Below are 71,510 nucleotides of genomic sequence, written 5' to 3'. Positions count from 1 at the left end.
CCCTCTGGAGGAGGGAAGTCAAGGGAGAAAATGGTATATTATTGTATGGAAGTCTGGGGGGGAAAGCAGATAAGGCAAGACTATTTATATTGGCCAGTCTATGGCGCATTTGAGGATTGGATGTGTCAGGCTCTGAACATCTATGTTAATAGTAAGGAACCCTTCTGTGCAGAAGAGAGCGAATACGCTAGCATATGGATTAGGTCAGACACTAGAATCCTGTTTGGAAACTTGCTGTCTTGTCCCGCCCCTGTCACCGCGCGGGAACATGGCCATTACCCCGCCCCCTCTGCCGAGGGGGGGGACTTGCCGTTTCGTCCCGTCCTGTCACCGCGCGGGAACATGGCCATTACCCCGCCCCCTCTACTGAGGGGGGGGACTTGCTGTCTTGTCCCGCCCCTGCCGTCGCGCGGGAACATTGCCAGTACCCCGCCCCCTCTGCTGAGGCGGGGGATTTGCCGTTTTGTCCCGCCCCTGTCACCGCGCGGGAACTATCAGCCGTGCCTTCTGCCCCGTGGTTAGATGGCTTCCCCTCCCCTGCCGCGGTACCAGAACTCTCTTCTCCATCCACACTCCCGGTTACTGAGCAGATGAGGCTATACCCTTTAAGGGAAGTTGCCATGGGGGGACGCCAACAAGGGATAGGATTCGTGTCAGTCCCCTTAAATTCAGGGGATGTAAGAGAATTTAAAAAGGAAATGGGGAATTTATTAGAAGACCCCCTAGGTGTAGCTGAGAGGTTTGATCAATTTTTGGGTCCTAATATATACACATGGGATGAAATACAAGCAATATTAGGAATATTATTTACAGCTGAGGAGCGGGAAATGATCAGAAGGGCAGGGATGAGAAACTGGAACCAAAGGTATCAACAAGGACCAGCTGCAGACATAAAGTGGCCCCTTCAGAGGCCCAACTGGGATAACCAGGACCCAGCCCATAGGAATCATATGTCTGATTTACGAGCAATCATAGTACAGGGCATAAGGGAAGCAGTTCCTAGGGGTCAAAATATTAATAAGGCATTTAGAGAACAACAAAAAAAGGATGAGACCCCTACCGACTGGTTGGAAAGGTTAAGAAAGAGCTTACAGCTCTATTCCGGTCTAGACCCCGATACTCCAATAGGGCAAGCTTTACTCAAAACACAGTTTGTAGCAAAATCATGGGAAGATATTAGAAAGAAGTTGGAAAAAATTGAGGATTGGCAAGAGCGAGGGTTAGATGAATTATTGAGAGAGGCTCAGAAGGTATATGTACGAAGGGATGAGGAAAGTCAAAGGAAACAGGCAAAGATTTTTATGACAACAGTGAGGGAGGGACGAAGAGAGGATTACAAGCAGAGACGTGGGACCCCTCGTGAGTCTGACAAACGAGCAATCCCAAATAATCAAAACCAGACAGGTCAGACAGAAACAGAATGCTATTACTGCCACAAGAAAGGACATATAAAAAGACATTGCAGGAAGCGTATGCTGGATGAGCAAGTATTTCAAGAGGATTAGGGGTGTCAGGGACTCTATTTGCTGGGGACCAGGACAAATACAGAACCCTTGATAAAACTAAAATTAGGTCCCCAGCAACAAGAGATTGAGTTCTTAATAGACTCTGGAGCAGAGAGATTAACTGTTCAGAAGGTACCTTGGGGCTGTGTAGAATCCTCAGATTCAGTACAAGTTACAGGGGCAAAAGGAGAATCATTTAAAGTACCCCTTACTGAAAATGTAAAAATAGAGACTCCTAAGAAATATACTGTAGGATCATTCTTGTTAGTCCCTGAAGCAGAATATAATTTATTGGAAAGAAATTTAATGATTGAATTAGGAATAGGCTTGGAAACAAAAGAACATGGGTTACAAATTAAGTTATATACCCTTACAGTTAAAGATATGGAAAAGATAAACCCTGAAGTCTAGTATACTCCAGACTCTGTGGGAAAACTAAATATAAAACCATTTGAAGTTGATATTCAAAATCCTGAGAAACCAATAAGAGTAAAACAATATCCTATTTCCTATGAAGGAAAGAGGGATTAAAACCTATTATAGAAAGACTTATCACACAGGGACTATTGGAGCCTTGTATGTCACCACATAATACCCCTATTTTACCAGTAAGAAAACCTGATGGAACTTATCGATTAGTACAAAATTTGAGAGAAGTAAGCTTTTCCTGTAACACGATGTACGGCCAAAACAGTAATCAAGATCTTATTAGAAGAAATAATTCCGAGATATAGTATTGTAACTATCATAGATTCAGATAGGGGACCACATTTTACCTCAAGAATAATTAAAGAAACAATAGAGCTTTTTGGAACTAAGTGGGAATATCATACACCTTGGCATCCGCAAAGTTCTGGTAAAATTGAAAAGATGAATGGAGAACTAAAAAACACTTAACTAAATTGATGATGGAAACTAAAATGAGTTGGGTAAAATGTTTACCATTAACTCTATTGCATATTCGGACCCAACCGCGTACTGATACAGGAATCTCACCATTCGAAATGATATATGGGATGCCATATGATTTTAGTAGCCCTCTAAAACATCCAAAAATAGAGGATACTTTTCTAAGAGAATATATAATTCAATTAATGAAGAGAAGACAGGAGTTAAAAAAAAAAAAAAAAAAAAGGATTAGTAGCTCAGAGACCTCCTTTAGATATAGCAATACATAGAATTCAACCTGGAGATCAGGTATTAATAAAGACCTGGAAGGAATCCTCATTAACCCCTTATTGGGAAGGGCCCTTTATTGTTCTTCTTACCACAGATACAGCAATTCGTACTACTGAAAAAGGCTGGATTCATGCATCGAGAGTTAAAGGACCGGTAGAATTATCTTCCCCAAAGTGGATTATAACATCCAAACCAGGAGATCTTCAAATGAAAATCAGAAGAACAAGACTGGTAAATGAATCCTTACGAGGAGAAAGTAAAAACTGACTTCTACCATTGGTTCCAACTACCCCTGAGGACACTCTTTAAAGAGTAAATATGGCATCCTGGTGTAATAATGAACGGATACCCTATCAGACGAGAGAAGCTGAAATATATAAATTAACAACTGAAATACCTGAACCTTGGAGGAAACTTCAGGGTATACCTTACATAAAACATCCCACTTCGGGCATGTGGGGTGAGTGACTTGTAAATACATACAGTATGATAAGAAATGGTATTGTACTTCAACTTTACGTCATACTCATTGTATGGACTGTAGAAATCATCACTTAGTTGTAAGAAGAACTAGTGTGAAAATTTGTAAATTACTCTACAAATGAGAATTATTAATACCTGAAACCTAGGAAATATACAAGGAAAACTGACAAAACATTATAAAACAACATGCTACCAAAATTACTTGGGAGCGAACCCCAAAATAATTAATTGATAAAGTAAAACCTGAAATGAGATTCTAAATAAATAACATGATTCTAAAACCACAGTGAGAAGGCTAAGTGAACATAAAAGCAGAACTCCTGAAGAATACCACTGCTGCTGAGAAGAGCTAATACCTCGTTGCTCCCTGCAAAGGAGTAGACGAAGGAGGCAGAGAGGTACTGTCGTGGTTTTGCCCTGGGTCAATTTACTTTTATACCCCCACATACAATTACTATCAGTTGAGAGAAGGTTTATGCAGACAAAAAGAGACTGAATTAAAAAAAGTATGAGTATTTATTATTAACAAACTAAAACTAAAGAATTATATTTACAATAATTCTACTTAAGTAAAAGGTATTATGTATTTACAAAAGATACTTCTCCCCCCACCTCCCTTTATATCAGTCCAAGGAGGAGAAGCAGTCCTTTTCTCTGTTCTAGGAATTCCAGCTCTCTCTCTCTCTCTCTCTTCAGTAATTCTGCAGTACTTTCGTCGCAGTTGAAATTTCTTTATTTCTCTCTCTTATTCTGTGTTGGCCTCCAGGGCTGGGCCTACCCCCCTCCTGGGTTAAAACTGAAGGCTGAGGGTTACCCAGGTCCTGAAGGGTCTCCTTCCATAGACTTGCAAGGGGACACTTGCTTACTATGGATCTTCTTCCACAGGGTTACAGGGGATAATGGTTTAAGAGTTCACCCCTGTTTCCCTATGGAGGTCCCTCCCCATGGGAGAACAGTCCTTGATTGACTTCTCGGCATGGGTCTAGTCTGGATCCCTTACTCGGATCCCAATATCCCACCTGAGCCATTTTCTGCTCCAGCGTAGGTTCTCTAGCACCAGCAGCACGGATCCCACACATGGATCCCAACATCCCTACCTGAACCGTTTTGTGTTCCAGCGTAGGTTCTAATACCCGTCAGGGTCATAAATCTTCAACAGCAGCAGCATGGATCTCTCACTGAGATCCCAAGCTTATCTGAGCCGTCTCGCTCCAGCATAAGCATCGATCCCTTTGAGGGTCACGAAGTCTTTAACAGGACTCTGCCTCATCTGAGCAGCTTTTACTCCAGCATAAGGCTTTCTCTGTTAAAGTCACAAATCTCTGGTGTATCCACAAGCTCCTCTGTGAGCCGCATGGGGGTCTCTTCACCCCAACAAACTTCTACAGGTGGCAGGGTTTTATTTTTCAGTCTTTACCCTGCTGAAGGGAGGGAGAGCGAAAAGGGAGAAAAACAGCAGCTCTCCCCTTCGAACTTTTCTTCTCTCTCCTGCTGCACTGCCAGCTTTGACCTTGAAAATCCTGTTATCTCATGGCTGGAATTCTTCTGCAGCGGTTTCTCATCTAAGCAGTTCGTCTTTTAAACCTTTTTTTTTCTTCACTCTCTCACAAGAGAGAAGGGAGGCTTCAGTGCTGCACCTGCCCTCCCGGCCCAAGCCGGGAGGAGGGGGCCTTGGCCCTCTTCGGGCCCGCTACCTTCTACATGGCTGCTGCTCCTAATTTCAACTGCGCAACAACCTTCTCTTCCGTTTTCTTAAAGATGTAATTAGTAAAGGCGTCACTGAACTTTTTGATTGGTTTTTTTGTCCGGAAATCACCTGGACAAAACCATCCTCAGCCCCAGAGATGGGCTGGTGGGCAAAACCACGACAGGTACAATTGTGGAGACAACTAACTCTGCGAAAACAAACTTGCCAATAGCCTATACCACCGCAATAAGACTGAAAATGAGATTACTGTTTACAAAGCAAATAAAGTTCCAGGTATTAAAGTTCTATGTCAGCAGGACCCCCCCCTAGTTTTTCAGTTACAATGATAAGAATTATCTTATATGTAGTCTGAAAAGTTATAATAAAATTTGATAAGCAAATTACTGATAAATAAAAGAAGGGGGAATTGAAATAGTTAATAAAGGTAAAGATAAATAATTTGCTAATCAAATTATCTTTGCAATGTTAGTGTTAGTGGTTAGTTTGAATTACAAATGTCAAACCACAATGTTATGTTACTATGGAAAGCTATATCTTACTATGTTAAACAAGTTCTGAATGTAAGCTTTAAATGTGCCTATAAAGATATGGATAAAGGGGCATAGCCAAGCAGTACAACCCCCGGCACAGCCTGTCACAGCCGAGCCAGGAGCGGCAGAGCAGCCGTGGCAGCAAGCTGCCCGAGGGAGGAGCCGGCCCGAGGGAGGAGCCACTCGCCCCGTTCCAAGAGCAGCCGCTGCCATCTGAGGACCACCTCCATCTGGGGCCTGCCACCCGGCATCCAGGCGCCGCCTAAAGGGGAGGGAATAGTGGCACATATAAAAGATCATGGCACGTTTTTGGCGGGAAGACCGTTGGTGGAACAGGAGTTTCCCCGGGTCTTCCAGCGCGCTGCTTTGCTTATTTGCCTTCAATAAATTTCTACAATATATTTAAAAGAAAAAATGTATATCTGGTCATTTGACTATAACAGTTCCTTTCCCTCACAGGGACTCCCAGTCTGAGTCCAGTATGGCCCCAGGCACTGTCAGTCACTGCCTGAACGATGCCATTTGCCCCCTGCATGGTCCCGGTTGCTGCCAGTATGATCCCACTATGAGCCCAGTCACCTCCAGTATGATCCCACTAACTTCCAGACACTTCCAGTACAAATCCAGTGTGGTCCCACTCATCCTCAGTATGGTTGCAGTTCTTCTCACACACTGCCAGTGTTATTGCAGTCACTCCCAGGATGATCCTTGTCAGTCCCAGTGTGATCCCAGTATGAGCCCAGCAGGGATCCAGCTGCTCCCACTATGATCCCAGTTGCCCCCAGTGTGGTTCCAGTTGCTCCCATTAACCACTTCTCTGGTTCCAGTAACTCCCAGGATGATCCCAGTCACTTCCAGTATAATATCACTCTATCCTGGGAGGATCTAAGTTACCCCCTGCATGGGCCTAGTTGCTCCCAGTCACCCCACTCTAGTTCCAGTCTCTCCCAGTAAGATCCCTGTCACTGCCAGTCTCTCCCAGTATATCCCAGTCGACCTCAGCATGCTCCCAGTCACACCAGTTATGCTCCCTGTCAGTCCCAGTGTGGTCCTGGTTGCTCCCAGTATAATCCCAGGTGCCTCCAGTGTGGTGGCTCCAGGATAGATCAGGAATGGGGAGCCCCGTGTGTCCTCCCCACCCGTGTAACCCTGTTCAGGGGGGCTTTGGTGGAACACCTGCACCCCAACTCGGCACCCAGCGCTCCCCAAAAGGTGCCGGGACCCCCATAAACCGCCCCCGAGTCCCATAAGGACTCCCCAGGCTGCTCTGACCCCACCCAGACCCCCCAAATCCCTCATGTGGGGAGACCTTTCTGGGCACTGGTGGTGCCAGAGCCCCCGGCTGCGGGGCAGCTCCTCCGTGTGCGGGCAGAGCCGCAGCCCCAGCGCTCCCCACCTCGAGCCCACCGGGCCCCCCTCGCACCCAGCGCCCCGGGACGGCAATTTGGGCAGGGGAGGGAAGGGGGGCTCAAAGGGCGCTGGGGCTGGGCCGAGGGGAAGGGCTGCAGGGGCGGATCCCGAGGCGGAAACACGAAAAAGCGCCGGGACAGCCAAGGCAGGAGCCGGACTGAAGGACAAAGAAGAGGAGGAAGCAGCACGTGGGGTCGCTCGGTAATGGCGGGGCGGGGGCGAGACTGGTTTTGGGGTCCCCGTAGGAGCCGGGGGAACCCCGGTAGCCGCGGAGTGGGGAGGGCGGAGAGGGTCGATCCCGGAGCTGGGGACCCCGCAAACCGGGAGTGTGGGGAGCACAGAGGGAACGCTGGGCCCCTTAAACGGGGGTCGCGGAGGGGAACCCTTGAGTCTGGAGAGGAGGGGAGCAGCAGTGGGGGGGAGGGAGGAGCCGGTACCCTGAATAGCCTGGAGAGAGCGGGGACCCCTGGGACCGACCAGCACTCCGAAGGAGAAAGTCAGGGGAGAAGGAAGCACAGAGATCCCCAAAATCCCCGGCATCCCTAAAGATGACTCTATAGAGGAAACCCCAGGACCCACTGGACCCCTGTCAGCCTGGAGAAGGGGAGCCCAGAGCACCGCAAGGGGAGCCCATAGAGGGACCCTGGATTCCTGGGACTCCCTTCTACCGGGAGAGGACGAGCACCAAGGAAGGGGGAACCCCCAATAAATGCAGGACCCTCAGCAGCCCAGAGAGGAGAAAACAGAGAGGGGGAACTCCTGGGAGTTTTGGGCTGAATCTTGGTGGTTTGGAGGTTTTTATGGGCTCGGGAGAGCCAGGGGTGGGGGGTAGGAACAGCGGAGTGGGAGACCAGAGGGATACTGGAGCTGGGGACCCCCGGCAGGCTGGAGGGGAGCACGGAGAAGGGGGAGGTCCAGGATCCCCGAGGACCCTGAAACGAGGGGGCCCAGAGAAGGGGGAGCCTGGACAGGGGACACGCTTGGGATCCCTGTGAACACAAAGTGGAGAACCTGGAGCGGGGGAATGTCTGGGAACCCGGCACCCTGAAGCAGAGAACCAGGGGAGAAGGGACCCCTAGGACCTCCAAAACCCCCAACATCCCTAGGTAGGACCCCAGCAGCCCAGAGAGGGGAGATCCCCAGACTCCTAGAGTGAAGAGAGCAGAGAAGGGGAACTTCTGAGAAGATTTTTCTGAGCTGAATCTTCATAGTTTGAAGTATTTTCTGGCTGAATCATGATTTTTGTAGATTTAGGGGGAGTTTTTGAGGTTTTTTTTTCCTCAAATCTCAGTGTTTTATGTTTTTCCGGGCTAAATCTTGGTGTTTTGGAGGTTTTTAGGTCCCAGGATGGCCGGTGAGTCCTAGGGATGGACTTGGGCAGGAGGAAACCCCAAGCCAACGCACTCAGCCCGTTTCCCCCCAGCAGGATTTGTCCTTCCCAAAGCTTGGGCGGATGGAGGAGGAGGCTGCAAGGAAGATGCCTCGGGCCCCCCAGGAAGGTGAGGAGGAAGTCAGTGCCCCTTTGGCCCTGTCTTGTGGTGCATCTGTTGAGCAGCCTCCCAGCAGGGAGAAGCCCTTCAGGTGCTTGGAATGTGGGAAGAGCTTCAGGGAGAGCTCCAAGCTCATCACTCACCAGCACATCCACACTGGGGCACGGCCCTACATGTGTAGGGAATGTGGGAAGAGCTTCAGGAGCAGCTCCAACCTCCACGCCCACCAGCTCATCCACACTGGGGAACGGCCATACATGTGTAGGGAATGTAGGAAGAGCTTCAGGCAGAGCTCCCACCTGATCCAACACCAGCACATCCACACTGGTGAACGACCCTACACGTGTAGGGAATGTGGGAAGAGCTTCATGCAGAGCTCCCACCTGATCCGACACCAGCTCATCCACACTGGGGAACGGCCCTACAAGTGTGAGAAATGTGGGAAGAGCTTCAGTGACAGCTCCAACCTCCGCACCCATCAGCGCATCCACACTGGGGAACGGCCCTACAAGGGCTTGGAATGTGGGAAGAGGTTTAGGACCAGCTCACATCTCCTCCTGCATGAGCAGACACACACAGGGGAGAGGCCCTTCCGCTGCACCGACTGCGGGAAGGGCTTCAACCAGAACTCCACCCCTGTCACCCACCAGTGCATCCACACCGAGGGAGAGGCCCTAAAAGTGTGGGAGTGTGGGATGAGCTTCACTCACAGCTCTGCCTTGACCAAACACCAACGGACCCACCCTATGAGTGCCCTGAATGCGGGAAGAGCTTTGGCCGCTGCTCCCACCCTGAATGACCCCCCTGATGGTGAGGCCAGTGACTGTCAGTCCATCGCTTTCTACCAGAAAGAGCCAGTCCCCTTTCCCAGGGGCAGGTTCTGCTAACAGAACCCTTCTTGGGGGGTGTGTGGAGATTCCTGCTATGGCTGGGGACCCCCCAAATTCACTACTGGAGGTTGAGAGCAGAGATCTCCCCAGGAGCATTGATCTGGGCGAGTTCCATCCATGTCTAATTCATAATTCTTGCTTTGGTGCCAGCTTGAGTAGAATTGCTTCAACAATTGCTTTAGGGTAGAGCGCTGTCCTATCTTACCCTGTACTAATGGTAGTTTTAGTATTTCTATTATGTGGTAAAAAATTCTGATGAAGGTGTTTTGTCTGATTGTTTGTAACCCTAAATAATTCATTTCTATCAATAGATCTGATTTGCCATCATTAAAACTTGGGGGACAAAAGTGGTTCAGTCCTACATCTGTAATTTCTTTGAACTGAAAGTGTTGGCATAACCCAAGGCTGAGATTGGATCCAGCAACCCCCACACCACACAGTAAGTTGGGAACTCAAGGGGGCCACCCCTTTTCCCAACTCTTCTGTGCCCAAAGACCCCCATGGGACCATCAGACCCACCAGACCACCCCCCTTTTCCACCCTTCCCTCTGTTTCTCCCAATTTTCCGTGGTCTCCTGTTACAATCTGCTTAAATATTGCAGAAAGAACTTCAGACTCGAATATTCCCTTGAGCAAAAGTAAGACACAGACAAGTTATGTGTTGATACCAAAATCCTGATTTTATTAATTGCTAAGAGATGCAGAGACAAAGGAAAAAATAAAAGAACTTATAAAATAGTTATGATTACTTCTACCATGCTACCTTTCCCCTGAGCTGGTGTGTGTGTGGGCGAGTACCAGTTTTCTGCCCTTTTTTTTCTCTGTCTGACAGAGAATGTTTGATAGGAAGATTTTGATGGGGAGAAACAATAGAGAAACATAATCTTTGGCATTTGTAAATTATCTGTTTGCTACAGATGGTTTCCGTGGTAACCGATGTAACAATGGGAATGCATCATGGTTACCATGGTAACCCACCCTGGAGATGAACATGTATAATGCTTGCCATGGTAACTAACCGTAACAATGAGATTTCAGAATGGTTGCCATGGTAACCAAGGTAACAATAAGACAGCACAATGGTTGCCATGGTAACTGACTGTAACAATGAGAATGCAGAATGGTTGCCATGGTGTAAGGTGGTACTTTTGATTTAGATGATCAGTGGAGCATACAGGGTTTAGAACGTGATTATATTTGCATGTGAAACCAGCCAGAATATTGTACAAGGTGACTTTATTGCACAAGTTCACTGCAAGGCCCATTGTGCCTTTAGCAAAGTTAACTGGATGTCCCCCATTATCAGAGCTGAGCTCCTCCTTGCCTTGGCTCCACTCTGCAAGAGAGATACAAATCCCCTTGAAACACAATGGTACAGGTCGTCCAGAGGGCTGAGGAAGGTGATGGAGAGGAAGATGATGTGGGCAGGGGTCGTTGGCCCCTTGCCCTACAGTGGGGCACGCCCAGACTGTTGCCATGAGGTGATGAACGGGCGCTGTTTGGCTGCCACTCAAGCACCACCTTCTGCTGCGTCCTGGCCCTACGTAGTGTAATGTAGAGCTGATGGAATGGGGTGTCAGCACTGCTGGGTGGAGCGATGCTCATCCTTCCATCCACACTGTGCTGTTCCGCGGGGACACCCGCTAGCTACGGCACCGACCAGCCCTGCAGAGCCTGGTAGGCCTGGCCTGTCTGTGCAGGTGAGCACAGTTTATTGATAGGAAGCAACCAAGGAAGCAAACATTTTATATCCTTTTTTTTTGTATCCCTTTAATTCCCTTTTTACTAGCTAATGCTGTAACAGAAGCTGTTCATAGTATTGTATGCATGCCAACTGATAAAGTAGTGTTTTTGTATTCTTTTTCAGTTTTTGATTCTCTTTGCTAGTAGTTTTTTCTTTTTACTCTTATGGCAAAAAAAGATTTTTTGTAGTGTTTGAATGACTGTTGTACTTCTCTTTATTCCAGACATGTATCCTAGCAAACCTGGTACATGGGGTCATACTAGGAGTGACTGGAAGCATTCTGAGGGCAGTTGGGACCATGTTGGCACAACTGGGATATACTGTAGGTGACTGGGATCATACTGGGAGCGACTGGGATGACACTGGGGGTGACTGGGAGTGGTTGTGAGCAACTGGGATCATGCTGGAAGCTACTGGGGGTGACTGGGAGTGGTTGTGAGCAACTGGGATCATGCTGGAAGCTACTGGGAGCAACTGGGAGTGAGTGGGACCACACTGGGGGCAACTGGGATATACTGGGAGAGACCAGAAGTGACTGGGATCATACGGGGACTGACTGGGAGAAGGCTGAGGTCGACTGGGAGAGACTGGATGTGACAGGGATCCTACTGGGCGGGACTGGAACTGTAGTGGGTGAGTGGGAGCAAGTGGGACCCTGCTGGGGGCAAATGGCTTTATACTGGGAGTGACAGGGAATGTCTGGGTTCATCCTGGCTGTGACTGCCACCATAGAGGTGTCACTGGGATCATACTGGAGTCATACTGGGAGGGACTGTAACTACAGTGGGTTGACTGGGAACAACTAGGATCATGAAGGGGGTAAGTTGGATCCTACTAAGAGAGACTGGGATCATACTGGGACCGACTGGGAGTATGCTGGACGCAACTGGGCTATACTAGGAGTGGCTGGGGGTGACTGGGATCATTCTGGGAGTGACTGGAACCACAGTAGGGCTGAAGGGGAGCAACTGGAAGCCTGCTGGGGGCAACTGGGATCGTAGTGGGAGTAGCTGGGCCCCTCCTGGGGTCCTGCTGGGGTCTTACAGGGAGTGACTGCAATAATACTGGGAGTGTGTGGGAGGGACTGCAATCATACTGGGGATGAGTGGGATCACACTGGATTTTTACTGGAAGTGTCTGGAAGTTAGTGGGATGATACTGGAGGTGACTGGACTCATACTGGGATCATACTGGGATCAACTGGAACCACACAGGGGGCAAATGGCATCATCCAGGCAGCGCCTGAAAGTGCCTGGGACCATCCTGGACTCAGACTGGGAGTCCCTGAGAGGGAAAGGAACCATCCTGGGTGGGGCTGGGAGCAACTGGGACCACCTTGGGGGCAACTGGGATCCAATTGGGATTGACTGTGAGTGACTGGGATCATAGTGGGAGTGACCAGTGCTATACTTGGATCATAGTGGGAGTGTCTGTAAGGGACCAGGATCAAACTGGGAGTGACTAGAACTATGCAGGGGGGAACTGGGAACCAATTGGACCATGCTGGAAGCCAACTGGGAACATACCTGGAGCAACTGGGATTGTGCTGGAAGCAATTGGGAGTAACTGGGAGTGACAGGGTGCATGCTGGAGGCAACTGGCATGAACTGGGAGTGACTGGGATCACACTGATGGGAACTGGGACCATCCTGGGGCAAGTGGAAGTCACTGGGTGTCAGGGGTTTCTGTGGCTGGGTTTTGGTAGCGGGGGGGGCTCCAGAGGTGGCTTCTGCTGGGAGCTGCCAGAAGCTTCCCCTGCCCCGTGGAGCCAATGCCAGCTGCTCCAGGATGGACTTGCTGCCGCTGGCCAAGGCCGAGCCCATCAGGAGCAACAGGAACAGCTCTGGGATAACAGATTTAGGGACAGAAGGAATTGCAGCCAGGGAAGAGCGGAGTGGGAATGTGGGAACAGCAATGCAGACCCCAAGGGTGGTGGAGAAGGAGGGGCAGGAGGTACTCCAGGCACCAGAGCTGAGGCCCTGCAGCCCCTGGGGAGCATCGGGTCAGAGATCCCCTGCAGCCCCTGGAGGCTCCACGCTGGAGCAGGGATGCAGGAAGGAGGCTGTGACCCCAGGGCAGGCCCAGGATGGAGCAGGTCCTGGCAGGGACCTGCACCCCGTGCAGAGGGAAGCCCAGGCTGGAGCAGGTTTTTCCCAGGCAGGACTCATGACCCCTCTGCTCATCCCTGAAGGACTGACCCCATGGAGGAGGGACCCACGGGACAGCAGGGTGGGAAGAGCTGCTGCCCGAGGGATGGACTCACTGCAGAGGTCCATCCAGGACTGTCTCCCATGGGAGGGCCCCTATGGGAGCAGGGAAGGATCCAGCTCCTCTCCCTGAGAAGTGACAGAAACAACAACTGACTGTAACCCCCATTGCAGTCCCCCTGCACCGCTGGGGTGAGGAGGGAGAAGGTGGAAGGAGGGGTGGGGGAAGGTGTTTCTCAGACTGTTCTATTTCTCACTCTTGGTTTTTATCCTGTTAGTAATAAATTTAAGTACTATCCTTACTTTGAGTCTGTTTTACCCATTAGGAAGTGACTTTCTCCCCACCCTTATCTCTACTCAGGAATCCTTAACTGGTTTTTTTCTCTCCTCTGTGGAGTTGCAGAGGGAGGGGGAGGTAGCAGATTTTAGTGGGTGCTTGAAATCCAGTCAGGGTCAACCCACTAAACCAACCCCTGTGCTTGAGGCCCTTTTGTGATGTCACAGCCTACCCTCTCCATTCCGGAATAGCCCTTGGCAACCAAAGAACCAACACCCCACCAGGTCAGAATGCAGCCCCACCCATGTGCCCCTTTAGGATGTCCCGACCCATCCTCTCCATTCTGGAATAGCCCCTGGAAACCAAAGAACCAACGCCCCACACCCCCACAGTGCAACCCCACCCATCTGCCATGGGACTCTTTGGGAAGTCATGGCCTTTCCCCCAGGAAAGAAAGCCTGTAACCTTTGGGTTTCAGGTGCAGTTGGTGGGACACCCTGGGCACTCCACGGGCAGAAAGAGCTTTGTGTCCTGCCACCTTTTGTCTGGTAGGAATCTTTGTCCAGATTCCAATTTGGCAGTCGGACTGACAATTCCAGCACGGGGCTCCTGCAAGCGAACGACAGCCCTGCCGTCCAGGAAAGAAACCCCTTACCCTCGGCCTCTTTTCCTATTCCTTCAAATACAACCTGCAGGGCAGCTTTCTGCCATCTCTTCTCTTGGGAATTGTGAAGATAGACCCGCTCCCATGTTAAACACCTCAGGCAAAACCACCCTGTTAACACCTTTCCCAACCTTCCCCAGCCTTTCCCAGAGCTGAGATGTGGAAAGAAGAAGTGCCCTTGTCCCTAGCTGTGCTGCTGTGCTGGGGGTCTCTTCCCTCCAGCTCTGCACACAGGCACTGCCCCTGCAGCTCCAGAGAAGGGCTGAAGAAGTATCTTCAACACAGAAGTCAGGGCAGGTTATTGTTGATATTTTTTGGTCTGTGTTTGGCCCAGCCACCTGCAAAAGTTTTGTTCTTTGCCTGCCAAGTTCACTGATAAACTGGAGCTTTGTCCTTGGAGAGAGAGTTTCTTGTATGAACTGTTTGAATTGGTGTTCTGTGATTGGCTGGTTGTCTGTCGGGGACATTTGAAGGAGAAACTGAAGAGGAGAGGATGAAGTAAAGCCCCCAGACCCAAATAGATCAGAGCCCTTGAGTGAAGCAGCGCAAGTGCGAGGGGAATCCCCACGTTCTCCCGCATGGCTGAAGGGGGGCACTCACAGAACGGGGGAGGGACCGAGGGCCTCTGGCTGGGCGGTGCTGCCACACCGGCCCAGGGAGACCTCCCCGGCTCATTGGATAAAAATGCAGGTGGCTCGTGCTTGGGGCACTTAAGCTTCACAGGAAGGACAACGTTGCCTTTTGTGGAGATGCCGCTATCTTTGTGAGCCTGCTGACCCTCCGAGGATGCAGCCTCTGCTGGGGGGAATTCTGGTTCTCCTGGGGTCGGTAAAGACAATCTCGTAAAACACACCTGAGTGAGTGGGGGTTTCCCTGAGGGCTCAGTTCAGTCCTCTCATTTCCTGTCTCTCGGGTTCCCATTTACTTGTCCACCTTCTGTAATAAATATTGGGTTTATAGTTGAGCTCTCAGCAGTGTCTTGGTTTTCAATCTCGGCATCCTTTCAAATTCACCCCGTTACAAGGTGTTAGTGAATGAAACCTGGAAAGTGCACAACAACAGGGAGAAAAGATAGAAAACTTACAAAGGTTGTGGTTGCTGGTTTAATTTAGAATTCAATATTAGGGGTGGTGGCAGAGGGCAGGTAATGTGAGGGAGAGGGGGCTCACCTTTTCAACAAGCAAGAGTGGGAAAAAATCCATGTGCCCATTGCATGCAGGAGGGACACTGGAAACGGGATTGCCCTACATTGGCAAATGGGAACCCAGGAGGAACTCTCATCGCTCATCAGACCAGGGAATGAGGGGGACCGGTGAGTCATTCCCTTGCAGACCTGGTTAAAATGCAACAAGGGGAAGGTGAAAAAGAATGAGACTTTCTGATAGACACTGGAGCCATGTTTTCCGTTCTAAACCAAGAACTAGTGCCTAAAAGTGATAAATTTGTTCAAGTCGTGGGAGTAACAGGTCAATCAGAAAAAGCTTTCTTTCTGAAACCCTCCAATACAAAGTTGGGAAAAATGGGAATTTATCAATTTTTATATCTGCATAATTCCCTAAAGCCTCTGTTGGGTAGAGATTGGTTGGAAAACCTGGGAGCTGGGATTAAGTTTGTAAAAGGTGAACGTGAATTTCACGTAAACAACTAATAGCAGCCCTCAGTTTGGTCCTGAGCTGCATAAAGCCAGAGCAAAACAATCCAAATATCAGTCAAATTTTAGGTGGAGTCTATTCCTTGGTATGGGCTACAGATGAACTCAGTAAATCAAAAAAGGTAACTCCTATTCAGATAGAATTATTACCAGGAGCAAAGCCAGTAGTCAGGAAACAATATCCATTGAGGTTAGGAGGCGGAAAAGGAATTGAACGAGTAAGTGAAAACTTTTTGAAGTTGGGACTTCTAATAGAGTGTGAATCAGACTTTAACACCCCAATTCTCCCAGTTAAGAAACCAAGTGGAACTTACAGACTAGTTCAAGATTTAAGGGAAATAAAGGAGATAACTAAAACTTTATATGCCATGGTAGCAAATCCCTATACACTTCTAACAAAATTGAGAGGTAACTTGATTTGAATCACAGTGTTAGATTTAAAAGATACCTTTTTCTGTCTACCCCTAACTCAGGAAAGTCAAAAGATTTTTGCTTTGGAGTGGGAATCTGTCCACAGTGGGAGAAAGATGCAATGAAGTTGGACAGTCTTCCCACAGAAATTTAAAAATAGTCCCACTTTGTTCAGTGACCAGCCAGTCCAAGAGCTGGAACAATGGCAGCAGCCACCGGCGGATGGCATTCTTCTACAATATGGAGATGACTTGTTAATAGCGAGCGGAACAGAAGAAGTGAGTGTGCAGTGGACAATCTCTCTGTTAAACTCCTTGGGTTTAAACAGTTCCCGAGTTTCCCAACAGAAAGCACGGCTGGTGCAAGAGAAAGTGGTGTACCTGGGGTATGAAGTCTCCGGTGGGCAATGTTCCCTGGGAACAGCAAGAAAGGAAGCATCTGCCAGACACCAAGCCCAGAAACAGGGAGAGATCTCCAAGCCTTTCTAGGAATGACAGGTTGGTGTAGTTTATGGCTCTATCAGTATAGAGTTGTAAAGCCTTTCTAGGACCTGCTGAAAAGAACCCAAAAGAACATCATGTGGAGCCCTGAGACAGACGAGGCCTTCAAAGGCCTGAAGCGGGAGCTCAGGAGGGCTCCGGCGTTGGCTTTGCCTGACGGGACAAAGCCCCTTTGGTTGTTGTGCCATGAACGTCAAGGAATGGCTTTGGGGGTCTTGGGCCATCCAGGAGGGCCATGCTCGACTGCAAACAGTGGGATGGAGTCAGCAAGGGATGGCCCAGCTGTCTGACAGTAGTGGCTGCAGCAGTCATGGACCACTGTCCCAGTGATGTCACTGGTGTGCCCAATGATGTCACCACTGTGCCTGTGATGTCACTGCTGTCCCTGTGATGTCAGCAATGTCCCTGTGATGTCACCAGAAACCTGTGATGTCACTGGTCTACAGTCTCTGTGTCCCCAGTGATTTTATGGCTGTCCCATGTGATGTTACCACTCTCCCCAGCGATGTCACTGTTCCCCAGTGATGTCACTGAAGTCCCTGTGATGTCACCACTGACACCAGCAGTGGCACCATGTCTCTGTGATGTCACCAGACCCCTATGATCTCACTGTTGTCCCTGTGATGTCACCACTATCCCCAGGGTGGAACCCCTGTCCCTGTGATGCCACCAGACCCCTGTGATGTCACTGGTCTCCAATGATGTCACCAAAGTCCCTGTGACATAACTGTTGTCCCTGTGATGTCACGTGTGTTTATTGATGTCACTGCTGTCCCCACGGGTGTTACCACTGTCCCCTGTGATGTCACTGCTGTCCCCAGGGTACCATCCATGTCCTGTGGGAGGCATCTTTGCCCTGAGATGTCCCCAATGATGTCACCACTGTCCCTGAGATGTCACCGATATCCCTGTGATGTCACTGGTCTCCAATGATGTCACTGCTGTCCTCATAGGTGTCACCACTGTCCCCTGTGATGTCAGTGGTGTCCCAGGGGTGGTTCCTGTGTCCCCAATGATGTCACTGCTTTCCCCGTGATGTCACCGCTGTCCATTGTGATGTCACTGGTGTCTCTGTGATGTCATCCCTGTCCTGGTGATGTCACCACTGTCCCCTCTGATGTCACCAATGTCCCTGTAACATCACGGCTTTCCCTTTATTGTCACCAGTGCCCTGTAATGTCATTGGTCCTCAATGATTTCACCGATGCCCTGTGGTGTCATTCTCGTCCTTGTAAAGTCACTAATGTCCCCAATGATGTCACCAATGTCCACTTTATATCACGGCTGTCCCTTTGTTGTCACAATTCCCCTGTGATATCACTGGTCCCCAGTGATGTCACTACTATCGCTGTGATGTCACAACTGTCCCCAGCGGTGGCACCATGTCCCCATGATGTCACCAATGTCTCTGTGATGTCACCAGACCCCTGTGATGTCACTGGTCCTCAATGATGTCACCATTGTCCCTATGAATACACCACTGTCCCCTGTGATGTCACTGGTGTCTCTTTGATGTCACCTCTGTCCTTGTGAAGTCACCGATGTCCCCAGTGATGTCACTGATGTCCTTGGGAGATCACGGCTGCCCCTTTGTTTTCACCAGTCTTCTTTGATATCACTGGTCCACAATGATGTCACCCATGTCCCTGTGATGTCACCACTGTCCCCTGTGATGTCACCAATGTCACCTGTGATATCACTGGTGTCTCTGTGTTGTTATCCAGGTCCCCTGTGATGTCATTGATGTCCCTGTGACATCACGGCTTTCCCTTTGTTGTCACCAATCCCCAGTGATATTTCTGGTCCCCAATGATATCATTGCTGTCTCTGTGATGTCACCACTGTCCTCAATGGTAGCACCATGTCCTCGTGATGTCACCTATGTCCCTATGATGTCCCTGATGTCCCTGTGACATCACATCTTTCCATTTGTTGACAACACTCGCCTATTACTTCACAGGTTATTCTGTGATGTCACCACTGTCCCCTGTGATGTCCCCAATGTCCCCAATGATATCACTGGTGTCTCCATGTTGTCACCTCCACCCCCTGTGATGTCATGAATGTCCCTGTGACATCACAGCTTTCCCATTGCTGTAAACAGTCCCCTGTGATGTCACTGGTCAACAATGATGTCACTACTATCCCAGGGATATCACCACTGTCCCCAGCAGTGCCACCATGTCCCTGTGATGTGACCAATGTCCCTGTGATGGCACCGATGTCCCTGTGACATCACTGCTGTCCCTCTGTTGTCACTCTGATGTCCCAGTGATGTCCCACTCTGATGTCCCACTCTGATGTCACACTAGTCCCCAGTGATGTCATTTCTGTATCTGTGATGTCAGTCCACTGTGATGTCACCAATGTACCCAATGATGTCACTGCTCTCTAAGTAAAGTCACCCTTTTCCTTGTGAAGTCACAAATGTCCCCAGTGATGTCACTGATGTCCCTGTGATGTCACTGGCGATGTCCCAGATGATGTCACTGGTGTCACTTTGATGTCATCCCTGTCCTTGTGAAGTCACTGAAGTTCCCTGTGATGTCACTGATGTCCCCGTGACATCATGGCTGTTCCTTTGTTGTCAACAGTCCCATGTGATGTCACTGGCCCCCAGTGATGTCACCCATGTACCCGGTGATGTCACTGGTGTCTCTGTGATGTCACCCCTGTCTTTGTGAAGTTACCAATGACCCCACTGATGTCACCAATGTCTCTGAGATGTCACCACTATCCCCTGTGATGTCACCACTGACACCGATAATGTCACTGGTGTCTCTGTGGTGACATCACTGTCCCTGTGATGTCAACATTGTCCCCATCACTGCTGTCTCTGTGATGTCACCACTGTGCCAAGATGTGACACCATGTCCCTGTCATGTCCCTGTGATGTCACTGATGTCCTTGTGACATCACAGCTGTCCCTTTGTTGTCAACAGTTCCCTCTGATGTCACTGGTCCCCAGTGATCTCACCCATTTCCCTGTGATCCCACTCTTGTCCTTGTGAAGTCACTGAAATCCCCTGTGATGTCACCAATGTCCCTGTGACATCACAGCTGTCCCTTTGTTTTCACCAGTCCCCTGTGATGTCACTGGTCTCCAGTGATGTCACTGCTGTCCCCACGGTTCTCACCACTGTCCCCTGTGATGTCACTGCTTTCCCCAGGTGTGCTCCCTGTGTCCACAATGTGATGTCACCGCTCTCCTCAACCATGTCACTGGTCCCCAATGATGTCACTGCTGTCCCTGTGATGTCACAACTCTCCCCAGATGGTACCATACGCTTGTGATGTCAGCGATGTCTCTGTGATGTCACCAGATCCCTGTGATGTCACTGGTCTCTAATGATGTCCTCAATGTCCCTGTGACATAACTGTGATCCATGTGATGTCACTGCTGTCCCCACGGGTGTTACCACTGTGCCCTGTGATGTCACCACTGTCCCCAGGGTGTCACCCATGTCCTGTGGGAGGCACCTATGTCCCCAAGATGACACTGGTCCTCAATGATGTCACCTCTGTCTCTGTAATGTCAACAATGACCCTGTGATGTCAACGATGTCCCTGTGATGTCACTCCTGTCCTCATGTGTGTCTCCACTGTGATGTCAGTGGTGTCCCAGGGGTGGTCCCTGTGTCCACAATGATGTTACCACTGTCCACTGTGATGTCACCCCTGTCTTTGTGATGTCGCTGCTGTGCCCTCTGATGTCACTGATGTCCATGTGACATCACGGCTGCCCCATTGTTGTCACCAGTCCTCTGTGATGTCACTGGCCCCCAATGATGTCACTGCAGTCCCTGTGATGTCACCACTGTCCCCAGCAGTGCCACCATGTTCCTGTGATGTCACTGGTGTCTCTGTGTTTTCACCAGACCTCTGTCATGTCAGCGATATCCCTGTGACATAACAGCTGTCACATTGTTGTCACCAGTCCCCTGTAATGCCATTGGTCCTCAATGATGTCACCGATGTCACTGTGATGTCACCCTTGTCCTTGTGAAGTCACCGATGTCCCCAGTGATGTCACTGATGTCCACGTTATATCATGGCTGTCCCTTTGTTGTCACAACACCCCTGTGACGTCACTGGTCTCCAGTGATGTCACTGCTTTCCCTGTGATGTCACTAATGTCCCTAGTGATGTCACTAGTTTCTAGGTGATGTCACAACTGTCCCCAGTGGTGGCACCATGTCTCCGTGATGTCACCCATGTCCCTGTGATGTCACCAGACCCTTGTGGTGTTATTGGTTGAAAATGATGTCACCGCTGTCCCTGTGATGACAGCACTGTCCCCTGTGATGTCATCAATGTCCCTGATGATGTCACTGATGTCACTGTGATATCATGGCTATCCCTTTGTTGTCACCATTCCCCTGTGATGTCACTAGTCCCAAATGATGTCATGGATGTCCTTGTGAAGTCACCGATGTCTCTAGGGATGTCACCGATGTCCACGTTTTATCATGGTTGTCCCTTTGTTTTCACCAGTCCCCTGTGATGTCACTGGTCCCCAGTGATGTCACCGATGTCCTTGTGATGTCACTTCTACCATCTGTGTGGTCACTCCTGTCCCCTGTGATGGCATCGATAGCCCTGTGACATCACGGCTGTCCCTTTGTGGTCCTCAGTTCCCTGTGCTGTCACTGGTTCCCAGTGATGACATTGCTGTCCCTTTGATGTCTCTGCAATGTCACCCCTGTCCTTGTGAAGTCACCGATTTCCCCAGTGATGTCACTGATGTCCTTGGGAGATCACAGTTGCCCCTTTGTTTTCACCAATCTTCTGTGATGTCACTGGTCTACAATGATGTCACTACTGTCCCTGTAATGTCACCACTGTCCCCTGTGATGTCACCAATGTCCCCCATGATATCACTGGTGTCTCTGTGTTGTTATCCAGGTCCCCTGTGATGTCACTGATGTCCCTGTGACATCACGGCTTTCCCTTTGTTGTCACCAGTCCCCAGTGTTATTTCTGGTCCCCAATGACGCCATTGCTGTCTTTGTGATGTCACCACTGTCCCAGTGGTAGCCCCATGTCCCTGTGATGTCACCGATGTCCCTGTGATGTCCCTGATGTCCCTGTGACATCACGGCTTTCCCTTTGTTGGCAACAATCGCCTATGATTTCACAGGTTCCTCTGTGATGTCACCACTGTCCCCTGTGATGTCACCAATGTCCCCAGTGATATCACTGGTGTCTCTGTGTTGTCACCTTCACCCTCTGTGATGTCACCAATGTCCCAGTGACATCACGGCTTTCCCATTGCTGTAGGCAGTCCCCTGTGATGTCACCGGTCTCCAATGATGTCACTGCTGTTCTGGTGATATCACCACTGTCTCTAGCAGTGCCACCATGTCCTTGTGATGTGACCAATGTCCCTGTGACATCACTGCTGTCCTTCTATTGTCACTCTGCTGTCACTGGTCCCCAGTGATGTCCCTGCTTTCTCTGTGATGTCATCACTCTACCCTGTGATTTCAGCAACATCCCCAATGATGTCACTGGTGTCTCTGTGATGTCACCCCTGGCCTTGTGAAGACACCGATGTCCCTGTGACATCAAGGTTGTCCCTATGTTGTCAACAGTCCCATATGATGTCACCAATGTCCCTGTGAGTTCACCACTGTCCCCTGTGATGTCACCAATGGCCCTGCTGATGTCACTGGTGTTTCTGTGATGTCACTGCTGTATTTGTGAGGCCACCGATGTACCCTGTGATGTCAGCAGTTTCTCTGTGACATCACAGCTGTCATTTGTTGTTACCTGTCCCCTGTGATATCACTGGTCCCCAGTGATGTTATCCACATCCCCGATGATGTCACTGTTTCTCTGTGATGTCTCCTCTGCCTTTGTGAAGTCACCGATGACCCCAGTGATGTCACCCATGTCCCTGTGATGTCACCAGTGACACTGATAATATCACTGGTGTCTGTGATGTCACCCCTGGCCATGTGAAGTCATCTATGTCCCCTGTGATGTCACCAATAGTCCCACTGATGTCCTGCTGTCTCTCTGATGTAACCACTGTGCCAAACCGTGGCACCATGTCCCTGTCATGACAGAAATGTCAGTGATATCCCTGTGACATCAGGGCTGTCCCTTTGTGGTCAACAGTCCCCTGTGATGTCACTGGTCCCCAATGATGTCACCAATGTCCCTGTGATGTCATCGCTATCCCGTGATGTTACCAGTGTCACCGATAATGTCACTGGTGTCTCTGGGATGTCACACCTGGCCTTGTGATGTCACCTATGTCCCCTGCCATGTCACAGATGTCGCTGTGACATCGCAGCTGTCCCTTTCTTGTCAGCAGTCCCCTGGGAGGTCACTGGTCCCGAATGTTGTCACTGCTATCTCTGTGATGTCACCACTATCCCCAGTGGTGGCACCATGTCCTCGTGAAGTCACTGGTGTCTCTGTGTTTTCACCAGACCTCTGTCATGTCAGCGATATCCCTGTGACATCACGGCTGTCCCTTTGTTGTCACCAGTCCCCTGTAATACCATTGGTCCTCAATGATGTCACCGATGTCACTGTGATGTCACCCTTGTCCTTGTGAAGTCACCGATGTCCCCAGTGATGTCACTGATGTCCACGTTATATCATGGCTGTCCCTTTGTTGTCACAACGCCCCTGTGACGTCACTGGTCCCCTGTGATGTCACTGGTCCCCAGTGATGTCACCGATGTCCTTGTGATGTCACTTCTACCATCTGTGTGATCACTCCTGTCCCCTGTGATGGCATCGATAGCCCTGTGACATCACGGCTGTCCCTTTGTGGTCCTCAGTTCCCTGTGCTGTCACTGGTCCCCAGTGATGACATTACTGTCCCTTTGATGTCACCAGTGTCACCAATGATGTCACTGGTGTCTCTGCAATGTCACCCCTGTCCTTGTGAAGTCACTGATTTCCCCAGTGATGTCACTGATGTCCTTGGGAGATCACAGTTGCCCCTTTGTTTTCACCAGTCTTCTGTGATGTCACTGGTCTACAATGATGTCACTACTGTCCCTGTAATGTCACCACTGTCCCCTGTGGTGTCACCAATGTCCCCCATGATATCACTGGTGTCTCTGTGTTGTTATCCAGGTCCCCTGTGATGTCACTGATGTCCCTGTGACATCACGGCTTTCCCTTTGTTGTCACCAGTCCCCAGTGTTATTTCTGGTCCCCAATGACGCCATTGCTGTCTTTGTGATGTCACCACTGTCCCAGTGGTAGCCCCATGTCCCTGTGATGTCACCGATGTCCCTGTGATGTCCCTGATGTCCCCGTGACATCACGGCTTTCCCTTTGTTGGCAACAATCGCCTATGATTTCACAGGATCCTCTGTGATGTCGCCACTGTCCCCTGTGATGTCACCAATGTCCCCAATGATATCACTTGTGTCTCTGTGTTGTCACCTTCACCCTCTGTGATGTCACCAATGTCCCAGTGACATCACGGCTTTCCCATTGCTGTAGGCAGTCCTCTGTGATGTCACCGGTCTCCAATGATGTCACTGCTGTTCTGGTGATATCACCACTGTCCCTAGCAGTGCCACCATGTCCTTGTGATGTGACCAATGTCCCTGTGATGGCACTGATGTCCCTGTGACATCACTGCTGTCCTTCTATTGTCACTCTGCTGTCACTGGTCCCCAGTGATGTCCCTGCTTTCTCTGTGATGTCATCACTCTACCCTGTGATTTCAGCAACGTCCCCAATGATGTCACTGGTGTCTCTGTGATGTCACCCCTGGCCTTGTGAAGACACCGATGTCCCTGTGACATCAAGGTTGTCCCTATGTTGTCAACAGTCCCATATGATGTCACCAATGTCCCTGTGAGTTCACCACTGTCCCCTGTGATGTCACCAATGGCCCTGCTGATGTCACTGGTATTTCTGTGATGTCACTGCTGTACTTGTGAGGCCACCGATGTACCCTGTGATGTCAGTGGTTTCTCTGTGACATCACAGCTGTCATTTGTTTTTACCAGTCCCCTGTGATATCACTGGTCCCCGGTGATGTTACCCACATCCCCGATGATGTCACTGGTTTCTCTGTGATGTCACCTCTGCCTTTGTGAAGTCACCAATGACCCCAGTGATGTCACCCATGTCCCTGTGATGTCACCAGTGACACTGATAATATCACTGGTGTCTGTGATGTCACCCCTGGCCATGTGAAGTCATCTATGTCCCCTGTGATGTCACCAATAGTCCCACTGATGTCCTGCTGTCTCTCTGATGTCACCCCTGTGCCGAGCTGTGGCACCATGTCCCTGTCATGACAGAAATGTCAGTGATATCCCTGTGACATCAGGGCTGTCCCTTTGTGGTCAACAGTCCCCTGTGATGTCACTGGTCCCCAATGATGTCACCAATGTCCCTGTGATGTCACCGCTATCCCCTGTGATGTCACCAGTGTCACCGATAATGTCACTGGTGTCTCTGTGATGTCACACCTGGCCTTGTGATGTCACCTATGTCCCCTGCCATGTCACAGATGTCCCTGTGACATCGCAGCTGTCCCTTTCTTGTCACCAGTCCCCTGGGACGTCACTGGTCCCCAGTGATATCACCCATGTCTGTGTGATGTCACCACTGTCCCCTGTGATGTCATCAATGTCCCCAGTGATATCACCAGTGTATCTTTGTGTTCACCTCCACCCCCTGTGATGTCACCACTGTTCCCTGTGATGTCACTGATGGCTTTGTGCCATCACGGCTGTCCCTTTGTTCTCAACACTTCCCTGTGATGTCACTGATCCCCAGTGATGTCACTGACTTTCCTTTGATTTCACCCCGTCCCCTCTGATATCACTGACACCCCTGATGTTGTCACTGCTGTCACTGTGATGTCACCCCTGTCCTTGTGAAGTCACTGAAGTCAGTGAAGTCACTGAAGTCCCCTGAGATGTCAGCAATGTCCCTGTAGCATCACAGCCGTCCTTTTGTTGTCAACAGTCCCTGTGAGGTCACTGGTCCTCAATGATGTCACCCATGTCCCTTTGATGTCACCACTATCCCCTGTGATGTCACCAGTGTCAGTGATAATGTCACTGATGTCCCTGTGATGTCAACCCTTGCCTTGTGACAGATGTCCCCGTTGACGGCACTGGTGTCTCTGTGGTGTCATCACTGTCCCCTGTGATGTCAACAATATCCCCAATGATGTCACTGCTATCTCTGTGATGTCACCACTCTCCCCAGAAGTAGCACCATGTCCTCGTGATGTCACTGATATCCTTGTGATATCACCAGAACCCTGTGATGTCACTGATTTCCCTGTGATACCAGTCCTATCCCTTTGTTTTCAACAGTCCCCTGTGATGTCACTGTTTCCCAATGATGTCACCCATGTCCCTGTGATGTCACCACTGTCCCCTGTGATGTCACCATTGTCCCTGATGATGTCACTGATGTCTCTGATGTCAGCCATGTACTTGTGATGTCACTGATGTCCCATGTGATGTCACCGATGTCTCTGTGATATCACAGCTGTCTCTTTGTTTTCACCAATCCCCTGTGATGACACTCATCCACAGTGATGTCACCAATGTCCCTTTCATTAGGGTTAGGATTAGGGTTTAGGGTTATGGTTAGGTTTAGGTTTAGGTTTAGGTTTTAGGGTTAGGGTAAGGGGTTAGGGGTTAGGGTTAGGGTTTAAGGTTTAGGGTTTAGGGTTTGAGTTAAGGTCAGGGTTGGGGGTTAGGGTTAGGTGTTTGGGTTGGGGTTAAGGGTTAGGGTTAGGGGGTTAAGGTTTAGGGTTAGGCTTAGTCTTTTAGGCTTAGGTTTTAGGGTTAGGGGTCAGGGGTTAGGGTTAAGGTTAGGGGTAAGGCTTAGCTTAGGGTTAGGTTTTAGGCAACGTTTTGGGTAGAGTAAGAGGTAGGGTTATGGTTAGGGTTTAGGGTTTAGCATTAGGTTCAGGTTTAGATTTTTTTTAGTTTAAGTTTAGGTCTAGGTTTCAGTGCTAAGATACCTCCCAGTCCAAAGACGCATGCACAGAAATCTCTTGCTCTTTGTGTAGTGACAAGAGTGGTGCACAAATTGCACTCGATAGGTGGTGAGTCACAGTTCAAGTTAATGTGAGGTATATATAATGTGAGGTGGGAGCCCCTGGTGGTCTAGTGGTTAAGGGCGCGGCGCTGTCTCCGCCGAGGCCTGGGTTTGATTCCCTGTCAGGGACACTCCCCGGGCAGGTGGAGCTCGTTAGCCCTGAAAGGCAATCCATCTACGTCCTGAGGACCTCGCTGCCACCGTCCAAGTTCACTTGGCCCCGGCAGATGAACCTTAGGATTAAAGGGTGGGCTCAGTTCCGCGCACACTATGTCTCACCTAAAAAATCCAATGCGCAGGCTGGAAGGTGTAGAAACCTTCCCCAGATCTTCACTCGCAAAGACTGGCCATTATTATATATTATAATGTGAGGTACTGGGATTTAGGGTTAAGGTTACAGATGGAGTTAAGGTTAGGGTTAGGATTAGGTTAAGTTAGGGTTTAGATAACGTTTGGGTTAGAGTAAGGGATAGTTTTACGGTTAGGGGTTAGGATTTAGTGTTAGGTTTAGGTTTAGAGGTATTTTTAAGTTTAGGTCTAGGGTTCAGTACAGATGAAGACACCTCCCAGACAAAGGTGCCTGCACACAAAGCTCTTGCTCTTTGTGCAGTGCCGAGAGTGGCACAGCAACTGCACTTGAGAGACGCAGACTCAGGGCTTTCTTTCCTGGGTGGAAGGGCAGTCATTCTCTTGTAGGAGTGCTGGGCTGAAATGGCCGTCCCACAGTGTGACACATTTGCTTGTTCTAACGAAAAAAGGAACTGAGCATTGAATGTTTTTCTTCCCCCCTTCCCCATTTTGTGGGAGGGATGTTGAATGGGCAGGTTGGCCTTGCCTTGGGTGATTGAGCAACACAAAAGAACTGGTCAGAGACTCAGACTCCAGACTGATGACCCTAGAAGTCTGTGGGGAGGGATGAGGAGGGTTTCTTTCGTCCTTTTTCTTTTCCCTCACCTGGGAAATAGGACACTCTATGTTGCCTGAACTGAAACAAGGTGTGGGTTGGAAAATCTCCAAGGTTTATTCATCATAGGGGGTGGAGGTGACAACACAGAGACACCAGTGATATCACTGGGGACATTGGTGACATCACAGGGGACAGTGATGAAATCACAGAGAAAGCAGTGAAATCATAGGCAATTTTTATCAACATAGGGAAAGCCGTGATGTCACAGGGACATCAGGGACATCACAGGGACATTGGAGACATCACGGGGACATGGTGCTACCTTTGGGGACAGTGGTGACGTCACAGACACAGTGGCATCATTGGGGACCAGAAATATCACTGGGGACTGGTGACAACAAAGGAAAAGCCGTGATGTCACAGGGACATAGGTGATCTCACTGGGGACATTGGTGACTTCACAAGGACAAGGGTGACATTGCAGAGACAGCAGTGACATCATCGAGGTCATTAGTGACATCACAGGGGACAGTGGTGTCATCACAGGGACAGCAGTGACATCATGCGGACATGGTACCACCATTGGGGACAGTTGTGACACCACAGGGAGACCAGTGACATCACAGGGGACATTGGTGACTTCACAAGGACATTGGTGCAATTACAGAGAGACCAATGACATCACCACGGTCATTGGTGCAATCAAAGGGGTCTGGTGACATCACAGAGACACCAATGACATAATTGGTGTCACTGGTGAAATCACAGTGACATCGGTGACATCATTGGGGACCAATGACATTGCAGGGGACTGGTGACAACAAAGGGACAGCCGTGATGTCACAGGGACATCAGTGACATGACAGAGGTCTGGTGAAAACACAGAGAATCCAGTGACATCACAGGAACATGGTGGCACTGCTGGGGAGAGTGGTGACATCACAGGGACAGTAGTGACAGCATTGAGGGTCAGTGACATCACAGGGACATGGGTGCCTTCCACAGGACATGGGTGGCACCCTGGGGACAGCAGTGACATCACAGGGGACAGTGGTAACATCCGTGGGGACAGCAGCAACATCAATAAACACACGTAACATCACAGGGACAGGAGTTATGTCACGGGGACTTTGGTGACATCATTGGAAACCAGTGACGTCACAGGGGATGGTGGCATCACAGGGACATTGTGCCACCGCTGAGGACAATTGTGACATCACAGGGGACAGTGATGACAACCTTGGGGACAGCAGTGACATCCCTGGACACCAGTGACATCACAGGTGTTTGGTGACATCACTGGGTTAGATGTGACATCATTTGGAACATCAATGAAATCACAGGGAGAGTGGTGAAATAATTGGGGACATTGGTGACATCATTGGAGATGTTGGTGACATCACAGGGGACAGGTGACATCACAGGGGACAGGTGACATCACAGGGGACAGGTGACATTACAAGGACACTGGTGACATCACAGGCACTGATGACATCATCAGCAGCCCAGTGGCATCACTGGAACAGCAGTGCCATCGAAGGGACAGAAGTGACATCACTGGGGACACTGATGACACCCCTAGGGATGGCAGTGACATCAAAGGGACACCAGTGACATCACAGGGACATCGGTGACATAAAAGGACACTGGTGCTACCTCTGGGGACATCGGTGACATCACAGAGGACCAGTGACAACATTGGGGACAGCGGTGACATCACAGGGACATCATTGACATCAAATAGCGGTGATGTTGCAGGGACAGAAGTGACATCCTTGGGTACAATGGTGACATCACAGAGACAGCAGTGACATCACTTGAGACTGTTGACAACAAAGGGACAGTTGTGATGTCACAGAGACATTGGTGACATCAGACAGGACAGTGATGACTTCAACAAAGACAGGAGTGACATCACAGTGACACCAGTGACATCATCGGGGTCATTGTTGACATCACAGGGGACAGTGGTGACATCACTGGGAGATGGGTGACATCACTGAGGACCAGTGACATCACAGGGGACTGTTGACAAGAAAGGGACAGTTGTGATGTCACAGGCACATCACTGGTATCAATGACATGACAGGAACATGGTGCCACCTCTCGGTACAGTGAGGACATCACAGAGACAGCAGGACATCATTGGGGACATTGTTGACATCACAGGGGACAGTGATGACACCACAGAGACACCAGTGACATTAACAGGGACATCTTTGACATCACAGGAGACATCAATGACTTTACAAGGCCAAGGGTGACATCACAGAGACACCAATGACATTATTGGTGTCACTGGTGACATCACAGGGCACTGGTGACATCATGGGGACATTAGTGACATCATTGGGGACCAGTGACATCACAGTGAACTGATGACATCATTGGGGACACAGGGACCACCCTTGGGGACAGCAGTGACATCACAGAGATATTAGTGACATCAAAGGACACCAGTGCCACCTGTGGGGACATCAGTGACATCACAGAGGACCAGTGACATCATTGGGGATGGCGGTGGCATCACAGGGGAAGCAGTGACATCAAAGGGACAGTGATGAGGTCACAGGGACAGTAGCGATATCATTGGGGACATTGGTGACATCTCATGGGACAGCAGTGACATCACTGGAGACCAGTGACATCATTGGGGACAGCAGTGACATCACAGGGACAGCAGTGATATCACTGGGGATGTTGGTGAGATAAGAAGGAAAGTGGTGACATCATTGGGGACACTGGGAACAGCCCTGGGGACACCAGTGACATCACAGGGACATCAGTGACATCATTAGGGACAGTGGTGGCATCACAGGGGCACCTGTGACATCACTGGGGACCAGTGATATCGCTGGGGAGAGCGGTGACATCACAGGGACAGTGGTGACATCTGTGGGGACAACAGTGACATCACTGGAGACCAATGACATCATAACTGTCTGGTGACATCACAGGGATTGCGATGACATCAGCTGAGCAGTGGTGACATCACTGGGGATGTCGGGGATGTTTGGGGGCCTTTGGGAGGGCACCTGCTCTTCAACACAGCACCCAGCACACCCCAAAAAGTGCTGGGACCCCCCTAAACCGATGGGAAAGGGGTAGGAGAGGTCAGAAGAGTGGGGAGGACAGCAGGGTTTTGGCTTCCTGTCCCCTCCTCCGTGTGACAGCGTCGTGTCCCCACCCTCGGGTCCGTGTCCCCAGCCCTGTGCCCCCCAGCTCCAGGTCGGCTCCACGGGCTGAGACTGATGGGCTGAGCGGGGGTTGCGGGGAGTCCCCCGTGCCCCCGGGGTGCAGGGACTGGGGGGTTGTGTCCGCTGGGCCCCCCCAGCTTGGTGGGGGAGAGGAACTCGAGGGGGTGGTGTTGGGCCAGGGTGATGCCACCCCTCGGGTCCCCAGGAGCTGCTCAGGGTGGGGAAACTGAGGCACGGATTGAGGGAGGAGGGGTTGGGGGGGCTTTTCTGGAGGCTGTGGTTGGCTGCGGTGCCACCCCCATGCTGGGACCACCAAAAGAGGGAGCAGAGGGATTTTTGGGGGCACCCAGTTCCTCCTGCTCCTGTGCAGGGGGTTCTGCAGCAGTTTGGGCCGGTCTCACCAGGGGACTTTGCCCCAGGACACCCTGCCTGCCTCGGGCTCTGGGGGTGAGGGATCTGCTGTTGGCCTCATGGGGTCGGTACCATAATAAACAGCTGTCACCGTGTATATAGAGATCAAACTCAGAAGGCAGGGACTTGTTTTGGGAACAAGGCAGTCTTACATGAAGTAAAATGGATGAGACTTCCTGAAGACCTGAGAAGTTTTTGGGAAAGATCATCTTGGTTTCCAGGCCCCTCTCACTGGGTCAAACAAATTACAGGGACTGTGGTGACAGTGATTATTGTCTTTCCTGCATTTCTGTGAACTGCTGTACTAATGTTTGTAACCCAAAGTACTATAAAGCTTAACAGGGAGACTTCCTGGAAATTTAAAAAAGTCTCAGAAGAGGGAAATGTTGGGAAAATCTTTAATTTCAACAGTTAGTGTTGAAGTCTTGTGAATTCCTTCAGTGGGACAAGACAGGGCTTAGTCCTGTATCCACCCACGGCTGCGTAGGTGGATACGGGTAGGTGACCCTAAACCTAACCCTAAATCATAGCCCATAGCACTAACCTAAACTCTTACTCATCATCTCTCTAGTGCAGTAGGTGCACCACTATCGGCATTGCAGGCAACTTCAGACTGGCAGGTATCTTCTGAAGTTCTGAATCCTAGATGTAAACTTAAAAAACCCTCTAAACTTTACCATAACCCTAACCCGAACCCTAAAACCTAACCCCAACCCTAAAATCCTAATCCTAATCCCTAAGCCTAACCAAAACCCTAAAACCTAACCCTAACACAAACCATAACCCTAAAACCCTAACCCTAACAATTACCCTAACCATAACCCCTAACCCTAACCCTAATCCTAATCCTAACCCTTACCCTAAACCCTAACCCTAACTTTAACCCTAACCCTAAGCCTAAATCCTAACCCTACCTCCAAACCCTAAACGTAACCCCAACCCTAAACCCTAACCCTAAACTTAACCCTATTGCTTACCCTAACCCTAAACCTTAACACTAACACTACCCCTAACCCGAAACCCTAAGTCTAAACCCTTACTCAAATCCTAACCCCTACCCCTAACCCTAAAGCTAACCCTAACCCTAACCCTAAACCCTAACACTAACCCTTACCCTAACCCTAACCTGAAACCCTAATCCTAACCCTAACCCCTACCCCTACCCCTTATCCCCTTACCCATAACCCTAACCTGTACCCCTAACTGTGGAGTGCTAATTAATAAAAACCACCATGAACAAACCATACTAATAGGTCTCAGCCTGTCTTAGCAACAGGCCTGCTTGCTGGCTGTGGGAAAAGTACTGGGCACTGATGACAGGCTGCAAGAATGTAAACTATTGAGATAAGGAGGAGTTTTTTTGAGAAAGACAATGATTTCATGCCTCGTGCACAGATGCACGTACCCAGTGGAAAGGGTGTTAGTGATACATTTTTGGCTTGTGATTTACAGCATTTAACCAACGGTTTGAAGGTGTTCACGCACTGCAGGGTTCTGAGGGTATATAAGAGACTGGGTTATGTAAATAAAGTGGAACATCTGCTTAAATCATATTGGTTTGTGTGCATTTGTTCACTGTGAGCTCCTCCGCCTATAGCCATCCAGCACCTTGGGGGGTGACCTGGGGGGCTGGGACTGAAAACCCCTCGGGGCTGTGCAAGGCCTTGAGACAACACCTTCCCAGGGCACCCAGAGCCGGCAGGAGCCCAGGCTGAGTTGGACAAACAAAGCCAGTCCTGGTTCTTTGAAGGCTGAAATCACCTAAAGCCGGGGAAGGGCAAACGGGGCTTGACTTTGCTGGGAGGAAACTGCCCCAAATGGGGCATTTGGCACTCCCCAGTTCCCAGCCTGAGCAGGAACTCGCTTGGTTTGCACAGACTCAGCTGCTGCGATGGAGCTGCTGCAGCAGAGAGCGGAGGGAGGCACCAGGAAAACCAGCTCCTCTTTTGGGGAGGTTGTTTCAAAGCTGTGCTGGAGTTTAGTGTGTGGGGGCACTAAATCAGTTCCAGGAGTGTTAGGGCCCACCCTGCCAGGCCAGAGTAACTTTTATTTGATTATTATATCCCTTGGGGTGAATTAAAGTAAAACAATCCTGGCTGATCAGTGTTTGCAGAGAGAGAGAGAGCATTTCTTTGGGAACAGTTGGGCTGCAAAGAAAAACAGGTGTAGAGCCCTTTGGGTTGTAATACAGCCACCCAGGGAAATGTGGGAGGGAAAAGAGAGAGAGAGAGAAGAGAATCAAAGTCACAGTCACCCCTCAGAGGGCTCTGACCAAGCTGGTTGTTGTCCCCGGGGTCCTGGTGCGTCGGGGAGTGCTGGGGGAGAGAAGCCCCTGCAGCACAACATGGGGTGGGTTTCTGTCCCCTCCGAAACCCTCCTGGGGCGTCCCCTGTGTGTGTCTGGGGCCCCTTTTACAGGGGTCGGAGGTGCTGGTTTGTGCCAAGTCTTGCCGGCCTGGGCAGGGGGTGCTTGGAGGGCAGCCCTGCTAAGAGGCCTTGCGGGGGCAGTGCTGGGTGTGTGCACCCCCCAGGGCCCTCTGCCACGGCCTGGCCCAGGGCAGAGAAATATCCAGGCCCCCCAGCCCAGAGAGGCGCCCCAGGGCCTCCCCAGGGCCACAGTCGGGGGGCTCCGGCCTCCTCCCCTCAGCCTGACCCTCCCTGGCCTGGCAGCAGCTCCTTTGCACAGCCCCACCCAGCAAACGTGCTGCAAGTGCCCTCCAACAGGCCAGGCCCTCCCAGGGAGGAGCAGGCAGGGGAGGGCAAAGGGCTTGGCAAGCTGTGGGGCTGGGGGTGGTGCCCAGCCCGTGCTGGAAGGGGGCACGGGGGGATGCAGCCCCAAAAATCCTTGGATGCCCAGGACAGCACTGGGATACCCCCCAAACTGAGCCTGGAGCCCCCCACGGGCTTGGGGCTGTGCTGGGAGGTGGGGAAGGACCCGGGGCATACAAGAGCTGGGGGTGGGTGTGGGTGCTCTTTGTGCCCCTTCCATGGGGTTTGTCCCCAGATTTCAGCCTCAGGTGCATCAAGGACAAAAAGGTGCCCATGGGGGTCACCGGGCTGCTCACGGGGCTGCTCCTCCCCATCCCTGCCCTGGGGGTGAGTGGCTGAGGATGGAGGAGCCACCCCAGAGCCTCCTCCTGCACAGCCCCTGCAATGAGTCACCTGCACACAGATGTTAATGTACCCCACACTGCCTTTAAAAACAAAATACATCTTGATACTGGACTATGATGCAGGGACTGTGCCAAATAGAGGGCTGATGAGCAGAGCCACCAGGCCTAGTGCTGGGAAGGGACTGATTCAGACTTTATTCAGTAAAGGTGGAGTGGATTATATAAATAAGATATACAGGTTTTTTTTTTTTTTTTTTTTTTTACAGCTGACTCAATGCTGTGCATGATCATGAGGTGAAAATCTCATCCTTTAAAAGTGTGAGTTGTAATTTCATGGAGCTGGGTTGTTGCTTAAAAGTAAATTATATAGAAATTTTGAAATTTATTTTTTTATTTAAAAAAAAAAAGGAAAAAAGGTTTTATTTGATGATCTCCGAGGTCTCTTCCAACCCAGTTAACTCTGTGTTTCTGGCAGCTTTTATGGGGTGTTTCTGGCAGCTTTTTGGGTCTCGGCGCTGCTCCCACCCCACCTCAGAGGGGTGAGAAGGGCAGAGCTGGTGACACTGGAAACACAAACCTGGTTGTGTTTGGCTACAAAACTCACCCTGGGCTGGTTTGGCCTTTCTAGAGGCGACTTTGCAGCAGATCCCTGTGGATTTGTGCTCCTGGGAATGCTCCAACACCGCATGAAACATCTGCGATGGCACCGAGGCTTCTCTGGCCAAAAGGAGGATTCTAAGGAAGAAATCTCTTTGTCAGGATTCCAGCATGATCCCAGTTGCTCACAGTCACTCCCAGTCACTCCCAGTGTGGTCTCAGTTGCTCCCAGTTTATCCCAGTTGCACCAGCATGGTCCCAACTGCCCTCAGAATGCTCCCAGCCACTCCCAGTATGACCCCAGTCACCCTCACTGTGGGCCCAGTTGTCCCCAGCATGGGCCAAGCTGCTCCCAGTTGCCTCCAGCATAGATCCAGTCAATCCAAGTATGGTCCCAGTCTTCCCCCAGCAGGGTCCCAGTCAATCCCAGTTGCCCATTGTAGATCCAGTCACTCCCAGTTGCTCCCAGTTGCCCCTTGCATGGTCCAAGTCACTCCCAATGTGGTCCCAGTCACCCCCAGGATGGTTGCAGACTCTCCCAGTATATCCCAGTTGCCCTCAGCATGCTTGTAGTCATACCCAGTTACTTCCACTGCCCCAGGATGCTTCCAGTTCCCATCACTGTGATCCCAGTCACTCCCAGTCTATGCCAGCATGCACCCTGTCCCTCCCTGTCACTCCCAGTTACACCACACTTCCAGAAAGGCTCCATTGGCTCCCAGTTCCCCCTGCATAGTTCCAGTTACTCCCAGTATGATCCTGGGCACTGACAGTCACTCCTAGGATGGTTCCAGTATGGTCCTGATCATTCCCACTAGGATCCCAGTCACTCCCAATAGGACCCCAGTTGCCCCCAAGATGGTCCCAGTAGCTCCCAGCCCCCCCAGGATGGTTCCTTTCCCTCTCAGGGATTCCCAGTCTGAGTCCAGTATGGCCCCAGGCTCTGTCAGTCCCTGCCTGGACGATGCCATTTGCCCCCTGCATGGTCCCAGTTACTCCCAGTAGGATCCCAGTATGTGTCCAATTACCCTCAGTATCATCCCAGCAACTTCCAGACACTTCCAGTATGAAGCCAGTTTGATCCCAGTCATCCCCACTATGGTTGCAGTCCCTCCCACACACTCCCAGTAGAATTGCAGTCACTCCCAGGATGATCCCAGTATGAGCCCAGCAGGGGCCCAGCTGCTCCCACTATGATCCCAGTTGCCCCCAGCAGGGTTCCAGTTTCTCCCCTTCACCCCTACTATGGTTCCAGTCACTCCCACAATTATCCCCATCACTCCCAGCCACTCCCAGTATAGCCCAGTTGCCTCCAGTATGCTCCCAGTCAGTCCCAGTATGATCCCAGTCTTTCTTAGTAGGATCCAAGTTACCCCCTGCATGGTCCCAGTTGCTCCCAGTCACCCCACTGTAGTTCCAGTCCCTCCCAGTATGACTCCAGTATGATCCCAGTGACACCCTCTATGGTGGCAGTCACAGCCAGGATGAACCCAGGATGAACCCAGACATTCCCTGTCACTCCCAGTATAAAGCCATTTGACCTCAGCAGGGTCCAATTGCTCCCACTCACACCACTACAGTTCCAGTCCCTCCCAGTAGGATCCCTGTCACATCCAGTCTCTCTCAGTCGACCTCAGCCTGCTCCCAGTCAGTCCCAGTATGCTCCCAGTCAGTCTCAGTAGGATCCCAGTCACTCCTGGTCTCTCCCAGTATATCCCAGTTGCCCCCAGTGTGGCCCCACTCACTCCCAGTTCCTCCCAGTAGCTTCCAGCATGATTCCAGTTGCTCACAGCTACTCCCAGTCACCCCCAGTTGTGTCCTAATCGCTCCCAGTATGATCCCAGTCACCTCCAGCATGATCCCACTTGCTCCCCATATATCCCAGTTGAGCAACCATGGTCCAAACTGCCCTCAGAATGTTCCCAGTCACTCCCAGTATGACCCCAGCCACCTTCACTGTGGGCCCAGTTGCTCCCAGTATGATCCCAGTTGTGCTCAGCATGGTTCCAGTTGCTCCCAGTGGTATCCTACTAGCTCCCAGTTGCCCCTAGCATAGAACCAGCTGCTCCCAATATGATCCTAGTGTGATCACAGTTTGATTCCAGTAGGATCACAGTCACCTCCAGTATGATCCCAGTAACTTCCAGAAACTTCCAGTATGAAGCCAGTTTGATCCCACTCATCCCCAGTATGGCTGCAGTCCCTCCCACACACTCCCAGTATTATTGCAGTCACTCCCAGTAAGACCCCAGCAGGAACCCAGTAGGAGCCCAGGTGCTCCCACTATGATCCCAGTTGCCCCCAGCATGGTTCCAGTTTCTCCCTTCACCCCCATTATGCTTCCAGTCTCTCCCACAATGATCCCAGTCACTCCCAGCCACTCCGAGTATAGCCCAGTTGCCTCTCACATGCCCCCAGGTGCTCCCAATATGATCCCAGTTGTCCCAGTTCTGGTCCCGCTGGGTCCAGTCCAGCTCTGGGTGTATCCCGGTGTCCCCCCTGTCCCCTCACCCCGCTGTCACCCCCTTTTCTCTCCCCACAGAGCTCCTGAGCCGGTGGCAGTCACAGCCCCTCCCCGGGGCCTCGGGCCCAGCCTGGATCCCCCCCCCGTGTCCGTGAGGATTTTGGGGGGTCGTGTGTCCCCCCTCCCCTGCTGTCATTCTGCCTGCACCCAGCTGCTCCCAGTGATCCCAGCAAAGCTTCCCAGTTCTCCCCAGTCCCGGTTATTGGGGGGCACTGGGGGGGAACTGGAGGATCCCAAGGTGTGGAGCCGAGTTTGGGGGGTCAGAACCGGCCCTGAGATGGATCAGAACTGGGGACCCCCCTGTGTTCCCCCCGTGTCACCCCGCTCTGGGGGGGCTTTGGGAGGGCACCGGCCCCTCAATAGGCACCCAGCTCACCCCAAAAGGTGCTGGGATCTCCCAAATCCTCCCCACAGCCCCTCAAGGACCACAAACACATTCAAAGCCCACCCAGGACCCCACCCAACCCCTTTTCTGGGGGGGCTTCTCTGGGCACTGGTGGTGCTGGGAGCCCCCCCGGCTGCGGGCGAGGAGCTCTCGGGTGAGCGGGGGGTGGGAAGGGGGAGGTCGGTGGGAAAAGGGGGTCAGAAGGGATAAAAGGGGTGGTGGGTCCCCAAAATGAGTGGGAGAGGAGTGGGAACCCCCAAAAGCGGAGGAGGGGACACTGAGGCTTATGGGAAATGGGTGGGAGATGTAAAAAGAGTGGGGAAAGGGCAGGGTGGGACCCCCAAACTGAGCATGAGGGGGCTGGGGAGTGGGGGGATGATGTGGAAGGGGTGGGAGAGGAGGGAAAAATGTGGGGGTTGGGACACCCAGAGTGATCCTGGAGGGACTGTGGATTGAGGGGATCATATAAAAGTGGGAAGAACAGGGAGAAGGGTGGAAAAGGGGATTGGTCTGGCAGATCCAACAGTCCCATGGGGGTCTTTGGGCACACAGGGCTGGGAAAGGGGGGTGGCTCCCCTGAGCTCCCAAATTGCTGTTGGGTGTTGGGGGCTGCTGGATCCAATCTCAGCCTTGGGTTATGACAACAGTTTCAGTTTAGAGGAATTACAGAAGTGGGACTGAACCACTTTTGTCCCCCAGGTTTTAAGGATGGCAAATCCAGTCTATTGATAGAAATGAATTCTTTAGGGTTACAAATGATCAGACAAGACTTTCATCAGAATTATTTACTGCACAACAGAAACACTAAAACTACCATAAGTACAGGATAAGATAGGACAGTGCTCTACCCTAAAGCAATTGTTGAAGCAATTCTACTCAAGCTGGCACCAAAGCAAGAATTATTCATTAGAGATGGATGGAACTCCCCCAGACCAACGCTCGTGGGGAGATCTCTGCTCTCAACCTCCAGCAGTGACCTTGGGGGGTCCCCAGCCAAGGCAGGAATCTCCACACACCCCTCAAGAAGGGTTCTGTTGGCAGAACCTGCCCCTGGAAAATGGGGACTGACCCTTTCTGGTAGAAAGGGATGGACTGAGAGTCACTGGACTCCAGGGGTTGCCTCACCATCAGGGGGTCATTTGGGGTGGGAGCAGCAGCCGAAGCTCTTCCCGCAGTTGGGGCACTCGAGGGGCTTCTCTTACTGGTGGGTCCGTTGGTGTTTGGTCAAGGTAGAGCTGTGGCTGAAGCTCTTCCCACACTCCCCACACTTGTAGGGCCTCTCCCGGTGTGGATGCGCCGGTGGGTGACGAGGGTGGAGTTCTGGTTGAAGCCCTTCCCGCAGTCGGTGCAGCGGAAGGGCCTCTCATCTGTGTGTATCCGCTCATGCAGGAGGAGAGTTGAGCTGGTCTGAAACCTCTTCCCACATTGCAAGCACTTGTAGGGTCGTTCACTGGTGTGGATGAGCTGGTGGGTGCAGAGGTTGGAGCTGCTCTTGAAGCTCTTCCCACATTCCCCACATGTGTAGGGCCGTTCCCCAGTGTGGAGGCGCTGGTGTTGGAGCAGGTTGGAGCTGTCCCTGAAGCTCTTCCCACATTCCAAGCACTTGTAGGGCCTTTCTCCAGTGTGGATTCGACGCTGGTGTTTGATCACGCTGGAGCTGTGCCTAAAGCTCTTCCCACATTCCCCACACTCGTATGGCCGTTCCCCAGTGTGGATGTGCTGGTGGGTGAGGAGGGTGGAGCTCTGCCTGAAGCTCTTCCCACATTCCTGACAGGTGTAGGGCCGTTCCCCAGTGTGGATGAGCTGGTGGGTGAGGAGCTTGGAGCTCTGCCTGAAGCTCTTCCCACATTCCAAGCACCTGAAGGGCTTCTCCCTGCTGGAAGGCTGCTCAGGGACCACCAGCTCAGAGCTCTGGCTCAAGCTCCGGTCGCCTTCCCGGCACAGGATGGGTTTTTCCTCCTCAGAGCTCCCTGGGCTGGCTTTGCAGCCCCTCCTCCGGGGGCATCTCCAGGCCTTTTCCTCCCCGCTGCCTTCCTGTGCCAGGGAGCCCTTCAAAACGGCCTCTCCCACCAGGCTCTGCCGGGGGATTTGTCCTCCGTGCTCTCCGTCCTCAGCTCGGGGCCTGGGGCAGGAAGGAAGAAGGACAGGCGGGGAATTTGCCTCTGGCCCAGAGGGAAGCCCAAGGACATCCCCCCCAAATCTGGTCCCCACAGGCATTACAAGACAGGGCCAAAGGGGCACTGATTTCCTCCTCACCTGCCTGGGGGGCCCACGGCAGCTTCCTCGCAGCCTCCTCCTCCATCTGCCCAAGCTTTGGGAAGGACAAATCCTGCTGGGGGGAAACAAGGGCTGAGTGCATTGCCTTGGGGGTTCCTCCTGCCCAAGTCCATCTCTAGAACTCACTGGGCATCCTGGGACCATAAAAACCTCCAAAACACCAAAAGCCCCCCCCAAAAAACCCCTCCCCCAGAACACCAAGGTTCAGACCAAAAAAAACCCTTCCAGGAGTCCCCCCTCTCAAGTCTCTCCACTTTGGGGTTCTGGGGGTTCCTCCTACTTGGACTGCTGGGGGGGTCCCACGTGAATTGGGGGACTCCCCTCTCCAGAGTTCCTGCCCTCTCTGAGTTCCTGGGGGTCCTGGATTTTCCCCCCCTCCAGGGTCCCCCTGCTCAGGGATGTTGGGGGTTTTGGAGGCCCCAGGGGTCCCTTCTCCCCTGACTCTTTGCTTTGGGGTGCTGAGGGGTCTCAGGGGTCCCACCTCTCCGGGGTCTCCCCCTCTCCAGGCTGCTGTGGGTCCCGGGAATCCCCTTCTCCATGCTCTGGGGGTCTCAGCAGCCCCCACTGGCTGTTCCTCCTCCTCCTCTTCCTCCCCCTGACCTGGATCCCCTCTTGCCTGGTCAGTCCAGTTTTCCAGACCCCAGACCCCTCTTTCTTTGACTCCAGGACCCCCTGCCCCCACTTTCCTCACCATCCCACCTCTCCCAGTCCCTGCATCCCCCTGTTTCCTGGCTGGCCATCCCCTGGCACCTGAGCCCCAGCCCCCCTTTTCCTTGACTCCAGGACTCCCTGAAGCTCCTTCCCCATCCAACAGCTCTCCCAGTTTCTCCCTTCCCTTGACCCTGGGACCACCCTGACCCCCAAATCTCTGGGTCTCCCCAGTTCCCCACTCCTGGCTTATCCTGCCGGGTGGTCCTGGGGAGTCCTAGGGACCCCTGAACTCCCCATTCCTGTACACCAGATCCCCCCTGCACCCCCTTATGTGGGACCAGGACCCCCCTGCACCCCCTTTCCCGGTCATACCACCTCTCCCAGACTCCACACTCCGTTTTCCTTTACCTTGGGACTCCCTGGACCCCCAGTCCTGGGCATCAGGACCCCCCTGCACCTCATTCCAGCACTGGGACTCTCTTTCACCCCTTCCTCAGCTCCAGGACCCCCTGCAACAACCCCTTTCCCAGCCATCCTGCCTCTCCCAGACCCCAGGCACCCCCTCGATCCCCATTCCTGTCTTTCCCAGACTCCTGAATCCCCCTTTCTTTTTTGCTTATGTTGATGTTGTTTTTCAACACCGGGGGACCCCCTGAACCCCGTTTTCTGGACCCCACGAGCCTCCCATTCCCCGACACCGGCGACCCCCGTGCAGAGGCTCTCCCTGGACCCCCCATCCCACCTCTCCCGATCCCTGCCCTCCCCTTTCCTTGGCCCTGAGATTCCCCCCAACTCACCTTTCCCAGCACTGTGCCCCCCGGCAGCACCAAGATTTACCCCAAAACACCAAGATTCACCCCAAAAAAGCACTTCCAGGGTTCCCCTCTCTCCGATATCCCCACTCTGGGGAGCCGCGGCGGGGGTAGGGGGGAATTGGGGAACTCTGGGAGTGTTGGGGACAATCAAAGAGTTCCTGACACGTGGCCGGGGCCTTTGTTCGGCCCGCCGGGAATCGACAACAAACCTCAGTCCCGGGGGTCCCCCCGGCCGGGGATCAAGCGATGGGGATACGAAGGGACCCCAACAGAAACCCCTTTCCCGCTCTCCCACCTCCCCTCATTTCCTTCTCCCACCCTTTTCCCGTCGCCCACCCCTCCTCCCCCCCATCAACCCCGGCTTCCTCCCCTCCCGCCCTCGGTCGGTCTCTTTGGGGGTCCCACCCCCTCTCTCGCTCTCTTTGGGGGTCCCACCCCCCCCTTTCTCCTTCCCCTCTCCCTTTTTCCCATCCATTCCCCCCCAAACCCAAACTTACCGGGCGAGCTCCTCGCTCGTGGAAAGGAAAGGGGGAGGAGGAGCGGGAGGAGGGGCGGGAAGAAGGAAGAGGAGGAGGAAGAGAGGAGGAGGAGGAGGGAGGAGGAGGGAGAGGAGGAGCATCTTCCCCCAATCCCTCACGTTGCCGCGGGGAGGGGAGAGCTCCTCTCAGATATTTTGGGGAGGGGCCTCCGGGGTGGTTTCGGGGGTGGGGTGATGTTTGGAGCTCCGAAGCTGAGCCGCAAATGTCCCTCGGGAGGACCTTAGGGGACTCCTGGAGGTTTGGTTTTTTTACGGGGAGGGGGATCCCGGTGTGGGTTCCCGGCAGAGCCCCGGGGATTGGGCGTGGGGATGCGGGGACTCCCCGCGGTGGGGGTTGGTGTTCCGTGGTCAGCCCGGTCCCGGCAGGGGAGGGGAACGCGATGACAGCCTTTTTTAGGGACCCCGGAGTGGGGAAGCAGAGAGGGGTCACAGCAGAGCTGAGGGACCCCCCCGGCTGTCGGAGAGCGTGGAGAGGGTGAACAGAGAGGGGTGTGGGGGGACCGGGGATCCCCGGACCCTGAAACAGGGGGCTCTGAGAGGGTGATGGTGAAAAGGCACCAAAAAAAGGTCCAAAAGTTAACAAGGGTTCAGCTGGTAGAGCTTGTCCTGTTTGCTCTCCCTGCTCTGCTGGAAGAATAAATCAGGGAAATGAGACGTTGCAATGGGATACAGAAAGCCCAGAGCCAGGACTTTACAGGCTTGAAGGATTCAGGTCACTTAATGGGGGAGGTCTCTGAGCAATTCATCATTCCAAGGCTTTTTAAGCATCAAGGGGGAACCCCCCGGGATTCCCGGGATCTCCAGCAGCCCAGAAAAGGCAGAACCCCAGAGAGGGGGGACCCCCCAAAACACAGGAGACCTACCAGCAGACTGAACATGGCGAGTGACCCCCAGAACCCTCAAAAGATGGGGAGTTCCTTTGTTGCTCCAGATGTCCTTTGTGTTCTGTGAGGTTCCCAAACATTTTGGGGTTCCTTTTGTTCCTTGAGGTTCCCAAAATGCTTCGAGGTTCCTCTTATTCCACCAGGTTCCAAAATGCCAAAAAGAACTGGGTAGACCTGCAAACCAAAAAGAACCGGACAGACCCAAGGGCCAAAAAGAACCAGACGAACCTGAAGGCCAAAATGATCCGGAAAGACGTGAGGGCCATAAAGAAGCAGGTAGATCTGAGGGCCAAAAAGAACCAGACAGACCTGAGGACCAAAAACTACCAGGTAGACCTGAGGGCAAAAAAAGAACCGGGTAGACCTGAGGACCAAAAAGAACCAGACAAACCTGGTCTCTCTGTGATGTCACCCCAGCCTTGTGAAGTCACCAGTGTCCCCCGTGCTGTCACAGATGTCCCCGTTAATGTCACTGGTGTCTCTGTGGTGTCATCACTGTCCCCTGTGATGTCAACAATGTCCCTAATGATGTCCTGCTGTCTCTGTGATGTCACCACTGTGCTGAACTGTGGCACCTGGTCCCCGTCATGTCACCGATGCCAGTGATGTCCCTGTGAAGTCACAGCTGTCCTTTTGCTGTCAACAGTCCCCTGTGATGTCACTGATCCCCAGTGATGTCACTCATCTCCATGTGATGTCACCACTGTCCACTGTGATGTCAGCAATGACCCTGATGATGTCACTGGTGTCACTGTGATGTCATCCCTGTCATTATGAAGTCACTGAAATCCCCTGTGATGTCACCAATGTCCCTGTGACATTATGGCTTCCCATTATTGTCACCAGTCCCTTGTGATGTCACCAATGTCCCCAATGATGTCACTGGTGTCTCTGTGATGTCACCCCTGTCATGTGTCCATTCCCTGTGATGTCACACTCTTACATCGTCGCCAGTCCCCTGTGATGTCACTATTCCTCAATGGTGTAACCTCTGTTCCTGTGATGTCACCACTGTCCCCAGTGACATCAGCAATGTCCCCAATGATGTCACTTGTGTCTCTATAATGTCAACCCTGTGCTTGTGAAGTCACCAATGTCCCCATGACATCACAGCTGTCCCTTTATTGTCAGCAGTCCCTTGTGATGTTACCCACGTCCCTGTGATGGCACCACTGCTGTCCCTTTGTTGTCAACAGTCCCCTGTGACATTACTGGTCCTCAGTGATGTCACTGCTGTCTCTGTGATGTCACCACTGTCCCCAGCGATGGCACCATGTCCCTGCGATGTCACCAGACACCTTTGACATCATCCATGTCCCTGTGACATCGTGACTATCCCTTTGTTTTCACCAGTCCCCCGTGATGTCACTGATGTCACAGCTGTCTCTCTGATTTCATCCCTGTCTCTGTGCTGTCATTGATGTCCCTGTGACCTCACTGATGTCCCTTTGTTTTCACCATTCCCCTGTAATTTCACTGTTCCCCAGTGATTTCACCGATGTCCCTGTGATGTCCCCAGTGTCCCCTGTGATGTCGGCAATGTCCCAGATAATGTCACTGGTGTCTCTGTGATGTCACCCCTGTCCTTGTGAAGTCACTGATGTCCCCTGTGATGTCACCGATGTCCCTGTGACAACAGGGCTTAGCCTTTGTTCTCATTAGTCCCCTGTGATGTCACTGGTCCCCAGTGATATCACTGCAGTCCATCTTATGCCACCACTGATATCAACAGTGGCACCTTGTCCCTGTGAATTCTCCAGTATCTCTGTAATGTCTCCAGTCCTTTGTGATGTCACCCCTGTCCTTGTGAAGTCACCTACGTCCCATGTGATGTCACCGATGTCCCTGTGACATCATGACTGTCCCTTTGTTGTCACCTGTCCCCTGTGATGTCACTGGTCCTTAATGATGTCACCAATGTCCCTATGATTCCACCACTGTGCCCAGCGATGGCATCCTATCCCTTTGATGTCACCAGACCCCTGTGATTTCACTGATGTCCCTCTAACATCACGACTGTCCCTTTCTTGTGACCAGTCCCCTATGATGTCACTGACCCCAATGATATCACTCATGTCCCCCTGATGTCACACTGTCCCCAGTGGTGACACCGAAGTCCCTGTGATGTCACCGAAGTCCCTGTGACATCATGGCCTTCACTTTCTTGTCACCTGTCTGCTGTGATGTCACTGGTCCCCAGTAATGTCACTGATGTCCCTGTGATGTCACTGCTCTCCATGTGATGCCACAACTGTCCCCAGTGGTGGCACCATGTCCCCATGATGTCACCGATATACTTGTGATGTCACCAGACCCCTCTGATGTCACCAGTGACACCAGTGATATCACTGGTCTCTCTGTGATGTCACTGATATCCTTGTGAAGTCACCAATGTCTCTGTGATATCACTACTCTCCCTGTGATGTCACAACTGTCCTCAGCGGTGGCACCATGTCCCCATGATCTCACTGATGTCCCTGTGATGTCACCACTGTCCCCTGTGATGTCACTAATGTCCCTGAGGATGTCACTACTGTCTCTGTAATGTCACCCTTGTCCTTGTGAAGTCATCAATGTCCCCAAGGATGTCACCGATGTCACTGTGATATCACAGCTATCCCTTTGTTATCACCATTCCCCTGTGAGGTCACTAGTCCCCAGTGATGTCAGGGATGTCCCTGTCATGTCACCAGTGTCACCAATGACATCACTGGTGTCTCTGTGATGTCACCCCTGGCCTTGTGCAGTCACCGATGTCCCCAGTGATGTCACTGATGTCCTTGGGAGATCACGGCTACCCCTTTGTTTTCACCAGTCTTCTATGATGTCACTGGTCTGCAATGATGTCACTGCTGTCCCAGTAATGTCACCACTCTCTCCTGTGATGTCACCAATGTCCCCTATGATATCACTGGTGTCTCTGTGTTGTTATCCAGGTCCCCTGTGATGTCACTGATGTCCCTGTGAAATCACGGCTTTCCATTTGTTGGCAACAGTTGCCTATGATTTCACAGGTTCCTCTGTGATGTCACCACTGTCCCCAGTGATATCACAGGTGTCTCTGTGTTGTCACCGATGTCCCCTGTCATGTCACAGATGTCCCTGTGACATCACAGTTTCCCATTGCTGTAAGCAGTCCCCTGTGACGTCACTGGTCTCCAATGATGTCAGTGCTGTCCCGGTGATATCACCACTGTCCCCAGCAGTGCCACCATGTCCCTGTGATGTCACCAAACCCCTCTGATGGTACCGATATCCCTGTGTCATCACTGCTGTCCCTCTGTTGTCACTCTGATGTCACTGTTCCTTGCTGTCTCTGTGATTTTGCCACTGTCCCCTGTGATGTCACCAATGTCCCCGATGACGTCACTTGTATCTCTGTGATGTCACCAATAGTCCTGTGATATCATAACTGTCCCTTTGTTGTCAACAATCCCCTGTGAGGTCACTGGCCTCCTGTGATGTCACCACTATCCCCTGTGATGCCACCAGTGTCACCGATAATGTCACTGGTAGCTCTGTGATGTCACACCTGTCTTTGTGAAGTCACTGATGACCCCAGTGATGTCACCCATGTCCCTGTGATGTCACCAGTGTCACCGATAATGTGACTGGTGTCTCTGTGATGTCACCCCGGACTTGTGAAATCAGTGATGTTGGCTGTGATTTCACAGATGACCTCACTGATGTCACTGGTGTGTCTGTGATGTCATCCCTGTCCGCTGTGATGTCAACAATGTCCCCAGTGATGTCCTACTGTCTCTGTGATGTCAATACTGTGTTGAACCGTGGCACCATGTCTCTGTCATGTCACTGATGGCAGTGATGTCCCTGTGACATCACATCTGTAATTTTGTTGTCAACAGTCCCCTGTGACGTCACTGGTCCCCAGTGATGTCACTGCTGTCTCTGTGACGTCACCACTGTTCCCTGTGATGCCAGCGGTGTCACTGATAATGTCACTGGTGTCTCTGTGAGGCCACACCTGGCCTTGTGATGTTACAGATGTCCCCTGTCATGTCACAGATGTCCCTGTGACATCACAGCTGTCGCTTTGTTTTCAGCAGTCCCCTGTGATGTCATTCATCCCCAGTGGTGGCACCACGTCCCTGTGATGTCACCAGATGCCTTTGTCTTTATTGATGTCCCGATGTCCCTGTGACAACAGGGCTTAGCCTTTGTTCTCATTAGTCCCCTGTGATGTCACTGGTCCCCAATGATATCACTGCAGTCCCTCTTATGCCACCACTGATATCAGCAGTGGCACCTTGTCCCTGTGATTTCTCCAATGTCCCTGTAATGTCACCAGTCCTTTGTGATGTCACCAGTCCCCTCTGATGTCACTGTTGGCCCTTGTGATGTCAGCAATATCCCCGATTGCATAAATGGTGTCTCTGCGATGTCACCCCTGTACTTGTAAAGTCACCTATGTCACATGTGATGTCACCGATGTCCCTGTGACATCATGGTTGTCCCTTTGTTGTCAACAGTCCCCTGTGATGTCACTGGTCCCCAGTGATGTTACTTCTGTCTCTGTGATGTCACCACTGTCCCCAGCGGTGGCACCATGTCCCCATGATGTCACCAAATGCTCTGTGATGTCATCAGATACTTTGATGTCCCTGTGACATCGCAGCTGTCCCTTTCTTGTCACCACACCCCTGACACATCACTGGTTACCAGTGATATCATCAATGTCCGTGTGATGTCACAACTGTGCCCTGTGGTGTCAAAAATGCCCCAGTGATGTCACTGCTGTCTCTGTAATGTCACCCTTGTCCTTGTGAAGTCACCAATGTCCCTAGTGCTGTCACCGATGTCCCTGTGATGTCACCAGTGTCACTGATGATGTCACTGGTGTCTCTGTGATGTCACCACTCTCCCCAGTGGTGACTCCATGTCCCCTGATGTCACTGATTTCCCTGTGACATCTGGAATTCCCTTTTTTTAACCATCCCCCTGTGATGTCACTGGTCCAAAATGATGTCATTGATGTCCCTGTGGTGTCACCACTGTCCCTGATGATATCAACCCTCTCTCTGTGAATTTACCGATGTCCCAGTGACATCACAGCTCTTCCTTTGTTGTCAGTTGTCGCAGCCTTGTCCGCTGGGAAGGGAGCAGACCAGCCGCGGGGGGTTCTTGCAGGCTGCTTTGTGAGGTGTTGGAGTGCGCAGCAGCAAGGGCTTCCCGGTTAGGTTCGCACGCACTGTGTCCCGCAAGGAATACACAGACACGATGTGAACACCGAGGACGCCAAAGGCTAATCCGTTTATTGAACAAAATGGAGGGGTTTTTATACTCCCCGAGGGAGAAAACTCTGGAAAAGGGGAGGTAACCAGGCGGAGTATGCAAATCCGCAACACTTCACTGGGTAACAGGGGATACATAAACATGAGGGGGCGTGAAATAGGGAGGAGAAAACTTGGGATAGTAGGATTGGACGGTATCCCATGATAAGCCGACCAATGGGGAGAGTGTTGCCAAGCCTGACAGGGCTTATCGGCTAGGGAGAGAAGAAGGGAAAATGGAGGGCAGGTAACCTAACAATAGGTTTTAAGTCTAACACACAAGTCACTGCACAACAGTCCCTGGAGTAGATTTCAAAGTCCTGGTTCCATATCTTCTCTTTGCACCTTCCAAGCATCGAAGTTGGTGTTGATATCCATGGTGGCGTAGACCCCGTCACCAACAGTCAGTATTCTCCTGGGAGGTCACTGGTCCCCAGTGCTGTCACCGATGTCCCTGTGATGTCATCACTATCCACTGTGATGTCCCCACTATCCACTGTGATGTCCCCAGTGTCCCTGATAATGTCATTGGTGTCTCTGTGATGTCACCCCTTGTCTTTTGAAGACACCAATGTCAGTTGTGATGTCACAGATACACCCGTTGATTTCATTGGTGTCTCTGTAGTGTCATCACTGTCCTAAGAAGTGGCACCATGTCCCAGTGATGTCAGTGATGTTGCTGTGACAGCTCGGCTGTCCCTTTGTTGTTATCAGTCCCCTGTGATGTTACTGTTCCCCAGTGATGTCACCCATCTCTCTGTGATGTCACCACTGTCCCCTGTGTTGTCAACAATGACCCCAATGATGTCACTGGTGTCTCTTTGATATCACCCCTGTCTTTTTGAAGACATTGAATTCCCCTGTGATGTCACCAAAGTCCCTGTGACATCACGGCTGTCCCTTTGTTGTCACCAGTTCCCTGTTATGTCACTGGTCCCTGATGATGGCACTGCTGTCTCTTTGATGTCACCACTGTCCCCAGGGGTGGCACCATGTCCCTGTGATGTCAGTAGACCCCTTTGATGTCAGTGATGGCCCTGTGAAATCGCAGCTGTCCCTTTCTTGTCACCAGTCCCCTGGGATGTCACTGGTCCCCACTGATGCCACCAATGTCCCCAAGGAGCAATGCCAGTAATCAGAAAACAATATCCATTGAGGTTAGAAGGCAGAAAAGGAATTGAAGCAATAAGTGGAACCTTTTGAAGTTGGGACTTCTAATAGAATGTGAATCAGACTTTAACAGCCTAATTCTCCCAGTTAAGAAACCAAGTGGAACTTACAGACTAGTTCAGGATTTAAGCGGAGTAAATGAGATACCTAAAACCTTATACCCCGTGGTAACAAACCCCTATACACTTCTAACAAAATTGAGAGATAATTTGATTTGGTTCACAGTGTTAGATTTAAAAGATGCCTTTTTCTGTCTACCCCGAGCTCAGGAAAGTCAGAAGATTTTTGCTTTGGAGTGGGAATCTGTCCATAGTGGGAGAAAGATGCAATGAAGTTGGACAGTCTTACCACAGAAATTTAAAAATAGTCCCACTTTGTTCAGTGACTAGCCAAAGAGCTGGAACAATGGCAGCAGCCACTGGCGGATGGCGTTCTGCTACAATATGGAGATGACTTGTTAATAGCGACCTGAACAGAAGAAGTGAGTGTGCAGTGGGCAATCTCTCTGTTAAACTTCTTGGGTTTAAACGGTTCCCGAGTTTCCCAACAGAAAGCACGGCTGGTGCAAGAGAAAGTGGTGTACCTGGGGTATGAAGTCTCCGGTGGGCAATGTTCCCTGGGAACAGCAAGAAAGGAAGCATCTGCCAGACACCCAGCCCAGAAACAGGGGGAGATCTCCAAGCCTTTCCAGGAATGACAGGTTGGTGTAGTTTATGGCTAGAGAGTACTATCAAAGTAGGGAGTACTTGTAAAGCCTTTCTAGGACCTGCTGAAAAGAACGCAAAAGAACGTCATGCGGAGCCCTGAGACAGACAAGACCTTCAAAGGCCTGAAGCGGGAGCTCAGGAGGGCTCCGGCGTTGGCTTTGCCTGACGGGACGAAGCCCCTTTGGTTGTTGTGGCATGAACGTCAAGGAATGGCTTTGGGGGCCTTGGGCCACCAAGCAGGGCCATCCAGGAGGGCCGAGCTCGACTGCAAACAGTGGGATGGAGTCAGCAAGGGATGGCCCAGCTGTCTGACAGCAGTGGCTGCAGCAGTCATGGACCACTGTCCCAGTGATGTCACTGATGTCCCCAATGATGTCACCACTGTGCCTGTGATGTCACTGGTCTCCAGTGATTTCACTGCTACCCTCATGAGTGTCACCACTGTCCCCTGTGATGTCAGTGGTGTCCCAGGGGTGGTCCCTGTGCCCCCAGTGATGTCACCGCTGTCCCCTCTGATGTCACTGATGTCCCTGTGACATCATGACTTTCCCTTTGTTGTCACCAGTCCCCTGTGATGTCATTGGTCCGCAATGTTGTCACCGATGTCCCTGTGATGTCACCCCTGTCCCCTGTGAGGTCACCAATAGCCCTGTGTCATCACGACTGTACCTTTGTGGTCACCAGTCTCCTGCGACATCACTGGTCCCCAGGGATGTCACTGCTCTCTCTCTGTGATGTCACTAGTGTTACTGATGACGTCACTGCTGTCTCTGCAATGTCACTCCTCTCCTTGTCAAGTCACCGATGTCCCCAGTGATGTCACTGATGTCCTTGGGAGATCACGGCTCCCCCTTTGTTTTCACCAGTCTTCTGTGATGTCACTGGTCCACAATGATGTCACTGCTGTCCCTGTAATGTCACCACTGTCCCCTGTGATGTCACCAATGTCCCCCATGATATCACTGGTGTCTCTGTGTTGTTATCCAGGTCCCCTGTGATGTCATTGATGCCCCTGTGACATCATGGCTTTCCCTCTGTTGTCACCAGTCCCCAGTGATATTTCTGGCCCCAAGGACACCATTGCTGTCTCTGTGATGTCACCCCTGTCCCCAGCGATAGCACCATGTTACCATGATGTCACTAATGTCCCTGTGATGTCCCTGATGTCCCTCTGATATCACGGCTTTCCCTTTGATGGCAACAATCGCCTATGATTTCACAGGTTCCTCCTTGATGTCACCACTGTCCCCTGTGATGTCAACAATGTCCACAATGATATCACTGGTGTCTCTGTGTTGTCACCGATGTCCTTGTGACATCATGGCTTTCCTATTGCTGTAAGCAGTCCTTTGTGATGTCACTGGTCTCCAGTGTCCTGGTGATATCACCACTGTCCCCAGCAGTGCCACCTTGTCCCTGTGATGTGACCAACGTCCCTATGATGTCACCAAACCCCTTTGATGGCACTGATGACCCTGTGACATCACTACTTTCCCTCTGTTTTCACTGTGATGTCACTGGTCCCCAATGATGTCCCTGCTGTCTCTGTGATGTCACCACTTTCCCTTGTGATGTCACCAATGTCCCCGATGATGTCACAGGTGTCTCTGTGATGTCACCGCAGTCCCCTGTGATTTCACCTATAACCCTGTGACATCACGGCTGTCCCATTCTTCTGACCAGTCCCCTGTGAGGTCACTGGTCCTCAGTGATGTCACCGATGTCCCTGTGATGCCACCACTATTACTGCCCAAAAAGGCAGATCAAAGAACTGTTTAGAGACAGAGTTTTATGCCTTTAAACAGCAGGTATTTGTTTAAAGTGGCCGCGGAAGTCTCCCAGCTATTGCCGGAAAAGAGACTTCGAGTGGGTCAGTAAGAAAAGGGTGATTTATACAGCTTTGACCATGATTACAACATATTCGCATATATATTCATATTATTGGATTATTAGATTACAATATTCATAGCAGGAGGAGTCAGGGTGGAGTTGGAGCGTAGTCTTCATTTTTGAGGAATAATTTGGGGTGCATCCACTCTTTACTTCGTCAAAGGGTCTTGATCTTCCTCTTCATCATCAATTGACCTTGTAACCTTCTGTTCTGTCTATTGTTCTATGCTCTGATCGGTAGAGCATGAGAAAAGGCTTGGCTTCAGGCCTATTTTACCTATTCAAATGTCTAGCCTGGCTCCTCTAGATAAGATTTATTGGTACTGAGCTCCTTGTTCAGTGTTTAATGTGGGTTTTTAGGGTCTGGTGCACTAGTACAGAACATAGTCTTCCTTTGAGCAATACAGAAAAGGGGGAAGGGGGAGATAAGTGGGTTTTTACAGTAAGGTGTTTCGATTAACCCTTCTAAAGTCCTGTCTTGTTTCACTATGCGCTATGATGTCACCAATGCCACCAATGATGTCACTGGTGTCTCTGTGATGTCACACCTGGCCTTGTGATGTCACCGATGTCGGTTCTGATGTCACCCATGTCCCCAGTGATGTCACCCCTGTCTTTGTGAAGTCACCAATGACCCCAGTGATTTGACCCATGTCCCTGGGATGTCACCACTATCCCCTGTGATGTCACCAGGGACACCAATAATATCACTGGTGTCTGTGATGTCACCCCTTGCCTTGTGAAGTCATCGATGTCCCCTGTGATGTCACAGATGACCCCATTGATGTCACTGGTGTCTCTGTGATGTCACCACTGTGCCGAGCCGTGGCACCATGTCCCAGTGATGTCACCGATGTCAGTGATGTCCCTTTGACATCACGACTGTCCCTTTGTTGTCAACAGTCCCCTGTGATGTCACTTGTTCCGAGTGATGTCACCCATCTCCCTGTGATGTCACCACTGTCCCCTGTCATGTCAACAATGACCCCGATGATGTCACTGGTGTCTTTGTGATGTCACACCTGACCTTGTGATGTCACTGATGTCCCCTGTCATGTCACAGATGTCCCTGTGACATCAGGACTCTCTCTTTTTAGTCAACAGTCCCCTGTGATGTCACTGGTCCCCAATGATGTCACTGCTTTCTCTGTGATGTCACCACTGTCCCCAGCAGTGGCAGTATGTCCCCATGATGTCACCAATGTCCCTGTGATGTCACCAGACGCCTTTGACTTCACTGACATCCCTGTGACATCATGACTGTCCCTTTGTTTTCACCAGTCCCCCGTGATGTCACTGGTCCTCAATGATGTCACTGCTGTCTCTGTGATTTCATCCCTGTCCCTGTGATGTCATTGATGTCCCTGTGACATCGCTGCTGTCCCTTTGTTTTCACCATTCCCCTGTAATTTCACTGTTCCCCAATGATTTCACCAATGTCCCTGTGATGTCACCACTGTCCCCTGTGATGTCAGCAATGTCCCAGATGATGTCACTGGTGTCTCTGTCATGTCATTCTTGTGCTTGTGAAGTCACCGATGTCCTCTTTGATGTCACCCATTTCCATGTGACATCACTGCTTTCCCTTTGTTGTCAACATTCATCTGTGATGTCACTGGTTCCCAGTGATGTCACCACTGTCTCCTGTGATGTCACCAATATCCTCGATGATGTCATTGTTGTCTCTGTAATTTCACCCCTGCCCTTGTGAAGTCACCAATGTTCTTTTTGATGTCACTGATTTCCCTGTGACATCACAGATATTTTTTCATTGTCACCAGTCCCCTGTGATGTCACTGCTCCCCAGTGATGCCACTGCTGTCCCTGTGGTGTCACCACTGTTCCCAGCAGTGGCACCCTGTCCCCGTGATGTCACTGATGCCCCTGTGATGTCACCAGACCCCAGTGACATCACTGTTATGTCTGTGACATCACAGCTATCCTTTCATTGTCACCAGTCACCTGTGATGTCACTGATCTTTAATGATGTCACTGCTGTCTCTGTGATGTAACCACCGTCCCCTGTGATGGCACCGATGTCCCTTTCTTGTCACCAGTCCCCGCTGATATCACTGGTCTCTCTGTGATGTCACCCATGTCCTTGTGAAGTCACCGATGTGCCCTTTGATGTCACTGCTCTCCCTGTGATGTCACAATTGTCCCCAGCGGTGGCACCATGTCCCCTTGATGTCATCGATGTCCCTGTGATGTTACCAGACCCCTGTGATGTCATTAATGTCCCTGATGATGTCACTGCTGTCTCTTTAATATCACCCGTGTCCTTATGAAGTCACCAATGTCCCCAGTGATGTCATCGATGTCACTGTGATATCACAGCTATTCCTTTGTTGTCACCATTCCACTGTGAGGTCACTAGTCCTCAGTGATGTCATGGATGTCCCTGTGATATCACAGTGTCACCTACCAATGTTATCATGGTGTCTTTGTGATGTCACCCTTGTCCTTGTGAAGTCACCAATGTCCCCAATGATGTCATCAATGTGCACTTTATATCACAACCGTCCTTTTGTTGTCACCAGTGCCCTGTGACATCACTGGACCAAATGATGTCACTGCTGTCCCTGTGATGTCACCAGTGTCACCAATGACATCACTGGTATCTCTGCGATGTCACCCCTGTCCTTGTGAAGTCACCGATGTCCCCAGTGATGTCACTGATGTCCATGGAAGATCATGGCTGCCCCTTTGTTTTCACCAGTCTTCTGTGATGTCACTGGTCCACAATGATGTCACTACTGTCCCTGTGATGTCACCACTCTCCCCTGTGATGTCACCAATGTCCCCCATGATATCACTGGTGTCTCTGTGTTGTTATCCAGGTCCCCTGTGATGTCATTGATATTCCTGTGACATCACAGCTTTCCCTTTGTTGTCACCAGTCCCCAGTGATATTTCTTGTCCCCAGTGTTGCCATTGCTGTCTCTGTGATGTCACCACTGTCCCCAACGGTAGCATCATGTCCCCGTGATGTCACTGATGCCTCTGTGTTGTCACCTCCACCCCCTGTGATGTCACCAATGTTCCTGTGACATCACGGCTTTCCCATTGCTGTAAGCAGTCCCCTGTGATGTCACTGGTCTCAAGTGATGTCAATGCTGTCAGTGCCACCATGTCCCTGTGATGTGACCAATGGCCCTGTGATGTCACCAGACACTTTTATGTCACCACTTTCTTTGTGAAATCACTGCTGTCCCTCTGTTGTCTCTCTGATGTCACTGGTCCCCAATGAGGTCCCTGCTGTCTCTGTGATGTCACCACTGTCCCCTGGGATGTGACCAGTGTCCTCAGTGATGTCACCAATGTCCCTGTGATGTCACCACTATCCCCTGTAATGCCACCAGTGTAACCGATAATGTCAGTGGTGTCTCTGTGATGTCACACCTGGCCTTGTGATGTCACCACTGTCCCCTATGATGTCACAGGTGTCACTGATGATGATTTCACTGGTGTCTCTGTGATGTCACTCCGGCCTCGTGGAGTCACTGATGTCCCCTGTGATGTAAACGATCTCCTTGTGACATCACAGGTGTCCCTTTATTGTCAACAGTCCCATGTGATGTCACTGGTCCCCCGTGATGTCACCCATATCCCTGTGATGTCACCCATGTCCCCAGTGATGTCACCCATGTCCCCAATGATGTCACTGGTGTCTCTGTGATGCCACCCCTGTCTTTGTGAAGTCACCGATAACCCCAATGATGTCACCCATGTCCCTGGGATGTCACCACTATCCCCTGTGATGTCACCAGTGACACCAATAATATAACTGGTGTCTGTGATGTCAACCCTGTCCTTGTGAAGTCATCGTTTTCCCCTGTGATGTCACAGATGTCCCCACTGATGTCACTGGTGTCTCTGTGGTGTCATCACTGTCCCCTGTGATGTCAACAATGTCCCCAATGATGTCCTGCTGTCTCTGTGATGTCACCACTGTGCTGAGCTGTGACACCAATGTCCCTGTCATGTCACCGATGGCAGTGATGTCCCTGTGACATCACAGGATTCCCTTTCTTGTCACCAGTCCCCTGGGACGTCACTGCTTCCCAGTGATATCACCGATGTCTGTGTGATGTCACCACTGTCCCCTGTGATGTCATCAATGTCCCCAATGATATCACTGGTGTCTCTGTGTTCACCTCCACCCCCAGTGATGTCATCAATGTCCCTGTGACATCACAGCTTTCCCTTTGCTGTAAGCAGTCCCCTGTGATGTCACTGGTCCCCAATGATGCCACTGCTGTCCTTGTGATTTCACCACTGTCCTCAACAGTGCCACCATGTCCCTATGATGTCCCCAATATCCCTCTTATGTCACCAGACCCCTTTGATGTCACCAATGGCTTTGTGCCATCACGACTGTCCCTTTGTTGTCAACAGTCCCCTGTGACATCACTGGTCCCCAATGATGTAAATTCTGTCTCTGTCACCACTGTCCCCAGTGGTGGCACCATGTCCCCACTGGGGACACCAATGTCCCTGTGATGTCACAAGATGCCTTTGATGTCATTGATGTCCCTGTCACATCACAGGTCTCCCTTTCTTGTCACCAGTCCCCTGGGATGTCACTGGTCCCCAGTGATATCACCAATGTCTGTGTGAAGTCACCAGTGTCCTCTGTGGTGTCACCAATGTCCCCCATGATGCCACTGCTGTCTATGTATTGTCACCCTCCTCCTTATGAAGTCATCAGTGTCCCCTGTGATGTCACCGATGTCCCTGTGACATCAGGGCTTTCTCATAGTTGTCACCAGTCCCCTGTTATGTCATTGGTTTCCAATGATGTCACTGCTGTCTCTGTATTGTCACCACTGCCCCAGCGGTGGCTCCATGTCCCCCTGAGGTCACTGATTTCCCTGTGACATCAGGGCTTTCCTTTTTTGTCACCAGTCCTCTATGATGTCACTGCTCCCCAATGATTTCTCTACTGTCCCTGTGATGTCACCTCTGTTCCTGATGATGTCACTGGTGTCTCTATGATGTCAACCCTCTCCTTGTGAATTTGCCGATGTCCCTGTGACATCACAGCTCTCCCTTTGTTGTCAACATTCTCCTGTGATGTCACTGGTCCCAGGTAATGTCACTGCTGTGCCACCATGTCCCTGTGATGTCACCGATGTCCCTGTGATGTTACCAGACTCCTGTGATGTCACAGATGGCTTTGTGCCACCATGGCTGTCCCTGTGTTCTCAACACTCCCCTGTGATGTCACTGATCCCCAGTGATGTCACTGACTTTCCTGTGATGTCACCCCTGCCCACTCTGATGTCACCGATGTCCCTGACGTTTTCACTGGTGTCACTGTGATGTCACCCCTGTCCTTTTGAAGTCACTAAAATCCCCTGTGATATCATCAATGTCCCTGTGACATCACGACTGTCCCTTTGTTGTCAGCAGTCCCCTGTGATGTCACTGGTCCCCAATGATGTCACTTCTGTCTCTGTGATATCACCTCCATCCCCAGCGGTGGCACCATGTCCCCGTGATGTCACCAATGTCCCTGTGATGTCACCAGACCCCTTTGATGTCAGCGATGTTCCTGTGACATCATAGTTTTCCCTTTGTTTTCACCAGTCCCCCGGGATGTCACTGGTCCCCACTGATATCACCAATGTCCGTGTGACGTCACCACTGTCCCCTGTGTCCCTGATGATGTCACTGCTCTCTCTGTAATGTCACCATTGTCCTTGTGAAGTCACCAATGTCCCCATTGATGTCACTGATGTCACTGTGACATCACCACTGTCCCTTTTTCTTTACCAGTTATTTGTGATGTCACTGGTCCTCAGTGATGTCACCCATGTCCCTGCGATGTCATCAGACTCCTTTCATGTCACTGATGTCCCTGTGACATCACAACTGTCACCTTTTTTTAACCAGTCCCCTGTGATGTCAGTGTTGTCCCTGTGGTGTCACCACTGTGCCCCGTAGTGGCACCATGTCCCCATGATGTCACCGATATCCTTGTGATGTCACCAGACCCCTGTGATGTCACTGATTTCCGTGTGATTCCATACCTGTCCCTTTGTTGTCACCAGTCCCCTGTGATGTCACTGCTACCCAGTGATGTCACCCATGTCCCTGTGATGTCACCACTGTCCACTGTGATGTCACCAATATCCCCATGTCTTTGATGTTAACCATGTACTTGTGATGTCACTGATGTCCCATGTGATGTCACCAATATCCATGTGACATCACAGGTGTCTCTTTGTTTTCACCAATCCCCTGTGGTGACACTCGTCCCCAGTGATTTCACCAATGTCCCTTTTATTTAGAGTTTGGGGTTAGGGTTAGGTTTTAGAGTTTAGGGTTAGGGGGTTAGGGTTTAGGGTTAGGCTTAAGCTTGTGTTTAGGCTTAGGTTTTAGGGTTAGGGTTAGGTTAGGGTTAGGTTTTAGGTAACGTTTGGGTTAGAGTAAAGGATAGGGTTAGGGTTATTGTCAGGGTTAGGGTTAGGGTTGGGGTTAGGGTTTAGGATTAGGACTTAGGGTTAGGGTTTAGGTAATTTTTTGTTTACAGTAAGGGATAGGGTTACTATTAGGGTTAGGGTTAGGGTTAGAGTTAGGGTTGCATGAGGCAAAAACCACCTTTCTCTTCCCCTTCGCGGTGTGTGGGGTGAAAACCGCCCTTGTCAGGGAGCCCCTTCAGGCTCTTCTCCTCCGGTGATCCAACAGCGGCCCCTGCTGACCGGGATTGGAATTGCGCCAAAAAGCGAGGAGTACCGGACTGTTTTTTTGCGGGGGTGGCATTTTTGGTACAGGATTATTTCGTTGGTTTTGTGCTCTTTCGTTTTTGTTTTGAGGCCTCTCCAAACAAATGTTTCCTTCAGGAGCAGGAGGTGCCTGTGTGGGGGTTCAGCACCACTGGTTTGGTGCAAGTACAAGAAGCGTTTGGACGATACTCCCGGGCACGTGGTGTGACTCTGGGGGATGGTCCAGGGAAGGCTCAGGAGTTGGACTCGATGATCCTTGTGGGTCCCTTCCAACTTGGAATAGTGAGTGTGATTCTGTGAAGTTCCCCAGGGCTATGTGTGAGCAGAGAGCAGGGGCTGAGCAAAGCAGAGCAGGGCAATGGCAGCACAGCCCTTGAGCACTGCCCCAAGCGGGCTGAGCCCAAAGGGGAGCTTGGGGTGGAGTTGGTCCCACTCAGGTTAGGGGGCAGAGACACGGGGACAGCAGGGAGTGCAGGGCAGGGAGAGCATCAGAGGGAACTGATGGACATGGGGATGTCTCCAGGCTGGGCTCTCCCAGTGCTCAGTGGCCCCATCTTTCCAGGATGAGGGTGCTGATGGGGGCGGACGACAAGAGGAGCAAGGTGAGGACACAGCACAAGATTCAGATCCAGAGGGGAATTGCTGACCCTGGAAGAAGGGTGAATCACTATGTGGACAAAACATATCCAGGAGGAAAGAACAGTAGAAAGAGCTAACGAGTTATCACTTGCCTCTGACAGAAATATTGTCTTAGTCGAGGGGTTGCTGTCTCTTAGAGAAATTTAGAGCTCATGATTCTTGGTGTCCTGTGCAGGGACCATCCCACACACTGAACTCCTCCCCCAACTCCCATCTTGATCCTTTAGATGAATGTGGAACCAGCCAGCTCATGCAAATCTGCCCAAATGGTTGACATGGGCTCCTAGAAAAAGAGAAGAGACCAGAGAAGGCGTGATGGGGAGAGGAAGCAGTGAACAGGATATGCCATTCCAGCCCAGTGAGATCCCAGCTGATGAACCTCCTCATGTCCTGCTGGTGGCAGCTGGGAAGCCTTGGCCCTGATGCTGAGGGTCACTGAGTGTGTGAGGAGGGAATCCTTCACCATTGGTGGCTGTGCCTGCCTGGGAACTGGACCAGTTGCCTGGGAGGAGAAAGGCACAGGCTGAGAGCCGGCAGCTCCCCCAGGTGCTGCACACACTGAGACACCGTGGGGATCCCAGATCCACCATCTGTCATCTGTGAGGATCAAAGAATGAATGCCCTGCCCAGTTGTGGCTCTGGAGAGAGCTCAGTCCCGTGCCCCTTCCACATTCCCATTACTGAGGATTTAATAGACCAGAATTTTCCCACCTATGTGGCTCTATCCCACATCTCGTTTTTCCCCTGTTTGACACCACTGCAAGCCCGGTTTCTGTGTGGTTTGTGGTTCCAGGTGTATGGCTCTGATGCCTAAAGCATTTCAGCACCTCCCAGGTGTTACACTATGCCCTGAACCCATCAGGAAGTGTTGAAAATCACCCCCTTTTGTTCAGAGTCCCCTGGGGGCTGAAGGAAGCAATCATCCTCCTGCCTTCCCCAAAGCAGCTCTGCCCATCACTGCTGCACGCCTGATCCACACAGCCTGTGCCCTGCCCTGTGCCAAGGACACGCCCTGTCCTGCCCCTCTCAGCAGTACTCCAGTACTCCTCCCTCCTAGATAGATTTTGTCCACATTGTGACCCACCCTTCTTCCAGGGTCAACCATTCCCCTCTGGATCTGGATCCTGTGCTGTCCTCAGAGTGCTCAAGGGCTGTGCTGCCATTGCCCTGCTCTGCTTTGCTCAGCCCCTGCTCTCTGCTCACACACAGCCCTGGGGAACTTCACCGAATCACACCCAGTATTCCAAGTTGGAAGGGACCCACAGGGATCATTGACTCCAACTTCTGAGCCTTCCCTGGACCATCCCCCAGAGTCACACCACGTTCCAGGAGTATCATCCAAACGCTTCTTGTACTTGCACCAAGCCAGCGGTGCTGAACCCCCACACAGGCACCTCCTGCTCCCAGACAGCAGCATCTCCAGCCTCTGGGTAAGGGAGAGGGGATGCAGCCATCTCCTAAGTTATCCCAAACAGGGCATTCACATGGAATCTTCATGGCTGCCTCTCGCCTCTGGGAGGATCTGTGGGCATGTGCTGGGAATTCCTGGAGGCATTGAAATTCCTGGAGGAGCTGCATTTCTGCTGTTCCCCCCACTGTCTTTAGCTCTCCTGAAGGAAACATTTGCTTGGAGAGGCCTCAAAACACCCCCAGGTCCTTCTCCATGAAATACCCCAGCTCCCAGTTTTGTGAAATCACCTGGTGCAGGCAGGGAAGGTGTCCACACAAGTTCTCTGAGAGGACCAGAGACAAATGGGAAGAGCCTGCAAGATCTCTGGGCTGTAAACAAAACATGACTTTGCACCTTTCTCAGTTTAATGAGACAAAAGTATTTGGCTAAGGACGGCTACTTATAAAGAAAACCAAACTCCTCCTTCTAAGCAATTGAAAATCAAAATTAAGAGTGTCTAAGTATGGGGAGGAATTATGGAAAAAGCAAAAATAACAGCCCCTTCCTTAAGGATATATGTGTATTTGCAGAACAAAGAAAGAACACAAAAACAACCAAAGAATCCTCGACTAAAAATATCCCTTAAAAAAAGAGGAAACAGTCCGGTTCATTTTTTGGCGCAACTCCAATCCCGGTCAGCAGGGGCCGCTGTTGGATCACCGGAGGAGCAGAGCCTGCAGGGGCTCCCTGACAAGGGCGATTTTTGCCCCCCACACACCAAGAAGGGGAATAGAAAGGGGATGTTTCTGTCTCATCCAACACTAATTCTAACCCTAACCCTAACCCTAATTGAAACCCTATCCCTTACTCTAACCATAAAGTTACCTAAACGCTAACCCTAATCCTAAATCCTAATCATAAACCCTAATCCTAACCCTAACCCTAACCCTATCCTTTATTCTAACCCAAACGTTACCTAAAAGCAAACCCTAACCTAACCCTAACCCTAATGAAAGGGACATTGGTGACATCATTGAGGATGAGTGTCATTACAGGGGAGTGGTGAAAACAAAGAGACAGTTGTGATGTCACAGGGATATCGGTGACATCACATGGGACATCAGTGACATCACAAGTACATGGCTGACATCAAAGAGATATCAGTGACATCATTGTGGATATTGGTGACATCACAGGGGACAATGGTGACATCACAGGGACATGGCTGACATCTCTGAGAACCAATGACATCACAGGTGACTGGTGAAATAAAGGGGACAGCCGTGATGTCACAGGGAAATCGTTCACATCGTGGGGACATGGTGACACTGCTGGAGGTAGAGGTGACATCACAGGAACAGCAGTGACATCACTGGGGACCAGTGACATCACAGAGTACTGGTAACAACAAAGGGACAGCCGTGATGTCACAGGAACACCGGGATAACATCGCAGAGACACCAGTGACATCATCAGGTTCAGTGGTGACATAACAGAAGACACTGGTGACATCACAGGGAAAGCAGTGATGTCATTGTGGACCAGTGACATCACAGGGGACTGTTGAAAAGAGAGGGACAGCTGTGATGTCTTAAGGGACATTGTTGACATAACAACAACAGGGGTGACATCACAGAGACACCAGTGACATCATCTAAGACACTGGTGATATCACAGGGGGCAGTCGTGCCATCACAGGGATGTCGATGACATCACTGGGGACCAGAGACATCACAGGGGAGTGTTGAAAACAAAGGGACAACCCTGATGTCATGGAGACATCGGTGACTTTACAGGGACAGGGTTGGCATTACAGAGACACCAGTGACTTGATCGGGGACATTGCTGACGTCACAGGGGACAATGGTGACATCATGAGGAAAGTGGTAACATCATTGGGGACCAGTTATGTCATAAGTGACTGGTGACAAGAAAGGGATGGCTGTGATGTCACAGGGATATTGGTTACATCACAGAGACAGCAGTGACATCGTTAAAGACCAGTGACACCACAGGTGACTGGTGACAATGAAAGGATAGTTGTGATGTCAGAGACATAACAGTGATGTCACAGGGGTCTGGTGACATCAGAGGGACATCGGTGACATCACAGGGACAAAGTACCACCGCTGGGGACAGTGGTGACACCACAGGGACAGCAGTGACATCATTGGGGACCAGTGACATCACAGGGGGATGGTGACAATGAAAGGATAGCTGTGATGTCACAGGGAAATCAGTGACATCAAATAGGACATTGGTAACTTCACAAGGACAGGGGTGAAATTACAGAGACAACAATGACATCATCGAGGATATTGGTGACATCATAGGGGACAATGGTGACATCACAGGGACAGAGGTTACATCATTGGGGAACAGTGACATCAAAGGGGACTGATAAGAACAAAGGGAAAGCAGTGATGTCACAGGCATATCAGTGACATCACGGGGACCTGGTGTCACCGCTGGAGACAGTAGTTACATTACAGAGACACCAATGACATCAATGGGAACATCTGTGACATCACAGGGGATACTGGTGACATCACAGGGACATCAGTGACATCATTGGGGACCAGTGACCTCACAGGGGTCTGGTGACATCACGGGGACATCGGTGACATCATGGGGACATGGTGCAACCACTAGAGTCAGTTGTGACATTAGAGGGAGAGCAGTGACATCACAGGGACATGGGTGACATCACAGAGAGATGGGTGACATCACCAGTTACAACTGTGACGTCACAGGGGACAGTGGTGACATCACAGAGATAGCAGTGACATCGTTGGGGACCAGTGATGTCACAGGGGAATTGTGACAACAAAGGGACAGCCATGATAAAACGTGGACATCAGTGACACCACTGGGGACATTGGTGACTTCACAAGGACAAGGGTGACATCAAAATTACACCAGTGACATCATTGGTGACACTGGTAACATCACAGTGACATTGGTGACATCCTTGAGGACCAATGGCATTACAGGGGACTGGTGACAAGAAAGGGACAACCGTGATGTCACAGGGACATTTCTGAGATGACAGAGTTCTGGTGAAAACACAGAGATGTTGGTGACATCACAGGAACATGGCTTATGATTTTTCTGACTGTAATGGGGTGAGTTCAAAAGGATGCAGAGAGTGAAAACCAAGACACCACTGAGAGTTCAACAATAAACCCAATATTTATTACAGAAAGAGGCCAAGTTAACAAGAACCCGAGAGACAGGAAAGGAGTGAACTGAGCCCTCAGTGAAATCCCCACTCATGCAGGTGTGTTTTACGAGGTTGTTTTAGCCACCCCAGGATAACCAGAACTCCCCCCAGCAGAGGCTGCACCCTGGGAGGGTCAGCAGGCTCACAAAGAGAGCGGCGTCCCCTCTGAAGGCAACGTTGTCCTTCCTGTGAAGTTTGAGAGCCCCAAGCACGAGCCACCTGCGTTTTTATCCACTGAGCCGGGGACGTCTCCCTGGGCCGGTGTGGCAGCACCGCCCAGCCAGAGGCCCTCGGTCCCTGCCCCGTTCTGTGAGTGCCCCCCTTCAGCCATGCAGGAGAACGTGGGGATTCCCCTCGCACTTGCGCTGTTTCACTCAAGGGCTCTGATCTATTTGGGTCTGGGGGCTTTACTTCATCCTCTCCTCTTTGATTGCTCCTTCAAAAGTCCCCTAGAGACAACGAGCGTATCATAGAACACCAATTAAAACAGTTTATACAAGAAACTCTCTCTCCAAGGATGAAGTTCCCGTTTATCAGTGAACTTGACAGGCAAAGAACAAAACTTTTGCAGGTGGCTGGGCCAAACACAGACCAAAAAATACCAACAATCCCTGATACACCTGCCCTGATTTCTGTGCTGAAGATGCTTCTTCAGCCCTTCTCTGGAGCTGCAGGGGCAGTGCCTGTGTGCAGAGCTGGAGGGAAGAGACTCCCAGCACAGCAGCACAGCCAGGGACAATGGCACTTGTTCTTTCCACATCTCAGCTTCGGGAAAGGCTGGGGAAGGTTGGGAAAGGTGTTAACAGGGTGGTTTTGCCTGAGGTGTTAAACATGGGAGCAGGCCTGTCTTCACAATTCCCCAGAGAAGAGATGGCAGAAAGCTGCCCTGCAGGTTGGATTGGAAGGAACAGGAAAAGAGACCGAGGGGAAGGGGTTTCTTTCCTGGAGGGCAGGGCTGTCGTTCACTTGCAGGAGCCCCGCGCTGGAATTGTCAGTCCGACTGCCAAATCTGAATCTGGACAAAGATTCCTGCCAGACAAAAGGTGGCAGGACAGAAAGCTCTTGCTGCCCATGGAGTGCCCAGAGTGCCAACTACACCTGAAACCTGAAGGTTACAGGCTTTCTTTCCTGGGGGAAAGGCCGTGACTTCACAAAGAGTCCCCTGGCAGATGGGTGGGGCTGCACTGTGGGGGTGTGGGGCGTTGATTCTTTGGTTTCCAGGGGCTATTCCAGAATGGAGAGGATGGGTTGGGACATCCTAAAGGGGCACATGGGTGGGGCTGCATTCTGCCCTTGTTGGGTGTTGGTTCTTTGGTTTCCAAGGGCTATTCCGGAACGGAGAGGGTAGGCTGTGACATCACAAAAGGGTCTCAAGCACATGGGTTGGTTTAGTGGGTTCACCCTGGCTGGATTTCAAACACCCACTAAAAGCCACTACTTCCCTCTGTAACTCCACAGAGGAGAGAAAAAAAAATTCAGCTGAGGATTCCCGAGTAGAGATAAGGGTCGGGAGAAAGTCACTTACTAATGGACAAAACAGACTCAAAATAAGGATAGTATTTAAATTTATTACTAACAGGATAAAAACCAAAGAGTGAGAAATAAAAGAGTCTTAAAAACACCTTCCCCCCACCCCTCCTTCCTTCTCAGCTCTCCCTCCTGCCCCCAGCAGTGCAGGGGGATGGTAATGGAGGTTACAGTCAGTTGTTGTTTCTGTCACTGCTCAGGGAGAGGAGTTGGATCCTTCCCTGCTCCCCTGGGGTCCCTCCCATGGGACACAGTCCTGAATGGACCTCTGCAGTGAGTCCATCCCTCAGGCAGCAGCTCTTCCCAGCCTGCTGTCCCGTGGGTCCCTCCTCCATGGGGTCAGTCCTTCAGGGATGAGCTGACCCGGCCTGGGTCCTCCACAGGGGCCACGAGTCCTGCTGGGAAAAACCTGCTCCAGCCTGGGCTTCCCTCTGCACGGGCTGCAGGTCCCTGGCAGGACCTGCTCCATCCTGGGCCTGCCCCGGGGTCACAGCCTCCTTCCTGCATCCCCTGCTCCAGCGTGGGAGCCTCCAGGGGCTGCAGGGGGGTCTCTGCACTCCGATGCTCCCCCAGGGGCTGCAGGGGGGCCTCAGCTCTGGTGCCTGGAGCACCTCCTGCCCCTCCTTCTGCACCCCCCTTGGGGTCTACATTGCTGTTCCCACATTCCCACTCTGCTCTTCCCTGGCTGCAATTCCTTCTGGCCCTAAATCTGTTCTCCCAGAGCTGTTCCTGATGCTCCTGATGGGCTCGGCCTTGGCCAGTGGCACCAAGTCCATCCTGGAGCAGCTGGCATTGGCTCCACAGGGCAGGGAAAGCTTCTGGCAGCTTCCAACAGAAACCACCCCTGGAGCCCCCCTCACTACCAAAACCCACCCATAGAAACCCCTGACACCCAGTGACTTCCACTTGCCCCAGTTCCCATCAGTGTGATCCCAGTCACTCCCAGTTCATGCCAGTTGCCTCCAGCGTGCACCCTGTCACTCCCAGTTGCTTCCAGCATGATCCCAGTTGCTCCAAGAATGTTCCCACTTGGCTTCCAGCACAGCCCCACTGGCTCCCACTTCCCCCCTGCATAGTTCCAGTCACTCCCAGTTTGATCCTGGTCCCTTACAGTCACTCCCACTATGATCCCAGTCACTCCCAGTCACTCCGTATTGGATCCCAGTTGCCCCCAAGGTGGTCCCAGTTGCTCCCAGCCCCAGCCCAGGATGGTTCCTTTTTTCTCTCAGGGACTCCCAGTCTGAGCCCAGTATGGTCCCAGGCTCTGTCAGGCACTGCCTGGACGATGCCATTCTCTCTCTGCATGATTCCAGTTCCTCCCAGTATGATCCCAGTATGAGTCCAGTCATCCCCAGTATGATCCCAGGAACTTCCAGACACTTCCAGTAGGAAGCCAGTTTGATCTTACTCATCCTCAGTATGGCTGCAGACCCTCCCACACACTCCCAGTATTATTGCAGTCACTCCCAGTATGATCCCACTATGACCCCAGCAAGGGCCCAAGTGCTCCCAGTATGATCCCAGTTGCCCCAGTTCTGGTCCCGCTGGATCCAGTCCATGTCTGGGTCTATCCCGGTGTCCCCCCTGTCCCCCCACTCTGCTGTCACCCCCTTTTCTCTCGCCTCAGAGCTCCTGAGCCGGCGGCGGCCGCAGCCCCTCCCCATGGCCTCGGACCCAGCCGGGACCCCCCAGTCCATCCCCACCCGGAGTTTGGGGGGGTCGTGTGTGTCCCCCGACCCTGTTTTTGTTCTCACATCAGCTGCCTGCTGCTCCCAGTGCTCCCAGTAAAGCTTCCCAGTACTCTGCAGTCCTGATTATTGGTGGGGAATGGGAGAGCTCTGAAATCCTGGGCACGGAGGGAGGGGGGGTGGGGAGGGTTTGGGCACTCCCAGACTCCCAAATCCCGTGAACAGGGGGAGATTTGTTACCCTCGGTGGCTCAGAACCTCATTCCCACGTATCCAGGTCACCCCAAAGCCAAGTTCCAGGAATCCGGGACCAATCAAAACCCACCCCGAACCCCCCAAACCGCAGGCAGAGTCATCCCCAGCAGCAGCCAGTGGGAGCAAGTGCTGCTCTTGCGTCATCAGTTGCTGGGCAGACCCGGCTCAAACTGAGCCTTCACCGAGATCAGCCAATCGACTCGTTTGGGAGGCACGTCGGAGCTCCGGGACACTGGATCCCCGTTTTTTGGTTCAGCTGAGCTCCGGGACCTTTGGATGCTCATTTTTGGGCGCCTCTGAGCTCCCACCTCCCCCGCACCCCACGGACCCTCGAAACTCCCCACCTCCGGGGCTGCAGAGCCTCAAACGACCTTCAGCCAATCAAAAAGCGTTGGCCCATCCTGCGACCAATCAGAGTCCCTCTTTTTGATGACTCATCAGTTGCTGGGATAACGCGACGCTAAATGAGCCCCCAACTTTACCTTAAACCAATCAGAGCGCGTCCAAAACACCCCAAAACGGCCCCGCCCGGCAGGTTTTGGGGTGTCAGCAGCTGCCCGGCGCTGGGGATGGAGCGTGTGCGGGGAGCTGGGGCCGTACTGGTGGTACTGGTGGTGCTGGGAGCCCCCGGCTGCAGGCGAGGGCTCTCGGGTGAGCGGGGGGCGGGAAGGGACGAAAGGGGGATAAAAGAGGGGATGGGAGCCACAAAAGTGAGTGTGTCTGTGTGGGGGGGTTGGAACCCCGGAATTAGTAGGAGGAGAGTGGGAGCCCCAAACTTAGAAAGGTGGGGGTCTGGGGATTGGGAAGGAGGGTGGGAGAGGGGGAAAAGGGGGTGGGAGAGCAGGAAGAGGGGTGCCATGGGGGTCCCTCGGTGTCCCCCATCACTGGAGCCCTGCAGCGGTTCCCTGGGGCTCTGGGAGGCGGGGGCGGATCCGCACTGGGGGTCCCCAACCCTTCTGTCCATCCCCGGGGGCTGATGGGGGTTCCCCCAGCCAAGAGTCGATGCTGCGGCGGCCGTGGGGCAGAGGGGATGGGAAAGGGAGGTCCAGGGTGGCGTCCTGAGCTCCCAAACTGCTGTGCAGGGGCTCGGGGATGGTAGGAGGAACAGGTGGCACCCCTGACCCGTGTCCTTGTCACACAGGGGTGTTCCGGAGATGTTCTAGAAAGCACGAGTGTTACTTCATCAACGGCACCGAGCGTGTGAGGTTCGTGGAGAGGCTCATCTACAACCGGGAGCAGTTCGTGCACTTCGACAGTGATGTGGGGGTCTTTGTGGGGGACACCCCGAATGGGGAGATCCAGGCCAGGCAGTGGAACAACGACCAGGAAGGGTTGGAGCTCAGACGGGCTCAGGTGGACAGGCTCTGCCGGAACAACTATGAGGTGTCCACCCCGTTCAGTGTGAACCGCAGAGGTGAGTGCAGGACAGAGTGGGTCCCTCGGGAATTCCCCTGCCCCGGGAAGGACCCTGGAGCCACTGAAACCCTCCCTGGGAATCACCCTAGACCCCTCAGCCCTCCCTGTGCCCATCCCTGTGGCCTTGTGCCGCCCCCCAGTCCAATCCAGTCTCTTCCTATGCCCCCCAAGTCCATCCAAGTCTCTCCCATTGCCCCTTATTGCATTGCGATCCATCCCAGTTTTTCCCAGTGTCCCCAGTCCATCCCAGTCCATCCCAGTGCACCCCCGCGCCTCCACCCCACTGCTGCCACCGCTCTCCCTCCTTTCAGCCAATCAGAGCGCATCTTTCCAATGACTCATCGGTTGCCGGGCAGATCCGCAGCGTAGAGTTCCCCCACCACAACTCAGCCTCCTAGTCCCGTTCGGTTCCTTCCCAGTCCCTCCCAGTGATTCCCAGACCCACCCAGTCATACCAAGAACCTCTCAGTCCATTCCCAGTCCTTCTCAGTTCACTCCCACATCTCCCAACTCTCTCCCCAGTGACCGCCCCATCCCCCCATTCCCAGTCGCTCCCAGTCATTCCCATACCCTCTCAGTCCACTCCCAGTCGTTCTCAATTCACTCCCACATCTCCCAGCGCTCTCCCAATTGCCCCCTCAGCCCATCTCCTTCTACCCCAGTCAATACCCAGTCCCTCCCAGGGCCATCCCAGTCGCCCCCAGAGCCACCCAAATCCCTACCAATGTGCTACAAGACCTCTCCCCTCTGTCCCAGTCTCCCCCAGCTCAGCCCAGTGTCTCCCCCATCTCTCCCAGTGCCCCCCAGCGTGTCCATCTCGTTGGTGCGGTCGAGCTCCCAGCCCGGCCCCGGCCGCCTGCTCTGCTCCGTGATGGATTTCTACCCTGCACCGGTGCAGGTGAGGTGGTTCCAGGATGGGCAGGAGCTGCCGGAGCACGTGGTGGCCACCGACGTGGTCCCCAACGGGGACTGGACCTACCAGGTGCTGGTGATGCTGGAAATCCCCCCCCGGCACGGGGTCACCTACACCTGCCAGGTGGAGCACATCAGCCTGGAGCACCCCCTCAGCCGGCACTGGGGTGCGGCCCGGCCCCCAGCATGGGGGGACACTGGCAGGGGGGTCAGGGGGCTGAGGGAGCACTGGGGACATGGGGAGGCACTTTGGGGGGGCAATGGAGAGGCTGAGGAGGAGGGTGGGGTGTCCTGGGAGGGCTGAGAGTGGCTGTAGGGAGTCCTGTGGGTGACTAGGAGGGAGTTTGGGAGAGCCTGGGTGAGATGGGAAGGAGACTGGGAGGTGCTTGAAGTGACTGGGAGGGGGTTGGGGAAGTGCTGGGGGGCTGGGAAGGGACTGGGAGGGGTTTAGGGGGGTCCTGGGGGTGATGGGAGGGGGATTGGAGGGTCTTAAAGGGGATGGGAGGGGCTTTGTGGGATCCTGGAGGGGCTGGGAAGGGACTGGCAGGAGGTTTCAGGGGATGCTGGGTGGGCTTGGGGAGACCAGGGCAGGGTTTTCAGGGGGTCTCGGGTGGTCTCTGGGAGGTTTAGGGGGTCCTGATTTCCCCCCCGGTTCTCCCCAGAGATGCCACAGGACACCGTCCGCAGCAAGATCCTGGTGGGGGTCGGGGGCTTCGTGTTGGGTTTGGTCTTCCTGGCGCTGGGGCTCGGCTTCTACCTGCGGGAGAAGGTAAAGGGGGGGTCCCCGGGGGTCGTGTCCCCCCTTTCCCAGAGCATGTGTGCCCCCCTGCCCCCCCAGCCCGCTGTCACCCTCTTTTCTCTCCCCACAGAGCTCCTGAGCTGGTGGCAGCCGCAGCCCCTCCCTGTGGCCTTGGACCCAGCTGGGATCCCCCAACCCATCCCCACCTGGAGTTTGGGGTGGTCGTGTGTCCCCCCCTCGGCCCTGCTTTTGTTCTCACACCAACCGCCTGCTGCTCCCAGTGCTCCCAGTAAAGCTTCCCGGTTCTCTGCAGTCCTGGTGTTGAAGGGCAGGTGCCCTCCCAAAGCCCCCCCAGAATCAGCTTATGGAAATTGTACAATGGTTGGCACCCGTTGTCTTTCTGCTTCCAGGAGTGTGTATTTTTCTGCCATGTCTGGTTCAATGTTTTCACAGCTTATTGGCTCAAATTGTATCTGCTTTTTTAAAGAAAAAGGGGGAAGTGTTGGGATTTTTAGTGCTAATATAGAGGATATGCTGCAGCTCTGAGATCATAACCTTATATTGCAATTGTGAAAACATGATCTGTTGTTGTGATGGCCTTCTGATGGTACGAGGATGTGAAAGATCTACCAAGGGAAGCAGTAGCAAAACTGGATATAGAAAACAGGGTCTCAGTACCAGCTATCAGAGTGGGAAAGGACATAAAGAATATTAAAGAGACAGAGCTGATAGAAGAGTATTGTTAGAAAACTGGATAAAAGACTGCTGCTTGATTCCAATCAACGGCGCTCTCTGATCATCACATTGCTGTGCTGAGTCGTCCGTGCTCGCATGAAAACCCCCCAGGCAGGTGCCCTCCCAAAGGCCCCCAAACATCCCCAACATCCCCAGTGATGTTACCACTGTCCCTGGGATGTCACTGGTGTTCCCAATGAT

At 52.0% G+C, this 71,510-nt stretch overlaps 2 protein-coding genes across 2 annotated transcripts; one reads left to right on the top strand and one right to left on the bottom strand.

Annotated features, from left to right (window-relative positions):
- Window positions 1-38,553: 38,553 nt before the first annotated feature.
- Window positions 38,554-40,259, bottom strand: LOC126638608 (zinc finger protein 239-like). Its single transcript, XM_050312601.1, has 2 exons — window positions 40,089-40,259; window positions 38,554-39,954 (listed from the first exon to the last, which is right to left on the bottom strand). Exons 1-2 carry the CDS (start codon window positions 40,220-40,222, stop codon window positions 39,057-39,059), a joined length of 1,032 nt encoding a protein of 343 aa, XP_050168558.1. The 5' UTR covers window positions 40,223-40,259; the 3' UTR covers window positions 38,554-39,056.
- A 2,852-nt stretch (window positions 40,260-43,111) lies between these two features.
- On the top strand, window positions 43,112-70,817 carry LOC126638607 (class II histocompatibility antigen, B-L beta chain-like). Its single transcript, XM_050312600.1, has 5 exons — window positions 43,112-43,355; window positions 68,649-68,921; window positions 69,721-70,002; window positions 70,498-70,604; window positions 70,705-70,817. Exons 1-5 carry the CDS (start codon window positions 43,112-43,114, stop codon window positions 70,711-70,713), a joined length of 915 nt encoding a protein of 304 aa, XP_050168557.1. The 3' UTR covers window positions 70,714-70,817.
- Window positions 70,818-71,510: the final 693 nt, after the last annotated feature.

This window comes from Myiozetetes cayanensis, unplaced genomic scaffold (assembly GCF_022539395.1).
Source record: "Myiozetetes cayanensis isolate MyiCay16 unplaced genomic scaffold, myiCay2020 scf177, whole genome shotgun sequence".
Taxonomy (NCBI): Eukaryota; Metazoa; Chordata; class Aves; order Passeriformes; family Tyrannidae; genus Myiozetetes; species Myiozetetes cayanensis.
This window is presented reverse-complemented; position numbering and strand designations above follow the sequence as displayed.

Coding starts and splice junctions, on each gene's coding strand:
- LOC126638607 (XM_050312600.1), top strand. CDS start 43,112: ATGCTTCGAGGTTCCTCTTATTCCACCAGGTTCCAAAATGCCAAAAAG. Junction 43,356..68,648: donor GAGGGCAAAAAAAGAACCGG/GTAGACCTGAGG, acceptor CTTGTCACACAG/GGGTGTTCCGGAGATGTTCT. Junction 70,003..70,497: donor CCCCCTCAGCCGGCACTGGG/GTGCGGCCCGGC, acceptor GGTTCTCCCCAG/AGATGCCACAGGACACCGTC.
- LOC126638608 (XM_050312601.1), bottom strand. CDS start 40,222: ATGGACTTGGGCAGGAGGAACCCCCAAGGCAATGCACTCAGCCCTTGT. Junction 39,955..40,088: donor GCCGTGGGCCCCCCAGGCAG/GTGAGGAGGAAA, acceptor TTCCTGCCCCAG/GCCCCGAGCTGAGGACGGAG.